We start from the raw sequence: 72,089 nt of genomic DNA, 5'->3' as shown, positions 1-72,089 counted from the left end.
ATCCCCAAAAATAATTTCAACGAACTTCATCGTTTAACATCCATGGTGGATTCAAGAGCAAAATGAATCCGTTTCAACGGTTAGTCTGAACGATTCGGTAACCCTGCTCTGATACCAACTGACATGACTCGAGCCCTGGTGCAGAAGCATGAATAATTGGTATTAACGAAAGATCTCGGATCCGGGTTAGGATCGAATCGCACTCTTATTCACTCTTGAATGATATTTGGACTGATGAGATGTATTTGGGAGAGAACCTAATTCGATTAACAATAATCAATAAAGTAGGATGAACACATATATGTAATCGAAACATAAACAAGATAGAAATGGTAGAATGATATCATTAGTTGAATGATTCTTATAAAGATGAACCACTCATACAAGCATTCAAACATACACAAGAAATATCAGCCACCCCGGGAGAGCTCATCCCGGGGAGGAGACTCTCTCATAGGGATAAATCCCTAGATCTCAATCAGTACACAATACACTCAATCATACTAGACAAATAAATAAAAACATCTATTTATACTAGTCTAGCATGACTTAGTCTTCAAGCCATCCACCCTTGGTTGAGATCAAACAATATATTTTTCACCCACATATTGATTCGATGCGTCGGTCTAAAATATAAGACCCGGCATGGATATATGAATGATTAATGATTTATGATTAGAATTGTATTAGTAAACCTTATTGTGAAAATTGTGGAGTTGACAAGAGAATTGCTAAATTGCTATTTGCTAAGAATAGAAACTTTGTTGGTTAGCTAATGTAGAATCTAAGACCAAGTTGTATGATAAGTTGTTTGGATTCTCTATCAAACTAGTTGAATGAGATAAACCTGAGTCATACTTGATTGTAATTGAAAGCTTGAATTGAATAAAAAGTTATGATTATAACCAAGTTGCTAATTATGGAAACTTTGTTGTTTGAAGTGTTAAGAATGTTATTGCTTAGATGATGATGATAGGATGAAAAGGACCATATTATAAGTTGTTATGATATGGAATATTTTATGCATAAACACCATATTGACATCATAAAAATAACATGCTCATGTGTTGTTAAGAACTTGAAGTTAAGGCTTGAGCATGTTTAGTTGGAAATTGGTTTATTGTGCATATTTGGTGTTATATGGTCAAACATGAATGTGATGGTGAATTACTTGTTATTATGTGTACATTTTCTGTACAAAATGTTTTGGTTTTTGTAAGCCCCCCCGGGGCGTCGCTGATCGATACGAGATCCGCACGAGGTCTAGGAGTGTGGAATCCTCTTAGACTCGTTTAATGGTGTAGAAGGCGAAGAACACGATTACACACAAACAAATACACGAAACAAACACATGAACGGGATAAACAAATCTGCAGATCTTTTATATAATAACCAAACCACGTTACAAACCGAACATAAACAAAGACACGGCCGACCCGAGGTGAGCTCTACCTCGGGCCATCCCACACGACTCTCCCTCCCTGTTTCTCTCTAGACAATTGAACTGAACACAAAAACTCTAACTTTCTAGATACCTAAACCCTAAACAAGACACACATATATATAGATAAACCAACTTCGCGGGCTTGGGCTTGGGCCGGTAGGCGAAGTTGTTCTAACTTCGCCTATGGCGAAGTTGTTTTAACTTCGCCTAAGGTGAAGTTGTTCTAACTTCGCCTATGGCGTCTCCGCTGGTCAGAATTGCATAGCGACGGTCACAAAATGCACCTACAGACTCCCCTTTGACCGTTGCTCTCAATTCTAACAAACACAAAAGATCATCTGTTACAAAACATGCACCAACAGACACCCCCTTAACTGATGATCTTCTGTTTTCTTCTTCTAGTAGGACTCAATTGCACTGTGATCTTCAAACTTGAACATCACATATACATGCAACATCCATCCTGTCTTCAACCAGCCATGTCTGAAACTGTCTTGTAGCTTCACAAATCTACCAATCACCCGGTGTCTTCCATATCAGATCTCTCCTTCAGTGTAAGCTCCTCCGACTATATCGATCGAGGTCTTTGACATGCATGCATCCCCGTGCCTAATTGATCATCTCAACCAATCACGTGAAGTTCTTCTAACTTCACCAACACGTGAAGTTGGGCTCCCTCCACAACTTCACCAACACGTCGGAATTGTATAGTAAGATAAGGTTCAATCTTCAACTACTCAACATCAAGTGATCAATTTCATCACAAAACCACCTTGACAGAATCTAACACACATGACCATTAATTAATCCGAAGCATCTTCAATCACCATGGATAACGATCAAGAACATAAACAAGTTAATTCCCGATTAAATCCAACTTGTTCCAAAATCGTAACAGGGTCCAATTCTCGAACGCCTTGAAAATAACATAAATAATATGCTCTGGCCGCAATCCAGTAATGACGAAAACCTTCAGTTCGATTTGACTTTCTTCAGTTGGTCAACCTTGAACAACAACAATTTCTTTGCCCACAAACACCCAAATATGTGTCAATATCCAGTTTCAATTAATATCCCATTCACAACTTCAACTCCATATCCAGAGTTGACCCGTATTTGTTCACACGTAAGACCAAGAGATACCAAGTTTCACTCGTTGTCGGAACAGCACTTTCGGTCTCACAATAATCGTGTACACCTGGCCATACAGACGAAAACTCCAAACAATTTTTTTTTTTTTTAACTTGCTTGAAAGTCAACTTCGCCTAAAAGTCAACTTCGCCTAAAGTCAACTTCGCCTAAAAGTCAACTTCGCCCCTCATTAACTTCGCCCCTCATTAACTTCGCCTGGCTATAACTTCGCCTAAAAATTCAACTTCGCCAAAACCCTACAATTTTAGCGACAACTTCGCCTGAACCCAATAACTTCGCCTACGGCGGCTGTTCGACCAAAAACGCATCAGAAACGTGCCAGAAACACCAAAACGCAGATCTCGAACCATAGCATAAGAGCCTAAGGCTCTGATACCACTTGTAGGTCCCCCCCGGGGCGTCGCTGATCGATACGAGATCCGCACCAGGTCTAGGAGTGAGGAATCCTCCTAGACTCGTTTAATGGTGTAGAAGACGAAGAACACGATTACACACAAACAAATACACGAAACAAACACACGAGCGGGATAAACAAATCTGCAGATCTTTTATATAATAACCAAACCACGTTACAAACCGAACATAAACAAAGACACGGCCGACCCGAGGTGAGCTCTACCTCGAGCCGTCCCACACGACTCTCCCTCCCTGTTTCTCTCTAGACAATTGAACTGAACACAAAAACTCTAACTTTCTAGATACCTAAACCCTAAACAAGACACACATATATATAGATAAACCAACTTCGCGGGCTTGGGCTTGGGCCTGTAGGCGAAGTTGTTCTAACTTCGCCTATGGCGAAGTTTTAACTTCGCCTAAGGTGAAGTTGTTCTAACTTCTCCTATGGCCTCTCCGCTGGTCATAATTGCATAGCGACGGTCACAAAATGCACCAACAGTTTTGATATTATGACTTAAATAGCTTGACGGTAACATTAACGATCGGAAAGCTTGACTTTTAACATGAACCGACATGAGTTTTCGGAACTGTTTTAAAACAGCTCCTAAAGTCATAAAATTCGTATAGTTAACATAAGTTAAAGTATAATAAAAAGTCAAAGATAGAAAAGCTTGAACCCACACGGTTCGTGTCATGAAAACCGACACAAAAACGTTAAAGTTGACGTTTTTAAGAAACCGGTAACTAAAATTAAAACCATATCATTTTTATTGAAAACCCAATAAAACTTGATTTAAAACTATATAAAAAGTATTTTTAATAATTTAAAACTCAAAGTTTTCATAAAATGATGATCGGTTCGTTTCTATGTATAAAACCGACGAAACCGGCAAAACCGACTAAAGTGATGTCATTTTTATAACCAAAATAAGAACTTATATTTTCAAAACATTCCAGCAACCAAAAGGATAATTTTTTATAAATTATAATATTTAATTAAAATTATTAAATAAAACAATTATTGATTAACTTTACTTGTATAATTTCCAACTGTTTATTAATAGAATTATAAGTTACGAATTCTATGTGTTTGTTTGCTTGTGTGATCACATAGTATAAGGTTAAATATAATTAAAGTTGTTAATAAATTATTCAAAACCAAACTTAGAATTAACAAACGTGTACTAATATAGGACACGAGCTTGTTGGACTTATCCCGGATACGAATGTGAGTTTTTCTTTGGAGAAGCATATTGTGTGTGTGTGTGTGTTTTTGAAAACGCATTGTACTTCATAAATTGTGTTATTATGGGATGAATCAATATGGTTAAATAATTGTTAACCGAGATAAAGAAGGGCACATAAATATTGGTAGATCTATCGGGGTGGCGTCCCCTACTTCCATTCGCGTTAGGTTAAAAGTGGGAATATTTTGAGTATGGTATGTTTCGAGTTATCAAATTTGTAGTCATACACGGTTGTACACTTAGCTAGTTTACAACTAACACTATTTTGTGCTGAAAGGTAAAATATGAGTTTTTGTTATGTTGTATCGTGTATAGATCGGTATTGTTGGGAATATAATAGATGTACACTATTATATTCATGTGTTTTGTTAATATATAAATTGTTTATATATATAATTGTTTTACCGGGAAAAACTCACCAACATTCGTGTTGACCCAAAAATTATTATAATATGTTTATCAGGTAAATGACGGTTTCTCAAGGAGGAGCGGGAAAGAGGCGTGGGTGTTTGAATAAGTTGATGTGGGACTAAGTTGTTTTAATAATAAAAATCTTGTAAGACTCTGATAATTAAATAAATATGTTTACTTTAATATATTAAACGTTGTGTTGTGATTGGCTATCGGCAACTGTCACCGTCCAAAAAGATTAAGGGTGTGTTTGTTTAGATCTGAATGATACCATTCAGAGGTGAGATCTGAATCGGTAAGACTTCAGAGTCTTTGGTTGAGTAAAACATCATATCTGAATGATTCAGTTCAGATCTTAATGATTCAGATTTAAAAGGTTGCTGAATGGTTAAGAGACACATATATCCTCTACCCTCCATTTTCTCACCACTGATCTCACTGTCGTCCTTCACCTCATCGTCGACCACCACCGTACTTCCGCCACCATCGCACACTGTCAACCACCACCGCCTCATCACCCTCAGTTCTCGACGACAAAGCCCCCCAAATTTCTCTTAGGGTTTTTTTCCGAAAGAAGAAGCTTAACATCATTAACAGCCATGGAAGAGAAATTCGCAGTGTAGGAACTCTGAATTTGATTAGGGTTCTATAGAGGTATGTTCCAATTTATAATTAGTGTTCTTTCTAGTTTCTAATACTTCTTAAAGAAACGGTGTACAGACCCTATATTTTGGTTTTGCTTTAACCTTTTCTAATTTGATGAAGTGGGTTAAAATATTGGAATGAAACATCCTGTTTTGCATTGGATTATATTTGGGTTTTGTGAAGGATGATTTTTGTTGCTTTTTGTGATACCTGATGCAAATGAGGTTTTGAAGCTTCAATTGTGACTTGGTTTGACTTTACTATGGTTGCAGATTCCTCATTTGAGGCCTGCTGAATACAAAAGGCTAGGCTTTCAAGGAACAAAAGGGCTGTTAACTGAGCTTATGGTGGGGTGCTGTCTGCTGGTGCCGTGCGCGAGAGGTTTGTGAAATATTTTCACCTGGGTCAAAATTGTTAGATATACGGGTTAGTTAATGTTCAAACTTTGTATTGTTGGGTTTTGTTTTGGTTGTTGATAATAAGTTATTTGTGTCAATGTCTTGATGAACTAATTTTAAGATGTATTTTGGTTGGTGATAATAAAAGTTTGTTTTAAGATGTATTTTGGTTTGTTATAATGAAAGTTCGGTCATTCTGTACAATTATTAAGATCATGACTAAACGGATATATTTCATTCAGTACGAGATATCACAGAGGGGTAAAATAGTCATTCTGTATAGTCATTCAGATGTCGAACCAAACAACACTTATTGTTTCAGCACTTACTGGCTCAGAGCCTCTTAATCATTCAAACCTCTTAATCATTCAGCACTAATGGTTCAGCACTTGCCAAATAGCCCCTAACTTAGTCTACCGCTGATTATAATCATGGGTATTCAGGGTGTGACAGATAACTCTATCTATCCTTACATGTTCATACTTCGCATCCACACCTGTCCTTACATTACCCGTCAACCGTTTCTACTTTGTTACAGCCTCTCATAGGACCAACACAGGGCCGGCTCCGAACAGACGAAAAAAATTTGGGGCCAAAGGCGAACTTTTTTTTTGCCTTCAGTAAAAGAAACATTTTGTTGGGTTTAAACAATTTAATTATAAATGAGCTTATTTGATTATGATTTAAGTTGTGTAAAAAACTTTTTTATAAAAATAAGCTTAAAATTGTCTCAAATAAGACTAGAACTCACAACATTTTGGTTAGATGTCATACCCCTTTACCATTAGACCAAGCTAGTGGTTATGTAATTGTGTTGAAATATTGATTATACACATGTTTTTGATAAAAATACATATAATTCTTTTTTGAAAAAAAATTTCGGGCCTAACGGGGTGTCGGGCATGTGGCCGTTGACTACCCTGCCATACCTCAAAGACGGCCCTGCCAACACACTTCTTTTCCCTCATCTCATCGCATCTCATCTATGTTTTGTCCAATTAGGTTTTCTTCACAAGCAAGATATTTTAACAAAATAATGTTTCTAAAGAGTAAATATATTTTACCCGTACTTTATCAGGTTATACTAGTACGAATTTGATTGGCGAAATAATCATCCACCTCCGCACATTATTCATTTTGTCATACTTTTTACTTTTAACTTGATTTGACAACATCTTTGTGTTTATAAAATCCAAAGGTTAAATTATCTATTATCTAATATGACTACGTTAGGACATTGGTGCTGCTAAGTCTTGATTTGGCTAAGCATCGACATCGTATTGGTCCATGAAAATTTTTTTCTGCTTTTATATCCGGTGTCGTGTATGTAACGTAAACCGACTGAATGTCAACTTTTTTTTGTGTTAGTTTTGGTATTGTAACGAACGTAATCGAAACTGTACGATTTTTTTTGTTTTCGTTCCGGTGTCGTAACGAACGTGATGAAAGCCGATCGAATTCGTGTAGATTGACCGTCTCAATGTTCAGGACCGAGAATGCCCGGGTTTTACCGGCCAAATATGTTAATTGTTTTGAGTTAAGTGTCATTTTAGTACTCGTGGTTTGCTCGCTTACACAACTTTAGTACCATTTTTGAATTTATTGCAAATGACTACTTCACTTTTCTAAAACTTGCAATTTTAATATTTTTTTATAACTCAATCTATTTTATCCGTTAAGTCAGGGGATACTTTTGTAACTTTGTTATTTTATTTATTTTTCTCTTTTCTTTTAATCAAATCCCCACCCCTTTAAATAAAATAACTAACCACACCCCACCAAGCCCCATTAACACCATCTCTATAACTAACTTTGGCATGGGCCATTGTTGGATAACCCCACCACCACTTTGCATTTTAACTACAACCCAATAAAGATCTCATCCAATCTCCCTCACAACCTCACTCAGCAGGAGACTTAAAAACAGTGGCAACATCAAAGGCGGCTATTTATTTTGCTAGCGATGTTCCCCATCACCTCCAAGAAAAGAGGAATCTTTGAGAACCCAAAACCCCCTTCCCCTAAAGTCTCTTGCATTGGTCAAGTTAGGAGGGTTATAGGTAAAAAAAACAAGCCCCCGACTTTATCAAGAGGACATACCACCGGCGAGGTTACTTTTATCACCCCTTAATGGCTTGCTTTCCTATTAAAAGTCATCTGATTAAAGGGTAGTTAAAGTCAATATCAAGATTGGTCGTTGTTGTAGAGGACTTGCGTTCATTTTCCGCTGACAGTTTGTCAAGCTTTGAGAGCATTTTGGATCTGAGTTCAGTTGCTTGATTCCTTGTCGGGCTGGGAAAGAAGATGGTAACCATCAAGGTTCTTGTGGTAAGTTTACACGGTGGCTGGTGGCTGGTGCAAGACGGAGATGGGGGTGGTGAGAGAGATATTAAGTAGGTTGAGAGATGAAAATTATGATGAAGAAGAAGGATGATGATAGTGTTAGGGTTTTAGGGTTGGGAAAGTATAAAATGGGGAATTTCGTTTAAAGAAACGAAAAAATAAATAAAATAATGAAGTTACCAAAGTAGGGGTGTTCTTCGGGTTTGTTTTTCGGGTTTCAGGTTTTTCGGGTCGGGTTTTTCGGGTTTTAAAGTTTTAAATCTTGACCCGAAACCCAACCCGAATCTCTCACGGGTTTTTCGGGTTCGGGTTGGGTTAATTGGGTTTCGAGTATCCTAGAAAACAAAACAAAGAACAAAAAATTTTAACAAACTACAACGCTAAAATTAAAACAACATACTTTGCTCGTAAGCAAATAATCAACTAATAACCAACATACTTGATAAACAATCCAAAAGAAGATTAAAACATACTTGATAAAACAATCCAAAAGAGAAGATTAAAACTAACTCAAACCATAATCGTCTTCTATCGAGAATGATTTGATTGTTCGATTATGGTTGCTATTAGTAATAAACTGAAAACATAAAATAACAATAAACAATAGATCTATAATAGTTGTAATGACAACAATCAATTAGGACCAGATTCTGATAACGTTGATAACTTTAGTGGCTAAGACTAAGCCTATTATACCTAAAATATATTTCATTTCAAAAGTAAAAGTTTATTCGGTTTGACCCGAAACTTATAAATGAAACCCGAGAACCAACCCGAATTACTTCGGTTCGGGTTCGGGTTCGGGTTAGTCTTTTCTCGGGTTCGGGTTTTTCGGGTCAGGTTAGTTAGGGTTCGGGTACATGTTTTCTCGGGTTGGGTTTCGGGTTTCGGGTAAAAGTGACAGCCCTATACCAAAGTATCACTGACTTAACGGATAAAAGAGACATTGTTAAAAAAAGTACTAAAATTTCAAGATTTAGGAAAGTGAAGTAGTGATTTGCAATAAATTAAACATACCACAGTTGGGTAATTAAACAAACCACAGTTGGGTGTTTTAATTTGAAGTATAACGTAGTCGATACCAATTGAATTCGTGTGTCTTACAGATTCCGCTGCTTATAGGGATGGCAGTTAAACCCGGACCCGATGGGAATACCCGAAACCCGACATAATTGGGACGGGTATTACTAATACCCGTCCCATTAGGGTTTGGGACTAGTTTTTAAATTTTTTTCGTAGGTCTGGGACGGTTTAGGATTTATAAAATACCCGGTTACCCGACCCGATAACATTGACCAATTTACCCGATTATATACTCGATATTTCCGACATAACTTTTTATATATAGTTGTTATACATATATAAATACATATGTTTAATATAGTAATATTAAAAATATTATATTTGATTGCTTTTGTTAATTGTGCCAATAACTTTAAAAGTTATCGTAACATTAGAAAAGTTTATAGTTATTCTATTATATATATATATATATACTAGTTTAATCCTCCCGTGTTATGGGAGTTTATTCAAGTTTTTATTTTAATCGTTTTGCTATTTTATGATAATTTATTTTATTTTTTAACGTAGTTTAGTTTTAATTTAATGCATATATATATATATATATATATATATATATATATATATTAGTTTGTTATTTTTTAGATTTTTAACGAACAAACATAAACGGACACGAGCATGTTGATTTTTTTAAACAAACATGAACACAAATATTTGTCTAATGAAAAAGGGATGTTAATGTAGTTGACAATGGTGGGTAGTATCGGAAGTTAACCGGCGATGAAGATGATAGACCAGCAACAAAGAACATGTAAAGGAGATCAAATAAATTAGGGGTTAATGATAGTGTTTACTAATAAATGAGATCTTATAACCCATTTGAAGGCTATTAGGGTTTGGTAAGACCCATAACCCGTGTAAATTATTCTTTGATGATTAAGGGGTTATTTTACAAATAAATGATATGTTATAACCCGTTTAGGAGTTATTCGGGTTTGGTGAGACCCATGACCCACAAAAAATATTGTTTGATTATGAAAGAGTTTCATAAATATATGAGATGTTATAACCCATTTAAAGACTATCCGGGTTTGGTAAGACCCATACCCGTGAATTCGGGTCAAATGCATGAGAAGCCTCCACTTAGAAATTAAGCGATCTGGTGGCTCTAGAGAATGTGGGGAACAGCCTGAGAGCGACACATAGGATTTCATGGTAGGCAATTATATAGATAGTTAGATCTATAATATATATAAACGAAGACATAAAAATCCTACTTGTCGCGATGTGGTCGCTCCCTCTTTTTTTGGAGTCACCAGATTTGCTTGATTTTTAAATGGATGCTTCTCATGCATTTGATCCGAATTCATGGGTATGGGTCTTACCAAACCCAGATATTTCTTAAACGGGTTATAACATCTCATTAAATTAAAAATTATTCTCAACAAATTATTGATGTAAAAATCCTATAAAATAGGATATAATAAAAATTAATATCTTATTTATTTTAAAAAATATATATATATTATTTAAATTGAAAAACCATTGTGATAGTAAAAAAAATAAACGGGTCTTGGGTTTCATTAAACATAAGTATACTATTAACTTTCATAAATATTATTTCTAATTAAAAAACCAATTTTATAGTAAAAAAAAATAAACGTGTCTAGGGTCTCATCAAAACCATATAGCTTTTAAACCGGGTTATAGCATCTCATTATTTGTGAAACAATTTATCATCAAACCATAACTATATTATTAACTTTCATACAATAAAAAAATATAAATTCTAAAAATAAATAAATAATAGAACACATTATATAAAACAACCCCCGTAATACGGGGGATAAAACGAAAACATAAAAATCCTACGTGTCGCGATGTGGTCGCTCCCATTTTTTTGAGTCACCAGATTGTTTGATTTTTAAATGGAGGCTTCTCATGCATTTGACCCGAATTAATTGGTATGGGTCTTACCAAACCCAGATATTCCTTAAATGGGTTATAACATCTTATTAAATTAAAAATTATTTTCACCAAATTATTGATGTAAAAATCCTATAAAATATTATATACTAAAAATTAATATCTTATTTATTTTAAAAAGATATATATATTATTTAAGTTAAAAGACCAATTTTATAGTAAAAAAAATAAACAAGTCTTGGGTCTCATCAAACCATAAGTATATTATTAACTTTCATAAATATTATTTATAATTAAAAAAACCAATTTTATAGTAAAAAAAATAAACAGGTCTTGGGTCTCATCAAAACCATATAGCTTTTAAACCGGGTTATAACATCTCATTTATTTGTAAAACAATTTATCATCAAACCATAAGTATATTATTAACTTTTATACAATAAAAAAAATATAATTTTAAAAAATAAATAAATATTAGAACAAACAATATAAAACAACCCCCGTAATACGGGGGGATAAAAACTAGTATATATATATATATATGTAATATCAATTGAAAAATAATTTGACTCTTCAGTTTCTTTATCCTTATTAGCTTATAACTCTACAATTGTGACGATCCATTAGAATTAGGAAATCGCATCAACTTCTTCTCATCTCCATAAACTCTAATAGGCGCTTATCAATTCAAACATCTAGTGAAACACCTGGTAATTCTCTAGTTCTTTATCTTTCTTAAATCTTGACTATGTAAATTTGTAATCCATATATTTCTTTAGTTGGTTTATGTTGCAACCTTAATACCCAATTCCTCTTCGATTTTATAATCTATCTAGCTAACAGCTCTATTTCTAATTCTGTCTGTTTAACAGTCGGTTTTTAATTCTCTCTATAATTTTAGCATTATAATTCTTGCTAGCACATGATAAATATTTATATATGAGTATCACATTATTTGTTCTTTATTTGAAGATTTAATTCAGAAATCGTATGTTGGTTTGAATTTATTAGTGTCAGATTTTCATAGTCTTGATTATATCATGTGTGTTTTTTTAGTGTCGGGTATGGATGGAGATGAAGTTATAGGCTGTGATAGTTCTACAACAAAAACCCACGTTGATAGCGATCAACATATGCAAGAAGATAAACAAACAAACACAAATCAATCTCAAGAACAAGATCAACCTACTTATGAGGAAGCTGAAGAAACTAAAAAGAGGAAAAGGAAATTAGCTTCACCGGCATGAGAACATTTCAAAAAGATGAAGGTCAATGGTGTAGAGTTGGCGGAATGCAATTATTGTAAAACCATATTAGGAGCAAGAGCAAAAATGGAACAAAACATTTACTTAAACGTTCTGAGAACTGTAGCAAACGAAAAAACAAAGACATACGCCAACAAGTTTTATTTGTGAGTCAAATAAAGACAACTGGACATTCTGATATCTCTTGCTATAATTTTTATGGTGATAAGTCAAGAAAAGATCTCGCTGAGATGGTAATTGTGCATGAGTATCCACTTGTTATGGTTGAACATCATGGCTTTGGAAAGTTTGTGGCGGGTCTTCAACCTTTTTTTAAGGTTCCATCTCAAAACACTCTTAAAAGCGACATATTGAAGATTTTTTATAATGAAAAACATAAGACGATGAGGTATATATTTTTTTTAATTTTTAAATGAAATATATATTATGCTACGTTTTACTAATGGTTATTTAATTAAGGATTTAGGAGAAGAATGTGAGTAGAATCGCAACTACCAAAGACATGTGGATATCAAGCAAAATGACGATTACTACTCATTTCATAGATGATAATTGGGAGATGCAAACTTGGATACTGAGGTACAATGTTGTTTTTATTTCTATACTTTGGTCAACTAATTGTTTAACTAGTTTTTAAAAATTACACAGGTTCATCTATGTTCCTTGTCCTCATGCTGCTGAAGTTCTTGCTAACGTTTTGTACAAGTCCTTGTGTGATTGGAACATAGATAGGAAAGTATCAACAATGACGGCTGATAATTGCACAACAAACGATTTGTTGATTAACTTGTCACAAGACAAATTACCTTTGAGTGATCTTATTTATTATTTTTTTTTGGGGGGGCAGTTATTTCAAATGCGATGTTGCGCGCATATTATAAATCTAATTGTTCAAGATGGGCTATAAATTATTGCTAATGGGATAGAGAGAATTAGTGACAACGTTAGATTTTGGACAACAACTCCAAAACGATTTGAAAAGTTTGAGGCATCGGCTCGTCAGTTAGGAATTCAATCATCAAAAAAGTTGTCCCTTGATTGCAAAACTCGTTGGAATTCAACATAGCTGATGTTGAACGTTGCTATTATTATGTTTTCAAGCGTCTTAAGCAACGTGAAAATCAATATAACAATTTACCATTAGAGAAAGACTGGGAGCTGGCTAACGATATTTGTCAAAAGTTGAAGGTATTTTTTGATGTGACTGAGTTGTTTTCCGGAACAAAGTATCCCACAGCAAATGTATTTTTCAAGGTTGTATACGAAATAAAGTTTTCATTAGATAAATGGAGTCTAGATGATGAGGAAGTTATAAAGAAGATGGCCGAGAAAATGATTTTGAAGTATGATAAGTATTGGTTAATTATTCATGGGTTTATGGGAGTAGCGGCCATTTTAAATCCTCATTACAAGCTGACAATTATGAAGTTTTTATTCCCGAAAATTTAATTTTCCGAAGAAGGCGCAAGGGTGAAATTGCGAAGCACAAAAATTTTATGTATGAACTTTTTGAAGACAATAATACAAAAGGTTGCGAGAAAGTAAGGAACCTTGATTATTCAAGGTCTACTTCAAATAATAATAAGAATGAAAGTGGATTATTTGATGACTATTCATAATATGTGGCCCAAGAAAACACATCAGGTTTTACATGTTACCACATTTTGTTTTTTTATTTATATTCAATTATATATCATCGTCATAAATAAAGTATGCATTTGAATGTCGCAGGAGGTATTATATCGGAGCTTGACCATTATCTTGAAGAGAAAGTTTGTCCACCAAACATGGATCTTGATATATTAGCTTGGTGGAAAACAAATGGTTTGAAGTACCTGATACTTCAAAGGACAGCTCGAGACATATTAGCAATCCCTATAACAATTGTTGCCTCCGAGTCTCCATTTAGTACAAGTGGTAGATTGGTAACCCCTCATCATAGTCGCCTTCATCCAAACGCATTGGAAGCGTTGATGTATGCTCGAAGTTGGTAGCTAAATGAAATAAGTGGTAACTTTATTTGCTTGATTTATTAAAGTTTTTTTTCATTTTTATAAGCCAACTAATTTGCATTATATATATATATATATAGAAACTTGTTCAAAAGAAATCGAAGCATATTGTCAAACAATCAAGTATAACTATGATGCTGGTGACGAGGTATATATACATTTCATGTTCCAAATTTTAGTTATGTTTTTTTGTAATGTTTAACGTGTTCAAGTGTACTCTTAACCTCTTGTATTTTTATTATTTGTAGGAAACTAGAAAAGAGTTTGAATGAATGAATGCATGTAAGAATGGATGACTATAAAGTTGCAATGAATTAATTTTTAGAGGAGCTAACATGCCACTCTTTTGCTACTTCTTTTTTGATAGAATTGTATCTTTTTTTTAATTGAATGTATCATGAAACTAGAAGATTTACTAAATCGTTTTGGTTGAATCTGATGATTTGATCATTTTTTTGTAATTGATTAGTATATATATATATATATATATATGATTAAGTTCATGTGAGAAGTTATATTAGTATGAGAAGTTAAAGAAATAATTCAAACCAATCAGATTTTCCCTTTTTCTTTTCTCATTTAGTTAAATGTATGTGCATATTAATAAACATCATAATTTCTTTATATGGCAAGTATTAATGGCTTTTTAAAGTTTCAAATTATCGAAAGAATTATTTTACATCATATGCATGTTTGTTAATTTTAATATTAATAATGAATAATGCATCATTCGATTACGTATAGTTGATCACATAAGTATATTATTATTATTACTAGGTTATTAACCCGTGTACGACACGGGTGGAAATATAAAAATCGTCAACTAAATACATATTTAAGATGATAAAAGTTTGTTTCATATGTTTATTGGGAGAATTATTTGATATAATTGCAATATATATTCCTATGTAAACAAAGTATTTCAAAACAAAAACTCACTAAAAAAGAAAATTCATAGTACATAGTTTGGAAACATAATTTAAAACTTTAAAAATTACAAATTCATAAACTGCTAAATATTTCCTTATAAACCATATTTTTTGCCTTGTTTGTAACTTTACCTTGGTTATCCAATAAATGCATTTTAATACAATCTCTACTCTTCACTCTTGATAAAGCAACACATAGCTGACCATAAGTAAAAACGGGTCTCTCACATATATTCCAACTCTTGCTAGAGATCTGATTTGAGTTGTTACAATTACATACACTTATCTATTGTGTCACCAATATCACCAACGATTAATGCTGCAACTTTAGATGTTTTTGGCAGGTTGTAAGTCCTTGCATCCTTTTGTCTTGTTCCGATAATGCACAGCTTTAAATCCATATCGAGATCTAAAAGAATCACTTACCATCCGGTATCCTTGAACCAAAGGATTTTGAGGATCCAACATTGTCTTCAAGTAATTCATTATTTCTTTATCTAACTTTTTCCGAACTTGATTCTGAATCGTTGCGTAAGAAAATTGTTATGTGATAAAAATAATTTAATTAAATTACTCATCATTTAGATTGTTCATAAAATTATTAAAAATAATAAATGATGTTTTAAAGACCACCTTGAGTCGTGACAATTATAACATAATATGTAAATTCAGTTATTTCATATAATAATCTTTATTGATGATTTTTTAATAAGTTTTGATATATTTATGCACTATTAATTTAAAGTGGCAAATCAAAATTTGGTGTGATTTGTTTAAAAATAAAAACATTCATAACGATATTATTATATTACATTTTGTGTGTATAAAAATGATGTTTAAAAAAATGTTGTTACGGATTTAAAATATAAATTTACAAAGACTAAGTTTTGGTTGTAAAAAAAATTTATTTTAAAATAAAAAGAGAAATGTTCAACACGAGTTAGTAAATCAAATAATCGTTTACCACACAGGTGTCAAATATATAATATGTCATATATATGTATATGTTACACACTATAATGAATTGTAAAATGCTGTATTTCTAAAAGAAAAATATTTCTATATGAATTATTAGGTATTTATAAGAGTAAAATTACAAGTTCAATCATCTTTATAACTTAAAACATGAACCAAAAAATACATTAAGAAAAACATGCAAAATTTATTTAATTCATATGTTACATGCCCAAAAACTTTGTAACATTAAGAAAAACGTTCGAAAATATATGCTTTAATAGGTAATAGGTTAGTGACCTGTGTACTACACTGAAGAAAATTATATAAAAATACGCCAGTTATAAATATATATTTAATATATTGAAATATATTGTAAATTTTGTATTTATATGAAAGAATAATTTTATATAAATGTTATGTTTTTTGAAATGTATCCAAAATGGAATGCGTAGAAAGACATGCCTAATAACTATAATATTATAAAACTATTTCATTTACTGAACTACTCACTAATTAGTTATTTTTGAAATGTATCCAAAATGGAATGCATAGAAAGTCACTAATTAGCCTTTTTCCAGCAAATACTCCTTCCAGATAATTAGTCATTTTACTAGTTGGGCCGTTATAAGCTGAAATGATTAAAATTAAATTAATGTTACATAATATATTATTTCGGCTAAATTAAAAATAAAATCATATATTTTGGTTTAGTAAGAATTACCAATGGCGGATAGATGCATTAGAGAAATTTTAATCACAACCTAAATAAACCATTCATTGTATGGAAGATAAAACAGTTAGAGAAACTTCAACATGTCCATTGAATCTTGAAGTTTGATGTAAAACCTAAATGGACTATAGGAAAATCATATTTCGATTAAAAACAATACATATAGCAAAGTGCAAAGAAACTGAAATGATAATGACAAAAACGAATAATACATGAGAATCGACCATTAGCGTAGAATAAATACTTTATCGGAAATAGGGAAAAGAAAGTCAGCAGAAACGGCTAAACCGCAAGAGAGAGAAATAAAAATAAATTTTAGGGTATGTAATTTAAGCTTTATATAGTATGAATGAGGTGAGTTGGCATTAATAAGAAAGGAAATGTGTGACATGGCATATAGGTGGACACCCTAAAATGATGCCATGTATTATTATATTGCTTTAATAGGGTAGTAAATAAGAAAAACAATGAGTGACAACATAAATATAAAAAATATCAATATATACAACCATATTAAAATGAGCGACAACATAAATCTAAAAATTATCAATATACACAACTAGATTTAATAATAGTAGAAAAACAATGCACTCTTGTAATTTTGGTTTTGTTAATTGAATGAAGGACAATAATCCACAATATATAGAATGTATCAAACATCTTCTGTTAAGAGTAATAACTTTAGTTATAGGTCTATGGTATATTGTTTTAGCATTCCATAAATATTTAAAATAGATGAATATTACAAATATTAAAGGGAAAAACATAAACAACATATCCTGGAATATCAAATAAGAAAAATATCAATCAATTTGAGAGGTCATAAATAATAGAAAACGAGCATTGGAACAATGTATACAAAAAATTCAATATTTTGTATGATTGAATAATAATCCTTCTTACAATAATGTAATGATTAATTTAATAAATCATAATTTTTTAATCGGTATATGTAAGGAAGTGTAATAAATAATGATATTATGATATATCATAATTTATTTTCGTACATGGTAAGAATGATAATGTGTTTAAAAAAGTACCATTAATTTAGCTGGACAAGAAAATTAATTGATTGACTTCTCATGTTTGGAATATATTATTTTGTAATTTAAAATATTGTATGAGTTAAACAAAAAGAATTCATAAATTAGTTAAGCATGTTAAAAAAAAGTCATAACAAACATATTAAAATTGATGCCCTAATTTAAATGTATTTAAAGATAGTTAATGCATTGACTATGATTTAAAGGTAGTTGATGTATTGACTATGATTTAAAACTAATGGTCATCTAATATAAGTATGGGTGTGCATGGGTCGGTTTGGGCGGTTTTAGACCAAACCCATAACCATAACCAATATGTCGGTTAATAGATAATCATAATCATAACCATGACCGATCCGTTATAGCGGTTTCGGTTAATCGGTTTTGAAGGTTATAGCGAGTCAGTTATGGATCGGTTAACCGTGACCAAACCAATGTATAATTGAGCCTAAAACTTTGGTACTAAAAAAATAAAAATGACATGACATAGTTCAACAAATTATATAATTCTTAATATTAATAATATATATTTAAACAAACAATTAATGGATTAACTCTTTAGTAAAATTAAATTATATAGTATAAAAATGAGAGCGTTATTAGTTTATTACCTTCTTTAATTTTCAACAAATTATCAACAGTGTGTCTAATCATACTCCATAAAGTTAAGAATCTCGTAAATGGGGTGGTTCGGATTTGGCGGGTTTGAAATTATCTTTAACCATAACCGACCTGTATTTGGCGGTTTTTAAAAATTCATTAAACCGACCCGCTGGTTATGTCGGTTATCGGTTAAAATCGGTTCGGTTGTGTCGGTTATGGTTCGGTTAACGGTTATGGCGGTTAATTTGCACACCACTAAATATAAGCTTGCATTTAAATGTGAAAAAAATTTATGAAGACTTGACATTATATTTTTTTTTGAATTATTTAATTGTGAAGAAAATCAAATAAGTGTTTGTTATATATGGAAGCAATAGGGTTGGACCAATAAGAAAATGTCATGTGTCCAAGAACTCAATTGTTTTAATAGTATAGTTAGGTTAGATTATTATTATTATTATTATTATTATTATTATTATTATTCGCCCAGATAACTTCGTCAATGATTCTTATTCTATTCCTTCTAATAAAAGTAAAACCTTATTATTATTATTATTATTATTATTATTGATTTACCTTCAATACTATGTTGATTATCTATTATTTTTATATCCATTCAAACAAAACAAAGATAAAGATTTGGGATAAATTGTCAACATAGATGCAGATTCATACCCTACACCACCCTACACAATAACTTACCAACCATAATACACTATGTAAACTGTCCACACTTTTCATAGAAGACTTAGACTACGCTATAATAAGATATAAAAACAATTATGTTTAATATAGCTCTTTTCCAAAAAGATCCATAGAACTATATATACACATAATTATTAACAAACTCCTTGGGTTTCACTAAAATACCCTACATTGACCTACATAAGGTTAGATATGTGACCCTACATTGACCTAGACACTTTCAAAAGGATAACATGTCCATACACTATCATTCCACACATTTAAAAACACATACCCTTCATTACCCTACACAAACAACTAACTTACCACATAACTTAAAGTTCTATAAATCTTACTCTCAAAGATCTCTACGTTAAACTACACACACATAAATTGTTAACTCTTTTTCACAATGTCTCTCGATTATCATACACGTAGTTTATCTCCTACATAACAAACTACTCGTGTTAACTTAAACAATTACTTTGTATAGGTCATCATACAACCGTTCTCAATCAATACATCCGCACTCACTAACTTGATTTAAATGCAAACAGAAATGGTCAAGTAGTAAAATATGAAATCACATCCAAATAGATAATTCTTGCATTAGTTTAAACATTCAAATAAAACAGCTTGCACTTGTGATAAAACAAAGGATAAATATAACCAAAACACCATTATCCAAAAGGGCATGTTAAAAAACACCATTACCATCACATAAATCGTATTCATACACTCGTTTAAGTACTCGACATTGCCTTCTCTGCCTCTTGATCTCCTTTTTTTATTTTCCAGGTCAATACTGTCAATAATCACTATTGAAGGATTTTTGAAAATCAAAACACAACAGATAATACTGGTCAACTGCTTTGATGGGAAGAATATCATATTATGGCCTTATTCTCAATCCACTGTTATCTCATGTCATCACACACGATATATTGTTTTTACCATACTAGCAAATGTTTTTTTTGAAACGACATCAAACACCGCATATCCTCCCTTTTGTTTATAAAAACCAAGGAACACACAAACATTCATTAATCATTATTAATTATACTTAGTTTTAAATCTAGCATAAATTTATAGAATAAAAAAATTAAGCTTACTACTTTATGCATCCACAAAACAACCGATAATGTGATCCACTATCTCGCTTGATCTGAATGTTCTCAAATAATTAACATGCAAGCATTTGAACAACCTACACATAGACAACATAATGACACTAACCCAAAATAAATAAAAAAAACAACCTACATCTTGATTACCTACATACGCTAACTATTGTCCTACACACCCGCATACAAACAACCACATGTTACCCACATTTAAGAAGCTAATACGAACCGCCTAATCATACATCACATAATCACACTTAAGAAGCTAATACGAACCACCCTAAGAAGTTAATGCAAAACACATGCATCTTGATTATAACCTACATACTGTAAACGTGCTCCTACACACGAAAATACAAAATTAAAACGCTAACAACGCAAAACATGCTAACAACGTACAACCTAAAACTAACACGCTAACAACGTACCACCTGCACATACATCACATCAACCATGTACCACACAACAAAATTTAATTAAGAAACGATTGTACCTTTCACATGGGTCAGGGTTGATTAACTAAATTAAACCTTCTTCGAAGATATATTTTCACAACCTCTTGCTGAACAAAAAAAAGCTGCTTACATGCCTTAGATTGCATCAAAGAACTACTTAAATTTTACTATGACCAATAACCATATCTTCCTTCAATGGCAAATTAGCTTTCAATATGTAATTACCTACACAAAGAAAAAAAAAGACTTCATAACCTACACTTCCTCATAATAATATTATATATTCATTGCCATTAAGTTCCCCCCAAGTTCCTAAAATTTATATTAACCAACAGTTTAAACCTACACGAACAAACTTTTCTGCATACAATTGGTACCTAACTCCAATCTTTTCCAATTAATATCTATTATCAAAGTAGGATTCGTTTGAATTACGTTTTAATATCAAAACCGATAAGCCAAATTAGGGATTCGCTACATAAAAAAAATGTAGGAAACCCAAAATCAAGGTAGTCCTACACCGAATTAGGGCATCAGATCCCAAAATTCATCAAATTTAATAGAACTAGAATTTAGACCCCCACGTTGCGGGGGATGGTGTAAGAATTTATAATTAAGCTGTTAACTCGAGGCTCAACTCCGTCAAGGCTGCAACGTTTAATAACTCCTCACCTTTGTTCCCCGCAGTAATAACAAAATCATATTTCATGTAGATATCAGGTCAGCAAGACAAATCTATTTGATCACTTTCCAACAAATTCCAAATTTAGATTGGTACCCAAAATGCATGTGAGAGCTGTTCTAATTTCAATAAATTTCTACAAAGTTTATATACACAGCCATGACTATAATGGTAGCCTAGTTGGCACATAAAAGCAAAGCAGCATATGCTTTAGTGCTTTGAAAAAAGCTGACAGGAACATTACAAAGATGCGGACACAATAAACCTTGTAATGTTATTGTAGTTTCTTTAAGCTCAACAGAACGCATCGACTTCTCATCGGACTGAATTCGTAACACTTGAAGCTCATGTTCCATAGCCATAACCTGCATATATAACATTTAACTTAATTATATCAACACACCATATAACTTTAATCTTTTATTAACATTAAAACTCACAAAACGTTTTAAGATTGATTCATGAACATACCTTGCTCATCGTTTGCCAGTTGATCGTTTTTTGTGAAACCCTCTACTAATTTTTTCTTCAACCAAAGCTGCAATCAAAATAGTCTCAAACTTCAAATTAACAGTCCTACACAGACAGACACAAATGGAAAATAGAAGTCAATATAGCAGCCGCATAATCAGAAATACATGTAATCAAAATAAAAGTCAATATAATATCCGACTTAAAATAAAGTAGATATTTTTCGACTGAAAAAGAGAAGGCCAACGACCATTGAAAACTATGTTTCCTCACTTTGCAATGATAAAGAAAGTAAAATTTCAAGGAAGTTAAGAAGGGCTACATCCAAATTAACATGTAAATGAGCAAATGACCTCAAATAGTCAGCAAACAGTATGCATCAGTCGTAGACAAATTCAAATAGCAAGATAAAAACAAACCTTGTAATAGCAACAATAAACTCTTAATTGATGGTAGGTAACCAAAACCTGCATCCAAAGATGAACAAAAACAAACTGAATCAAATATTCAACAAAAATTAAGTATAAAACATAGATATACTAAAATAGCCTACCATAATCAAATAGCCTATAAAGCCTAAAGTCTTCACCATCATCACCGATCACTACCAACAACATAGATTGCAAAGTCAAGCCATCAACATAAACCGTCATCAGTCTCGCAAAATAGAAAACAAAAAGAAAACACGAATCTTGGAAGCAATGCTACGTACCTTCGAGAGTAAACATCCACCCACCAGAGCTGTAATCTGGGGGGTTTGGGCTTGAGAGTAGATGGAAGCAACAAAGGATAACATAAGTAATAAGAGACCACGCATGCAGCAGCTCTCAAGCCTCCCAACACAATAAAGGAAACACGTGGGTTACAGATCATTGAACAATATTAAACTCGGTGGTACCAACAACCAAGCTTATTATACAATCATTGAAGCATGAATTGCAAATGAACAGTAAAGTTGTGAGACGTTGAAAATTATAATATAAGGATAAAGAAATAAAACCCTAACCTTCATTAAGCGTCGAAGATTACCAGAGCTTCACTTCTAAAAAGTAGGTTTTCATCAATGAAATTCAACTTTTAGACGCAATCTTTTATAAACTAGGATGATTTGTAATCAAGTGAATCATTTAGTGGATTTAGTCAATTAACTCTTAATTTGGAAGATATGAAAGTCCTATGGTAGTTGTGTGATATCCGGTACAATGAGTATAGAGAATATATTTTCAATGTTTTAACATAACACAATTTTACACTCATACCCTTTTTCTTAAAAAACTAATAGAATCCATGAACCAATTATTTACAAAAAATGCTATAATAAATGTAGGCCATAGATAAAGACAATCATCGGTTATAATTAACTTCTCTAATTTTTCACACGAATATGATTTCTCCACTGTACCATCCCATATATATATATATATATATATATATATATATATATATATATTCAAAACCCAATAAAAACCCGATGGGTTTCATTTGGGTGTGCTCGACGAGTATTTTAATAAACTAGCGGGTATGCTCAACACTAATGGGTAATTACGTGATAAAAACCTGACAGGTATGTGAAGAAACACTAAATGGCCCCGGCAGATTAAGGATAATCTTAGGGTTAAGTAGATGTTTCCCACGAGGGTTAGGTCCAGCAAAGATGGTTATTCTTCTCGACCTGCAAAACAGACACCGTGAGCTCGTCACTGAGAATGGGGGTTCCTCCTTGTGACCACCCTCCGGCGTGAGAATCAGACTAGATTGTTCTGAATATAAGTGTATATCGAGAGAAATAGCTAGAGAGAAGATAACATGATAATACCGTTCCAAGGTGTTGGAGTATTTATAGCCGAAGGTAGGTTTCCAAGCAGGTACGACCAGCTCTATAATATTCATTTTCCACCAACTACGGGATATGTTCGTGCCACGATGGGAGTTGGTGGGTAGGCAGCGGCTGATAGTGACATTTTGTACTGGAGCGTGCTGCTCCTCGTACTATTGTCGGTGAGCTGTCACCCTGTGATTGGTTCATGGGTTGCTTTTGCCAGATCTTGTCTATTTGTCCATACCTTGGTAGGTATAGTACAAAAGATCTTCTAGAAGCGTACGGACTGGCTCTTTTGGGCGGGAATATTCCCGCCCTGCTCATTCCTTCTTCAGGTAACATTACTGAAGTATAAGAGTTAGTGCCTTATGCGTCTAGCCTTACTGTTAGTGCGGGTAGCCTTCCTTCTTGGCTTGTATCTGCAGCTGCGGGAACAGGCAGGGTACTTTACTAAGGGAGGCTTTCATGCGGGAACAACTGGCTTACTGCGTGTAAGGTCTTCATCTCTCTGAGCATGGTGGGTCCTGCGGATCCAGTTGGTCTTTGCGCAGACGTCCCTCTTCAAGGTGAGTCTTGCGAGTCCAACATGGCTTTACTGGGACCTACCTCTTCAGCTGGGAAAACCTGACTCGACCTGACCCTACCCATTGCCATTTCTGGCTGCTTACTCGCGGGCGATCTAAAATCTAAATAGGAACCGAACCCTAAACCTTTGGGGGTTTAAACGATTCAATTGCAAATCATGGAAGTCGATGATGAGATCATCAAACCTAAAGGTAATCCTTATAAAATTGCATTTTCTGTTATGAATCTTGAAACGAGACCCATGTTCTTATTCTTCCTTTCAGTTATTTGAATGATGAGATGATTTTTTACAGATAATAATAATAATAGTAAACCCTTATTAGTGGTGGTGATACTAGTCGGTGCTCCTGGTAGTGGTAAATCAACCTTCTGTGATCATGTTATGCGGGTTTCTACCCGACCCTGGGTCCGCGTTTGTCAGGTATGCAAGCCAACTCTTTGTTGTTATCTGAAATGCAGTTATTATCATTCGGTAACTAGAAAACAATAATTATCACTTGATTTCGATTTTGCCATGTAAAAGTTTTAGTATCCGGATAACATCAGACACAACAAAAAATCCTACCACTAAAATATACTAGTAACAGATAACTAACTCTAAACACTCCCCTAAAAGTCCATTAACTTTATTCGGATCTTCAATTCATTGTCGTAATATTTTGGTCCCAAATGCCATAATGATGTTTCATGCAGGACACGATTGGGAATGGCAAAGCGGGAACAAAAGCACAATGCCTAGCTCTAGCATCCACCTCACTAAAAGACAAAAAAAACATATTAATAGACCGATGCAATCTTAACATAGAACAACGTGCAGATTTCATTAAACTCAAAGAATCTCACCAAGTAGACGTGCACGCACTAGTTCTTGATCTTCCAGCAAAGCTTTGTATATCCCGATCTGTTAAACGGACCGGGCATGAAGGAAACTTACAAGGTGGAAGAGCAGCTGCTGTTGTGAATCAGATGCTTAAAAAGAAAGAATTGCCCAAATTAAACGAAGGGTTTACACGAATAACGATTTGTCAAAATGAAAATGATGTTCAAGAAGCACTTAATGCATATGGATCACTTACATCTTCAGATGCTCTTCCATCTGGCGTTTTTGGCGGGAAAAAGACTGATACTAAAGTCCAACTTGGAATTATGAAGTTTCTAAAACGAGTGGATGCTCCAAGTAATGCAACATCTGATAAAACCATACCTGAGTCATCAAGTGTAACGCCTAATAAAACCGTACCTGAGTCATCAAATGTAACTACCAATGAAAATCAGGAAAGTCAAGAAAGTGGGACCCATGGTTTAGATGGTGTTCCGACTTTAGCTTTTCCGTCTATATCTACTGCTGATTTTCAGTTTGATATTGAAAAGGCGTCTGAGATTATAGTTGAGACGGTAGAGGAATTTGTGAACAAGATTGAGAATGGAAGGCTTGTTTTGGTTGACTTATCTCATGGGTCAAAGATATTGTCTTTGGTGAAGAGTAAGGCTGCTATGAAGAATATCGACCGGACAAAGTTTTTTACTTTTGTTGGAGATATTACAAACCTTCGGTCAGGAGGTGGCTTGCACTGCAATGTAATAGCCAATGCTGCAAACTGGTAAATTTTAAAGCTCATGACTTGCTTGCAGCTCACTCGAAAAAACTCGCTTGAAAGTGGCTCATTTGTAAATGAACAAGCCGAGCCTGAGCCAAGGTCGGCTCGGCTTATGGCTCATCTGTATTAAAGTTCAAGTTTACACACACACACGCATGCATACAGTTGTAACTTAAATTGTATGACATTTTATAATTGAATAAAATATTAAAAGTTCTATTAATGTTGAAAATTGTCGTTTGGCTCGTTTGAAAGTAAAGACCAAGTTTTATTATATATAAATCAAAACCTAAAATTTAACATATAAATTATAAATTTTGCCTTACGTAGTCACGTGTCGAAATCTTATTTTCAGTTTGATATACATCAATGTGTAAAATATAGAAAAATTAACAATAAATGAGCTGCCTGGACAAGCCACGAGCTGGCTCTAGCTCAACTTGTTAAGACAAGCCAACCGGCTCGACTAAGTTTGTAAACGAGCTAAGCCTGAGCCCACTCTGGCTCGGCTCATCTCGTTTATAGCTCTACAGTGCTTATTAACACACAAATAGTTATTTTCAAGTTAACAAAAAAGTGTTTGTGAGAACTGGATCCTACCCACTCTAAAACATGACTTGTAAAGCCATATGTAAACCGTGCAGGAGGCTAAAACCCGGGGGAGGAGGTGTAAACGCTGCCATATTTGATGCTGCTGGCCCGGATTTGGAGACTGAAACCAAGAAACAGGCCGGATCTCTTACTCCCGGAAAATCAATTACAGTTCCGCTTCCTTCAACGTCCCCCTTGTTTTCTAAACAAGGCGTGACACATGTCATACATGTACTCGGTCCAAATATGAACCCTAAAAGACCAAATTGTCTCAAAGACGACTACAACATTGGATGCAAAGTTCTTCGCGAGGCTTACTCGTCTCTTTTTGAAAATTTTGCATCTATTGTGAGAACTCAAGAGAAATCATCTGGTTATGAGGTTTCAAACAAGAAATTGAAAGTGTTTGTTGAAGTTAATGAATCTAAAAATATGAACAAGGATTGGGGAACATGGGCTCAAGCACTTTACAAGGTTGCAATGCATCCTGAGAAACATGGGAATGGTGTCATTGAAGTTTTGGATGATGTTGTGGTTTTGAATGATGTTTACCCGAAGGTTATTTTCTTCTCCTTTTTACTTTAAATAGTAGTGTGCATGACACTGAAATAACCGACAAAACCGTAAAAAGTAGACTTGTACAAAATAGAATTTTTTATTTGCTTGCAAAAGACACCTAATCGACCCGTAAAAAGTAGACTTGTAAAAATCAAATTTATGGATTTTGATTTTTAGTTTTGAATATTAAATAGTTTCTGATATTTTAATAAATGGTGTGGTCCAAGAATTTTTGGCTCAAATGTGTAACAGTTAATCACTAACTAACAAAAAAATTTAGGCCTAAATTCATTGTATTGGGCCAATTTTTTGCTCAAATGGCAAAACTGAAAAAACCGAAACTGAGCCCATAGTAAAAACTGAAACCGAATGGTTTCGAAAAACCAAATGTTTAATTATTGGTTCGGTTTGAGTCCAACCGACCTATGCAGACCTATAATGTTAACATCCCCCCTGCCCCTTCTTCTTCTTCTCTACTGACACACACGTTTGGGTTTTAGGCACAAAGGCACATTCTGGTGATTGCAAGAGCCGAAGGTCTTGATCGTCTTGCGGATGTGAATCGGGAACATCTTCCTATATTAAGGACAATGCACACGGTGGGTGTGAAATGGGCTCAAACTTTTCTAAAGGAAAATCAATCATTGGTGTTCCGTCTTGGATACCATTCAGTACGTGTTGCTTTATTGCTTGTACTCAAAAACCTTCAGCAAAATGGGTGATTTTTCAGCACTGATTTCGGTTAAGCATTTCTGGTTTAAAGGTTTTTGATGTTATATGAATATTTAATGAGCTAAATATGCCTTAAATATAAAGATTTATCTGTTTGTTTAATCATAAATACTAAATAATGGTTTTGTTTCTTGTCAGTCACCTTCAATGAGACAACTACATCTTCATGTGATAAGTCAGGATTTTGACTCGAAACATCTCAGGAACAAGAAACACTGGAACTCATTCAATTCTCCATTCTTCAGGGACTCAGTTGACGTAATTCAAGAAATCAGTGAAAATGGGAAACCAACATTAAACAAGGATGAGAAATTCATGTCAATGGAGTTGAGATGCAACCGGTGCAGAAGCGCACATCCAAACATCCCTAGACTAAAATTACACATCACCATTTGCAAATCACCGTTTCCTGCTAATTTACTACTGCACAGTGAGCGGTTATTGCAGATTGCACCAAGCAAAGATGATAATGCTTGCTAGTGTAGTCAGTTGTATGCTATATACCCAAAACTGTTTCATTGTAACTTTGGTTTGAATATCAGGTGCTTTAGGTTTTATATGCTGCAGACATTTTAAAATCTGATAAGGGAGCCGGATTGTGGTTTAAAGTTTTCGCAACAAGTCCTTAGTTATTAATCTCTTATTACAATAGACTCCTTCACTTTATCTTATCTATAATTTACAAAGACTTGATACTTGTATATGGTTGTTTTAATTTAGCTAGCCACATTTATGTTATTTAAATAAATTACTCATTGTAGAAGTAAATTATTTTATGATGTTATTTGAATTACTCATTGTAGATGTAAAAATAATTTTATAAAATTTGTGTAAAAGTTTCTTCATCTCGGAATCCTGTTATCTGTTATGACTATGAGTTACACTTTACGGGATATGGTTTAAATTTACAAGATGAAAAATACAAACACAAACAGCTGGTGAATGCAAAGAATAAAGGTGGTTGTGATTTGATTGATGATGTGAGTGAGTTGGAAAAGAAAAGGGATCTCTTTCTCTTTTCATGTGATTGCGATGTGATGATTCCTTAACTATCTACGTTGTAACCTATAGCAACGTCTGAGAAAACAAGGGATGTGTAAGCAAGTCTATACAAACTTCTCAAGAAAAAGGTAGGTTTTACTCATCTACATCCAATCCACTTTTCAAACAAACTAAACAAAATGTTCTCACTTAAATGTGGGTTTTTGCCTTGTCCTACTAAACTGTACATCACCATTAACAACCGAACCAATGAACTTCTCGACTTCGTCACAAGTTACGTCTCCTGTAAACGCTGAAAACTTCGACTTACGGGGTTTATACGCGATCAACAGCCGCTCTGATGATTTAAATCCTGATTTGTCAAACGCGTATAAATATGAAGTTTGACTTGAAGCATCCAAAAGACCATAAGAAACCGAGTCCCTCGGGTTCCTTACTAGTGACTTCTGTGACACCTACACATACAAGAAAAAGATATCTTTATTCATTTTTTTAGGTCAAAGTATCCAAAATCCTTGCCAATTTCAATATGAAACTATTTAATCCATGGCCTAACTTTGACACCTTTTATGCATATGATGATTCGAGTTGAACCCGCAAACACGTTTAGCTAAGCGGGTCAGGTTCAGGCCAACCAGGCGGGTTAACCTGTTCAACCAGTTTATTGTAATATTAATATGTTTTATACTATAGCAAGACTGAGAAATTAGCATCAAGTTTTCTACTTCAAATTGTAATTGTTTAATACACATTTTCAACTTTTTTGTTGTAAATTTGTAATTTCAAAGTATTAACTCCCCTCTACATTTTTGACATTTCATAACAAATATTGTCAAGTTTATTGCGTATATACACTATTTATTTATTTACAAACATTAAGAAATTTGTTTTAAAAAATGCGAACTAGCTCCAAAAACTATTAAAAAAACTCTCGAAACAATTATAAAAAAAATGCATTTCTAAATTCTCAAAAAAAGTTTATTTAAAAAAAGTGTTTTTAAAAAAAGTGTTTTTTCTATTTAAAAAACAAAGAATCGTTTTAAAAATATAAAAAAATATTCTTAAAAAATTGTGCTTTGAAGACAATAATAATAACAGATAACAAAATGACAAAAGAGAAACCAAAAAGGTTTGAACTGTATAAATATGAAACTTGAGGGAGTGAGGATGTTTAGTAAAAATAGGATGGAGATGGGTAAGTCTAGCAACACCAAAAAAAAATGTTTGTTTTAGGTTAAACGTGTTGTATTCGTGACAAACCTATGACTCAACTCTCCAAAGTTGTTGAATTAAAAACTAAGACTATTATTGCCATAAATAGTCTTCATAACCATGTTTAACACACTAATGATTTTTTTTTTATAAAACTATTCATTGTCTCGGCAACAGGCGTTCAGTAATGATACGAACAAGCTGGTCTCATTTACTTTTATTTTTCTTTATTATCTTATTGCATGTTTGAGGGACCATTATGGCCTTCTGGTATTTTCTTGAATGTCTTGGGTAAACTTGGAATTATGGTTTGGTTTTTAATCTAGTATCGCCGCTAACTTCTTATTCATTCATAAATTAGCTTTCCTTCATTCTCTCAAGTTTTCTTCTTCTTTTGCCCAATCAAGGGTATCAGAGCTGTTCCGATCCCTCGTCGGAACCCTCACCACGCACAATGAGGAACACCCGCAATCAAGATCTCGACAAGGCTGTCAAGGAACATGATAAGGCAATCTTAGATATTCAAGCATCCTTGGCAACACTGATGAAACAGCAAGAACAGTCGATGAAGCAGCAGGAACAATCTATGAAGCAACAAGAGCAGATTCTGAACCATGTTAAGGACCAGTCGAGTGGAGCTTTCTGCTTTCTCCACAGGGATTTCTTTCGGTAACTTCGGCGAGGGGGAGTCCCGCCCTAACCGTCCCATGCGCGTCGGAAGTTTCCGCGATTCTTGGGAGAAGATGTGGAGGCATGGATATACCGCTGTGAAAACTTTTTTACTCTCGATGAGGACTCCGGACAACATAAAACTAAGGTGCGCTGTGGTCCATCTTGAAGGAGAAGCCATATAATGGCACCAAGCTTTTATGAAAACCAGAGGAACTACGGCTTGGGATGACTACGTTTGAGCTATCTCGAACCGGTTTTCAGACACAATGTTTGAGGACCCTTTAGAAGAACTTGCACTGCTGACAGAAACCGGGTCACTAAAGGAGTACAACAACGTTTTTGACAGCCTACTTAATGTTTTTAGTGAGGCCCAAGCTGTTACTTTGTATTTGAAAGGTTTGAAGGGATTCGAGGGGCGGTCAAGATGTTTAATCCCACCACACTACATCAAGCTTATGGGTTAGCCAAGACCCAAGATCTTAATAATGTTAGCGTGGATAAAATACTTAAACTAATGAGTGGCAGAACCGGGTTTGTGAAGGGGGGGTGATATTAGAATCACGCCACCGTCTAATGCCCACTAAGTTACCGCTTCTTCCTACCCTACGAGCAACGGAAAGCACTCTTGGCACACTGAACCAATGTTGTCTCTCAAGTAAAGAATTGGAAGCCAAACGGGCAAAAGGAGAATGTTTTTGGTGTACCAAAAAGTTTGCGCCGGGGCACAAGTGTACTCGAACTCGTGGCGAGGAGGATGTAGAGGTCGAGGGAACTGAGGAAGACGAAAAAGAACACCAAATCTCTATCCATACGCTAACAGGTCTTCCGTCGTACTCGACTATGCGGGTCCAAGGATCAATGGGAAACCGTCAATTGCATATCCTTATTGATTTAGGATCAACTCACAACTTCATTAATAGCAGGTTGGCTAAGAAACTTCAATGTGAGGTTAAAGATATCGCTCCTATCAGCGTGGGGGTGGCGGACAGGAAGGAACTCAGATGTAATCAGTTATGTCCGGAGTTTCAATGGGTGATGCAAGGCCATTGGTTTACAACGTAAGTGTTGCTTTTAACGTTGGAAAATTACGACATGATCTTAGGGGTTCAATGGCTCCTTCCATTACAAGATATTATGTGGAACTTTCAAAAAATGACCATGTGGTTCGAGTTGGAGGGTGAACAATATGAGTTAAAGGGCTTACAAAATAACAAGGTGTCGGTGTGCTCGGTAGAGAAAATGGACGGGTTACTAAATAAGTATGCAAAATGAGGTTATTTACAACTTTTAGTTTACAGTTGGCTAACCGGGGATCCGAGGCCACGTATCAATCGAAGGTTTTATGCGATTCTGGTATTCCACCCGAGAGCCTCCCTTGGAAGTCATTAGTCCACGCCATCGCGGAGGTGTTCCAGCTGCCTCTTTCTCATCCATTCGACCATCGAATCATACTCAAGGAAGAAACATAGCCGATAAGTCAACGCCCCTATAGATATCCGTCGGTACAGAAAGATGTTATAGAGAAAACCACCTGGGAATTGTTAGATACGGAGGTCATTCAGAATAGCCAAAGCTCTTTTGCAGCTCCGGTGGTCTTGGTTAAGAGAAAAGACGGCCAATGGCGCACGTGTATGGATTATCGTCGTCTCAATGAGGCAACGGTTAAGGATAAATTTCCCATTCCATTGATTGAGGAGTTGTTAGATGAGTTGGGGGTGCTACGTTATTTTCGAAGCTGGACTTACGTTCCGGGTATCATCAGGTGCGCAGCGCATGGCACCCGTAGACGTCCACAAAACCATGTTTCGAACCCACGAAGGGCATTACGAATTCCTCGTTATGTCGTTCGGTCTCACGAACGCACCGGCAACGTTCCAAGCCCTTATGAATCACGTGTTTCGTTCTATATTACGGAAAGGAATGTTGGTTTTCTTTGATGACATATTGGTCTATAGTGGAGATGAACAGCAACAAGTGCATTGAAACAAGTACTTGCCATTATGAAAGAAAATTTGTTGTTTGCAAAAGAATCTAAATGTGTGTTCGGGGTTCGAGCGACAGAGTACTTGGGCCATATAACTCCGGGGAAGGGGTGAAGACGGACCCGGTGAATATAGAGGCGGTTCAACAATGGCCCGTACCCAAAACTATTAAGTAACTCCGGGGTTTTTTTGTTTAACGGGGTATTACCGACGCTTTATCTAATCATTTGGCATGATTGCAAAGCCTCTTACCAATCTCCTCAAGAAGGATGCGTTCCGATGGAGTGAAGACGCGTTCGAGCGACTCAAAGCAACTTTGTCATCGGCCCGGTTTTGGCTATTCCGGATCCTAAGATATAGTTTGTAATTGAAACGGATGCGTCGGCGGGTGGAATTGGGGCGGTGCTCATGCAAGAGCACCGCCCAATCTTGTTTCTAAGTCGGGCTCTCTCACTGAAACAAGATGCATTATCGGTTTATGAAAAGGAGTTATTAGCAACTATGGTGGCAGTGAAACAATGGCATTATTACCTCATCACTGGCCCGTTTGTTATCCGCACAGACCAAAGATGTTTGAAGCACCTTTTAACTCAAAAGGTGACCACTCCGTTGCAACATAAATGGCTAGCAAGACTAATGGGTTACGATTATTGCATTGAGTATAAACAAAGTCGGGAGAATGTCGCGGTTGATGCCTTATCTCGGGTCCAAGGGGTCTTTATGATGGCCATCTCGTAGCTGGAACCCATCTTGTTGCAAAGAATTTTGGACAGTCAAAGTAGGGATATCGAGGTGCAAAACATAGTATAAAGGCTGAATAAAGGTGAAAATGTGCCAAGGTTTAAATAGAATGGGAAGTGGTTAGCCAAGGAAGAGCGCATGGTGGTAAGGGCTGATACAAATTTAAGAGAGGAAATTGTGAAAATTTGCCACGAGTCCGTTATGGGGGGTCATTCGGGAATACGAGCTACGGCTCAACGGGTTAAGGGTATGTTTTTTGGAAGGGAATATCGAAGGTGGTCCGCATACCATCTCGATATTTTTTAGTGCCTTCTGGACAAAGTTTTTAAACCTTTTAAGGAATAGCGGCTAACTTGTCTACCGCATACCATCCACAGTCGGACGGTCAAACAGGTCAAACAGAGGTAATCGTTGTTTGGAGAGGTATTTGAGGTGCATGGTGATGGAAAGGCCTCATACTTGGTTTATTTCACTCGTCATTAGAAAAAAACTCCTTTTAAGGCTCTATACGGGTACCGCCCTCCTTTGCATATACCATACATTCCTTGGGATACTAGTGACCGAGACGTGGATGAGATGATGCAAGACCGTGAGACAGCGATTAAGTTGATGAACCAATCATTACTCGAGGCTCAGAATCGGATGAGGCAGCAAGCGGATAAACATAGGACGGAGCGGGTTTTTGAACCGGGGGCATGGGTATATTTGAAATTGCAACCATATATAGAACTCGTTGAGAGTCTACAAGCATTTTAAACTAACTCCCAAGTATTTTGGGCCCTTTATGATCGTGGAGAAAGTGGGTAACGTTGCGTATCGCTTGGATTTACCAGAAGAGGTGCAAATTCACCCCGTTTTCCATGTGTCCTTGCTGAAGGAGGCAGGTGGACCTCCATCTAAGATCATTCCTCAAGAAGCTCGTTTCACTCTTCAACCCCATGCTGTTTTGGATCGAAAGCTAGTTAAGAGGAGGAATCGTGCGGCGATGTATGTGCTAGTTCGTTGGAAGGGTCAAGCAACACAAGATGCTACATGTGAGTTCCTGGACGAGTTAAGGTTGCGTTTTCCTGATTTTGCAGAGCTCACTTCTTGAGGTCAAAAAGTGCTAAGGGGGAAGTCTTGATACGAACAAGCGGGTCTCATTTACATTTATTTTTGTTTAGTCTTTTTGCATGTTTGAGGGACCATTGTGGCCTTTTGGTATTTTCTTGGATGTCTTGTGTAAACTTGGAATTATGGTTTGGTTTTTAACCTAGTATCGCCACTAACTTCTGATTCATTCAGAAATTAGCTTTCCTTCATTCTCCCAAGTTTTCTTCTTCTTTTGCCATATCAAATCAACCCAACCCTACACATACCAAATTACCATGCACAACAAAAACAAGAGAATTAAATAAGAATAAGACTCGTAAAGAAACTTACGGATGAGAGTATGGTATGCAGTTTTTCCCGTCCTTTAGACGATCTGAACACGTCAATTATACAAACTGGTGTTTTCTCTCCACAAACAGTGTCAAAATTTGTGGCGGTCAACAAAGGAACCGCGTGTTCTTTATCTGAATCTGAGTCAGTATTTTGCTTCTTACTCTGAGAGGAAGCTGCTAACTTCTTGTTTTTCTTCTCAAAATCGTCTAATAATAAACTATATTCCTTAATTGTTGATTTTATATCTTTAACATGGATACCGGTTTTCAGAATCTGCTTCTCCCCATTTGATAGCCAACCAACGACAGCTGGTACTTCATTCACGCCGAGTTTTTTTGCTGCGGGATCAGATGTATCTTGGACCTAAAAATAATTATTCTTGAATTAGGTACTTACAACTCTTTAGTTCTCCTTGAAACATAGGAAATAGGTGCATGAAACCAAAGTAACCGATCCATAACTGAAATAACCAACATAATTGAACCCAACCCGAAACCGACAGCTTGGTTTAATGTGTTTTTCAAAAACCGAATAACCAAACCAAACACGTAACAAACTAACAAAGAAACTGACTTTTGTTACTGAATTTATAGATTATAACTCTTATTTTTTGAATATTAATTTATAATTTATAAATAAATTAATATACGGTGTAGCAAAAAAATATAGATCCAAATGTGTAATAACCTTTTATTCCTTAATTAACAAAAAGATTTAGGCCCAAATTCATTTATGGGCCATTTTTTTCACATAAAAATTTCAAAACCCAAATGACAATAAAAAATAAAAAAATTGAATCCGAATCAAGCCAATTGTAAAAACCAAAAAAAAAAAATGAAACCAAAAGGTTCTCGATTGTTAGGTTTGAGTCCAAAACCCACCCATGCACAACCCTAAAAGGTTGCTTGAATGTTTTGAAAAATTATAACTATTTAAGAAATTAATTAAAAGAATCGGAAATGGCATGTTCTTGCAAAAAGTAGAGCCTCTATGAACGCAATAATTTAAAAATAACTGATCAAAAAATTACATGATCTATCAGAAGCAAAACCCATTCAAGAAAAAATTTAAAACTAATTATCTCAACCTACTAACAAAATGTAATCATATTCAAAGGTTGGTTACCTTAATATCATAAAAGATAAAACGCTTGCCATACAATCCACTAAGCGCACGCCATATAACTGGAGTATCTTTCTTAGTAGAAACAAGCATCACTTTAGGTAAAGATCCTGTGGTCCTGGATTCCGCCTCAAACTGGGTCCACGTGACACGTTTTGAAAACCTTGGCAGATGATCTTGAACAAATGACTTCAAATCTTTAACCGCTATATCACCCGTGTACTCAACCAACGAACCACTTTCACTTGCTTTGTATGAATAAACATAAACCCGAGGCCTATTTCTAGGATTCATACCGAGTTCCTTACATAAAGATGATTCTACTTCACAGTTCACGCTTCCAACCTGGTAATTTTAAATAACACAAATGTTACTACATAAGTAACCAAACTGTATACCGAATTAAGAATAAAGGCGTGTTTAATCATTAGCCTGGAAATAAACTGAACAAACACACTAACCGGGCATATTCATGCTTCGCTAACTTTAACTAAACAAACAATTGAACACGAATTGTTAAACGAACGGGGTGTTCTAGTTCGTGTCCGTTCGTTAAAAAAATGAACACGTTCGTTAATAGTATAACCGACTGATTCACAAATGCAAACGAACACAAATGAAGGGTTCATGTTGTTCAACGAAATGATCATAAACTTTTGTTTATGTTAATGTATATATGCGTGGGCTCTTGGGGGGCAAAAGTGAAATTGCACTAATTTTGACGTTATTTTACTACTTTCGTGAAAATAACGTTAAAAGTGGCGGAAGGTTAATCAGGCATCATGTGGTGGCGTTGATCGTGATTTAACGTTAAAAGAAGCAGAAGGTTAATCAAGCATCATGTGGTGGCGTTGATAGCCGAACGACAAAGGTGCGTGCACTAATCGGCCGATGGTTGAGTGTTATGTGCCTTATGTCCAAGGCTTGATGCAAAACTACTATCGAGTCGGGGGTCTCACTGGAGGCAGTTCCTACGGGGTAGAGCTAAGGTTTTCTACATCTTACCCTCCTCAGACCCTACCATAACTTTGCTATTGGTGGGATTTACTTAGTACGATGATAATGAAATTCTGATTATTTAACCAAATGAAGCGATAAGATAATCACCTCTAAAGCGCCTTTTAGTGAGCTGGCAACATCCTCTAATTCCCCCCCCCCACCTGAGTTTAGGCCGCCGGCCATCCCCATCTTTGTTGCCGTGCCAGCCATGATTATCATTGGAGTTCGGATCGTCCTTATAGATTTCGAAGTGAACATTATAACGAATTTCTGATTCCGCATCGCGCCATAGTTTCTTCGAATCGATCATCATCTGAGAGTCAAATGGCTTGAGGAGTAGGACTTTGTGACCTCGTTATGCAGCTTGGTAGGTCATTGAACTTTCAATTACGTCGGTACCGTTCACCGTTAGATTTTAGTGGGCTAAATCCTCCATGTGTTTTACACTTTAATTCGATTTGAAGATCACAAGCGCTGAATGAACAATTATTTTGTTCACAGATGGAACTGAATTGGTTATATTGATTAATTGCATTACGAGATTTATCATCTTCGAAGATGTGCATGTAGTTTACCGTGACTGTTGAAGGAGACACAAATAACTAAATGTTGAATCTTTACATTTGGTACTAACAAGGATGAATCTTTGTATTTAGTACTAGCCACAGATGTACAAACAATTGAATTAATTTATGTTAAATCGATTAGTCATTCTATTGAATAGAGTTAACTAACTAGTGTGAAACCAAGGACAAGCAAATATAATTTCTTGTTGAAGAGAACATATAGAAATAGCTTAGATAAAAATTGAAATTTATCACATCGGAGAAACGAGGAGAGGGAGGGAGATAGAATGACGAAATGAACTTCGACGATGATCATGGTCGCGCGGCGGAGCCGAAGATGGTGATGACCGATGGCCTAAACTCAGGTAGGGGAGGAGATTAGTCATTAGATGATGAATGTGGGGGAGAAAATAAATTAAATATAAATAAAAGTAATTAAAAATACCCACTTTCGTAAATAACTTTCATTTCACCTATTCTGGTAATTAAATTTTTCCTACTCCACTGTAATTTTGGTGGGGTAAATGACAATGAGGACACCCAGATCACCATTGAAGGGCAAGTGGTTCCGCAGGTAACGAAGTTCAAGTATCTAGGATCATTTGTTCAGAGCAATGGGGAATTAGACAGTGATGTGATCCATCGAGTTCAAGTAGGATGGTGTAGATGGAAAGCAGTCACAAGTATATTGTGCGACAAGAGATTCCCAACTAAACTAAACGGAAAATTTTATAGGGTTACAGTTAGACCTGTAATGCTTTATTGAACAGATTGTTGGGCCATCAAGAAGGCACAAGTGCGGAAGATAGAGGTAGTAGAGATGAGAATGCTACACTGGATGTGTGGGCACACAAGGTTAGACCGAATAAGAAACGTTGTGTTTCGGGAGAGATTAGGTGTAACACCCCAACTCGGAAAGGGCTGACGTGTCACTTTGTACGGTGGTATATAGAGATAGAAGACATAATTCAATTACTTAAAAAATCTTCATAAGCATCCTAACATTTATTTCGCTCACTCCATCCCGCCCAAAGTAACCTGTGAACCTGTGTGAGGGGAAAATTTATGGAATGAGCCGAATTCCCGGTACTGAATAATAGGTTTGAGTAGTAAAATGTTTTCGGTAAAGTAGTAAGTTTAAATATAGTTGTAACACCCTGAAACCGCAGCGGAAACGTAAACGGGATGCAACAGACGCCTCTGATATCAACCACATTGTTTATAAAGAAAACTGAATGCATTAATATACTTCAAATTACATTATCTCGTATTTCATTACCGTCTAGGTGATACACACATCATACCATACGATACATAATTTTATTTATTATAATATATCCTAACATCCCGCACACAAATCTTACACACATCAAGCACTTAGCACGTAAGCAATCACTTCATCTTAATTGTACCTGAAAAGCATGTGAGAAAACGGGTCAACTACGAATAGTTGGTGAGTTTCACAATTTGAGTAAACCTTGATAAAATCAATATCATAATATAATATTATCTGGGGACACTGTTAACCCAGTACTGTACCCTTTCCGGGGGCAATGCTAACCCAGAAACACCTCTTTGGACATCTGGGGACACTGTTAACCCAGTACTGTACCCATTCCGGGGGCAACGTTAACCCAGAAACACTTTTAAGGACATCTGGGGGCACTGTTAACCCAGTACTGTACCCATTCCGTACGATTCCTGTACAATCATATAATTATAAACACACGCAAATCCATGCGTTCAGTATGTACTTAAACATTTCAATAGTAACATGCTTCCGCCCCGGGAAAATATTTGAAACAATTCAGAAAAAGGGGCTCGTGAAACTCACCTTAGCACATGCAAGCAGGTAACAACAATCATTATCAACTAACACGTCCAAATCTTGTAATATGATCCCTACGATCGTTATTATACAATTATTGTTTATATAATCTTTAACCGTGTTAACCGGTACATCTGGGGACACTGTTAACCCAGTACTGTACCCATTCCGGGGGCAATGTTAACCCAGAAACACTTCCCCGGACTCAGATTGTGATATCGTTTAGAGTTCCATGGTCACAATTACTATTAGTCGTTTTCTCGTTTTGCGTGCCTAGCACGGTTATCCATTTTTACGTTTCAAAAATGAGTTTGGTCACACACGACCCGAAAGTAGTGGTTGACTGATAATTTAATTAAAGATGTGAAATTATAGCTCGGTTTAGACGCCCCGATTGGCCGCGGGACCCGTTTCCGTCTTTAGCGTACCGGAAACTGTTAAATCGGTTAAAAATACCCAAATCATCCGAATTATTTTCGGATGATTCATTTTTACTTGTTTAACTCAATTATATGAAAATAGTTCATTTTTAGGGTTTTTATACACCAGTCAGTTCGTTTAGACGAACTTTACCGGTTTACGCGTTTTAAACTTTAAAAGTTTGTTTTTGCACAAATAATTATCCGTTTTGTCTCGGATCTTGAAATTTTGCCCAAATCACTTTTTGACAGTGGGGAATTTTATAAAAATATTTCCAGAATTAATTTTTATATTTAAAATTTATTTATCTATTTTTCAACACCATTTAAACACTAAATACGTCGTAAATACCAAACGACCTTAGAAAAATCCCAAATTTTTCCTGGATGTCCCCTGCCATCCACATAGTCCCCTGTAATTTTTCTAGAACCAAAATCTCTTTTTACATTCCATTTTCACTAAAACCAAGCTAGAAAGCCCTAGAACTCGTTTAACCGAAAAGCCTACTTAGACTTCTCCAACTGACCTAAAATTTTGTGTGTGACATATAAATGATATAAAAAGCCTATCTGAAATTTTCCAGAAATTTTCATGATATTTAACTATTTTTCACCATTTTTAGCCAAAACCGAGCATTAATTCACCAAATATTCATCCTTTGTCCAAAAATTACCAAAAATTCACAGAACTCTTATTTTTATGTGTTTAACACCTCTGTCAAATTTCATGACCTAACTCTAAACCATAAACAATCTGTCCAAATCTCCAAAACCGAACATAAACCGAATATACCTTTCGTTTTCCGCCACTACAAGCTACATACTCGTCTTTCCGCCTTATCTACCACTAAATACAGAACCTACAACCAACATACCACAATACCAAACAAGTTACACTCACGATCAAGCCTCTTACACTATAGTTTCGGTTATTGCTTCAAAACTAAAGTTTGAACCGTAAAAATTCGTTTTTGGTTCGTTTAACTCCTTTCTTGGACCAAGATCCCTTGTATAACCCGTATACATCACTTGATCATGCAAGAATCGGTTTTCATCTTTGAAACCTCATTTTCTTGCAAACAAACTCAAGAAACGAAGATGAACACGCAAATAACTCGGTTTTTACCTCGGTTTTCTTGCTAAAAACTCTGGTTTTTAGATGATCTTGTGGAGAGGAATGGAAGAACATGGAATTGCTTGTTAAAAAAAAAATAAAATGGAATGGGGTTGATGGGGAGTCCAATCGGGATTAAGGAGGTGGTGGGGTGGGACCCACCTCTCCATTCTTGGCCACTCATTTGGATTCTCGAAATCCGGATAATGTTTTGGATAATCTGGTTCAGTTCGTTTTTTGGTTAAATGTTTAATTCGGCTTAAAACGAGGATAAAACGGTCGTTTTTCGGCTTTAAAATGAAATTTATATAAAACCGATTTAAAAACTTTAAAAACTTAAACCATGACATTTATTAACTTAAAACATCATATCATTATTTATCGCGCATCTTTTTCGGCTTGATCGATCATCTCTTGCTCGGTTTGGTATTAAAGGTTTCGTTTAATGTACCGACGTACCATTAAATCGAAATTCTTTTTCTGTGCTTTAATTCACTTATCCCGAAGCTTTAATACTTCGTAAACATCACTAAATATCATATATCTCGTCTATAATTGAACCCTCGATTCGTTCGGGTTTCAATAACTATCGATCGATTAATCGCATATTCAATACGATGAATTATATATTCACGTACGATCAATACAGTGAACCATGTATTCTCGTATAATTACTATGGTAACTCATGTACCCGACATTAAATATGACGTAACTATTGTCTACCGGTTAGGGTATACTGGGTTTCATCGGAATCGTTACATTCTCCCCCCGTTAAGAAATTTCGTCCTCGAAATTTTACACGCCCACTATCCCCTTCCGAGAGAAAGGTGGGGTTTTTCCTTTAGGATTTACCCTCGCGTTACCAGGTATAATCTGGTCCTCGCTGTGAATTCCACTTAATCTTAATCAATAAAGCTTGGTGTGTCCAAACTGTTTAGTTTTCCCGTCTACTAACTTTACGGAATTATTTATGATATCAAGCACGTCTTCTATGAGTACCTCCATTACCGGTACTTTCGTTGCCTCATCGCCTAGGTACTTTTCAATCCGTATACATGGCAAAACATTATGTATAGTACTTAGCCCCTGGAGTACTTTAATCGATAACCAAATGACCAATCATGGAGATAGTCTCATGAGGTCCAATATATTAAGGAGCTATTTTCGGTTTTGCCAAACCTCATATCACCTCTCTAAGGTGATGCCTTAAAATGCCTTGTCACCTCTTTCCAGTGACAATGGTTTCCTTTGAATGTTGGCATAAATCCTTTGCCAATCACGCGCTGCTTTCAACTCATCTTAAATATTATAAATCCGATTGGTTGTTTCCCGAATCAATTCAAATCTTATGGCTTGATTGACGCCCATTTTCAATTTAACAAATTGGTGATAATTACTTCACCCATAGAAAGCTTCAAGCTCTCGATGCTTCCTTCCCCGCCTTCCAATAATGAAAGTAGGATGACCATTTCGATCTGAGATAATTGAAAATGGTACCCCACGACGAGATACCATTTCACCATCATGAATTTGAGCGAGAATTCATTGTGGTAATCGTCATGGATTGGGATGAAATGCGAGGATTGGTTAATCGATCCGCGATTACCCAATTTACCTCATGCCTTTGATATATCATGGGAATTTGCGTCCCGAAATCCATTGTAATTTATTCCCACTATCATTGGCGAATTTTCTGTTGTTGTGGCGTTCCCCAGGGTTTTCGGTGTGCAGCCTTATCTCTTGCATAACTCAAATATCCTCCAACATACGTATCCATATCTTTCTCCAAACTCAGCCATTAATAAAATCCTTTCAGATATTCGCATCATCAATAGTCTAATCCGATCCCGGATGTATGGAATATTTCGATCTATGCGCTTCGTCCATGATTAATTCACGAAGGTCATGGAGAGTCGAGATCCAAACCCGATTTCTGAAATAGAGCATTTCGTCCACGCGTTGTTCGAAATTCTTCTCATTGCCGTAAAGTCCCTCCTTTTCCAATTGTTCCTCTTACAACGCCTCACGTTGAGCGACTCGAATCAGATCCGAAAGGTTCGACTGGACTATCATCCCCAACGTTCGCACTCGCAATGGCTTAACCCGGTCTTTCCTACTCAAGGCATCGGCTACGACGTTAGCCTTGCCGGGGTGATAACGGCTGTCACAGTCTTAATCGCTTAACAACTCGACCCATCTTCGTTGCTTCATATTCAGTTCTTTCTGATCGAATATGTGCTGCAAACTTTTATGATCGGTGAAGATGGTGCACTTCGTACCGTAGAGATAATGTCTCCAGATTTTAAGTGCGAAGATAACCGCTCCCAGTTCTAAGTCATGAGTAGTGTAATTTTTTTTCTTGTGTACTTTTAACTGTCGGGAAGCATGGGCTATAACCTTATTATTCTGCATTAACACGCATCCTAACCCTCTACGCGATGCGTCACAATACGCAACAAAACCATCGTCTCCATCGGGGAGACTTAAAATCGGCGCTCGGCACAATTTTAATGGTTTCTACCTTATTTGGGTCTATGTGAAATCCTTGTTGCTTTATAACATGACCAAGGGATTATGCCTTCTTTATTCAAAATCATATTTCGAAAACTTCGCGTACAACTCCTCTTGCTTTAACACTTCCACAATTTTCCTTAACCGTCGTTCGTGCTCTTCTTTACGTTGCGAATATATCAAAATATCGTCAATAAACACGATGACGAATTTGTCGAGATAGGGTTTACAAACTCGATTCATGAGTTCCATAAATGCTGCCGGCGCATTCGTTAGCCCGAAAGGCATAACTAAAAATTCATAATGGCCGTAGCGAGTCCGAAACGCTGTTGTTGCAACGTCCTCCTGTTGGATTTTTCATTTGGTGATAACTATATTTAAGATCAATTTTCTAAAAATAAATCGTCCCTTGCAGTTGGTTAAACAGATCATTTACTTCGAAGAAGTGAATACCTATTCTTGATTGTCACTTTATTCAATTTTCCCTAATCAATACATATCCTAACACTTCCGTCCTTCATTTCCCAAATAACACTGGTGCACCCCATGGTGACTAACTAGGTCGCATAAAACCTTATCCATTAATTCTTGCATTTCAGTTGGTGCAAGTCGGTAAGGTGCTTTAGCAACAGGGCCAGCTTGAGGTATTAAATCGATTCTGAATTCGACCTGTCGGGTTGGCGGTAATCCAGGAAGTTCTTCTGGGAGAACTTGTGAAAATTCGCGTACCACCGGGATATCTTCTATATGTTTTCTTTTAAATCTGTGGCAATCACGTTTGTTAAATACACCACGTCTTCTTGTCGTAAATATTATAACATCTCAAGATGAGATTAGAGTGGTAACATAATACCGTACACTTTTCTCTGTATTTAATCGCTTCATCGTCCGAAGGAGAGCTTCTAATCATCTTCTTTTCATATTTGATTTCAGCTTCATGTTGAGTTAGCCAATCCATGCTAACTATTACGTCAAAACTTCTTAACTTTACTGGTCGTAGGTCAATAAGGAAAGGTTAATCGTTCAGAATAATAGGACAATTCCGAACAATTTAGTTAACCATTAGGGGTTTACCGTTAGCGATTCTACAGTATAGGGTTCTATAGTTTCACTAATCGGTATCTTTCCAAATGATAGGAGGTTAACAGGAACTAACTTCTATCGACGACCGTAAAAATATCGCTGAAGTCTATTGATTTAAAACTACAATGTACTTAATACCACCTTTGGATCATGACGTGCTTTATTTGAATTACTCACAAAAGCACGGCTCCTTGCTTGATCAGAGGTTGATGCTTGTCATGAGGTTCATCTTCCAACGACACCTTGGTTCAACTTTGGGCAATTTCTCTTGAAACGTTCTGTACTGCCACATTCATAGCAAGTACAACTGTTTGGCATAATTTGATTTCTTTGGATGGATTGTTATTGAAGTTGTTGGGTTCGGAGTGGTTGTACACGAATGGGCTGGGGTTGTCGGTTCACGTGGCTTCAATTGGTTCTACAATTAGGGCATTACGTCCATCTTTACCACACCTGTGGCCTACTATCACTCGACATTCTTCTTCCTGCCGATAACCATATATTCCACATTTAGGGAAGGACCCTTCATGCGATTCATGTTTTCACACCAGAACTAGTCTTAGTATAATTCTGGGTTGTAGGACATACCTACTTATTCACAAGTCTATCTTGCACTATACCTTTATCATTTCTCTTCTTTAACACTCGACGTCTCACCTAACGTCCTTCCATTCCGCTTCCCATAGAGTCAAATATATCAATGTTGGCTTGTGACACAACCTTTCCGAAGGTTGTATATTTTACAGGATTGACTATACTCCTTATCGATGGAGTTAGTCCCCAATATAGCGCTTACTTCGCTTAGTTTCAGGAGTAATTAGCCATGTCACCAGACATGACAATTCCTTCAAACGATTAGCGTGTTCTAAGTTATCAGCACACAACATTTCTATTTTCCATAGCTCAGTTTCCAATCTCTGAACTTAATTACTAGAATAAAAGTGCTCTAGCACAAGAATTTTAAGTTCTGACCATATCATCTGAGTAATAATTTTCTAATTACAATTTTGTACCATCGTGTTCCATCACGATACAACATAATCTACCAACATATCTGTAGCATATTTCACTACACCATGTTCTAGACTCTTACCAACATCCTTAACCATTTCGATCTTTTCTATCCACTTGCTAATCTATTCCTCCCTTTACCAACAGTAAACCATCAATAATTTCCCTAACACAACCAACAACATATCCTTCATACCGGATCTAATTCATTACGACTACTATTCATGTTTAGTTTATAACTAATGCTTGTAGTCATAATAATATTCGGTGGGGCATTATCACCCTTAGTAATACCACTAAGAATTGAAATATTCATAATCATGTGATTGCTCGATCTATAATTCTGCGATCACATTGGCATCAACACTAGCAGTGATCTGTGATACGACATTCGGTATCATCATCTGCTATCTTTGAACAATCGACTGAATCATATCAATCTCCATCATTGGAGTTACTCTTTTTATGTCATTCTGCCGTACTCATCCCGTACGCAGTAATCAATACTAATCTCACCGTATAACTCGTTACTAGCTCAATCATAGCAGCAGGTACACATACACACCAAATATTATCATATATATTACACATACCAGCATCTAGTATATATGTCCCACAAATATAATAACATATGGACTTAACCTGATGTCGGTTAACGTTCAAATATGTTTCATAACCCTTGTCACCAACTGACATATAGATCTTTCTCAACAAAGATTAATGTTTAATATGCTTGATTTCAATATCCTTCTGCATGTCAGCATAACCGATACATGCTCACCGTGAGCACCAAACGATTACGTACCACGGAGTTATAATATCCGTGTCTATTTGTATATCCGGCATACACGGTATACCACCTACGAACTAACAACCAACTATGCTCTAATGATTCCAACACCTCTTTGTGTATGGGTAATCATTCTATTCGAGTATACACGGGTATAGGCATCTAACGGATGTAAGGATACATAGGGAGTTGCAAGGTTCAAGGTATTCACGCAACATGGGTTGCCTTCATATATTATCAATTACTATTCTGGGAAACTCTATCACTTGTTCAGTCAATGTCCTCAGGCGTTCTAGGTTCGCTAAAATCGGCAATTCTCGATCTGGAGGTGATATGACTCATATGTTTGAGAGTGAGAATTACATATATATATTTCTATATATTATTTTTATCTGCTCATTTATTATCCAATTTATTATTGTTATTATTATTTATTTTATTTTATTTTATTTATTTATTATTTTTTTTATTTACCTTAATGGAATAAGAATGGGTTCAGGTACAGATCCATCCGTACGTGAGGGTCGGCGGTTCGGGTGAACATAGGGGGTTATTAGGATATACGGTACCGGTATTGGTAGGGTAAGGGATTTATCGACTTTGGTTGGGAGTGACGGTTACTAGATATTTCTGGTTAATGTCAAACGGGAGTTCTAACTTGGTACTATCATAACTATGGCCTGATAAGTCAGACTCATCATCAACCGATGGTCTAGAAATTTTCAGCATTCTCGGTACTTTTATTATTTCATCCCCCGGTTCCTTATCCGGGTCCTATTTCTCAATACATGTACCCACAAGATATGTACACATATATATATATATACACATTAGCACGCATAAATAATATTATATACTTTACTCATATGTTGCCATTTTTACCTATTAACGTACCCAGTGACTTCCCCTGAATTCCCTCGTGCGGACAAGTCTGTTATTATGTTCCGGACCATAATAACTCACTTGTCCATCCAAGTTCATCCAGATCCCGTCACTATATATTATTAGTTGATATTCAGATCCTATAATACTTGAGCTACTGGTTATATTTTAGGTATCTTTTAAAGACATCCTAATTCTTTATAACCAATGGCTCTGATACCAAGTTCTGTAACACCCCGAAACCGCAGCGGAAACGTAAACGGGATGCAACAGACGCCTCTGATATCAACCACATTGTTTATAAAGAAAACTGAATGCATTAATACACTTCAAATTACATTATCTCGTATTTCATTACCGTCTAGGTGATACACACATCATACCATACGATACATAATTCTATTTATTATAATATATCCTAACATCCCGCACGCAAATCTTACACACATCAAGCACTTAGCACGTAAGCAATCACTTCATCTTAATTATACCTGAAAAGCATGTGAGAAAACGGGTCAACTACGAATAGTTGGTGAGTTTCACAATTTGAGTAAACCTTGATAAAATCAATATCATAATATAATATTATCTGGGGACACTGTTAACCCAGTACTGTACCCTTTCCGGGGGCAATGCTAACCCAGAAACACCTCTTTGGACATCTGGGGACACTGTTAACCCAGTACTGTACCCATTCCGGGGGCAACGTTAACCCAGAAACACTTTTAAGGACATCTGGGGGCACTGTTAACCCAGTACTGTACCCATTCCGTACGATTCCTGTACAATCATATAATTATAAACACACGCAAATCCATGCGTTCAGTATGTACTTAAACATTTCAATAGTAACATGCTTCCGCCCCGGGAAAATATTTGAAACAATTCAGAAAAAGGGGCTCGTGAAACTCACCTTAGCACATGCAAGCAGGTAACAACAATCATTATCAACTAACATGTCCAAATCTTGTAATATGATCCCTACGATCGTTATTATACAATTATTGTTTATATAATCTTTAACCGTGTTAACCGGTACATCTGGGGACACTGTTAACCCAGTACTGTACCCATTCCGGGGGCAATGTTAACCCAGAAACACTTCCCCGGACTCAGATTGTGATATCGTTTAGAGTTCCATGGTCACAATTACTATTAGTCGTTTTTCTCGTTTTGCGTGCCTAGCACGGTTATCCGTTTTTACGTTTCAAAAATGAGTTTGGTCACACACGACCCGAAAGTAGTGGTTGACTGATAATTTAATTAAAGATGTGAAATTATAGCTCGGTTTAGACGCCCCGATTGGCCGCGGGACCCGTTTCCGTCTTTAGCGTACCGGAAACTGTTAAATCGGTTAAAAATACCCAAATCATCCGAATTATTTTCGGATGATTCATTTTTACTTGTTTAACTCAATTATATGAAAATAGTTCATTTTTAGGGTTTTTATACACCAGTCAGTTCGTTTAGACGAACTTTACCGGTTTACGCGTTTTAAACTTTAAAAGTTTGTTTTTGCACAAATAATTATCCGTTTTGTCTCGGATCTTGAAATTTTGCCCAAATCACTTTTTGACAGTGGGGAATTTTATAAAAATATTTCCAGAATTAATTTTTATATTTAAAATTTATTTATCTATTTTTAAACACCATTTAAACACTAAATACGTCGTAAATACCAAACGACCTTAGAAAAATCCCAAATTTTTCCTGGATGTCCCCTGCCATCCACATAGTCCCCTGTAATTTTTCTAGAACCAAAATCTCTTTTTACATTCCATTTTCACTAAAACCAAGCTAGAAAGCCCTAGAACTCGTTTAACCGAAAAGCCTACTTAGACTTCTCCAACTGACCTAAAATTTTGTGTGTGACATATAAATGATATAAAAAGCCTATCTGAAATTTTCCAGAATTTTTCATGATATTTAACTATTTTTCACCATTTTTAGCCAAAACCGAGCATTAAATTCACCAAATATTCATCCTTTGTCCAAAAATTACCAAAAATTCACAGAACTCTTATTTTTATGTGTTTAACACCTCTGTCAAATTTCATGACCTAACTCTAAACCATAAACAATCTGTCCAAATCTCCAAAACCGAACATAAACCAAATATACCTTTCGTTTTCCGCCACTACAAGCTACAAACTCGTCTTTCCGCCTTATCTACCACTAAATACAGAACCTACAACCAACATACCACAATACCAAACAAGTTACACTCACGATCAAGCCTCTTACACTATAGTTTCGGTTATTGCTTCAAAACTAAAGTTTGAACCGTAAAAATTCGTTTTTGGTTCGTTTAACTCCTTTCTTGGACCAAGATCCCTTGTATAACCCGTATACATCACTTGATCATGCAAGAATCGGTTTTCATCTTTGAAACCTCATTTTCTTGCAAACAAACTCAAGAAACGAAGATGAACACGCAAATAACTCGGTTTTTACCTCGGTTTTCTTGCTAAAAACTCTGGTTTTTAGATGATCTTGTAGAGAGGAAAGGAAGAACATGGAATTGCTTGTTAAAAAAAAAATAAAATGGAATGGGGTTGATGGGGAGTCCGATCGGGATTAAGGAGGTGGTGGGGTGGGACCCACCTCTCCATTCTTGGCCACTCATTTGGATTCTCGAAATCCGGATAATGTTTTGGATAATCTGGTTCAGTTCGTTTTTCGGTTAAATGTTTAATTCGGCTTAAAACGAGGCTAAAACGGTCGTTTTTCGGTTTAAAAATGAAATTTATATAAAACCGATTTAAAAACTTAAACCATGACATTTATTAACTTAAAACATCATATCATTAATTATCGCGCATCTTTTTCGGCTTGATCGATCATCTCTTGCTCGGTTTGGTATTAAAGGTTTCGTTTAATGTACCGACGTACCATTAAATCGAAATTTTTTTTCTGTGCTTTAATTCACTTATCCCGAAGCTTTAATACTTCGTAAACATTACTAAATATCATATATCTCATCTATAATTGAACCCTCGATTCGTTCGGGTTTCAATAACTATCGATCGATTAATCGCATATTCAATACGATGAATTATATATTCACGTACGATCAATACAGTGAACCATGTATTCTCGTATAATTACTATGGTAACTCATGTACCCGACATTAAATATGACGTAACTATTGTCTACCGGTTAGGGTATACCGGGTTTCGTCGGAATCGTTACAATAGTGTACGATGGCGATAGCAAAACAATTTTCACTAACAATAAAACAATTTCGATAAGCGGTGCACAATTAATAAAATATTTCGCATAAACAGTAAGCCGAAACACTACAGGGGGCCATTTCTGTATACCAATCACATTGAATGGGGCAGGTTGGCACACCTACGTCCATTCCCAGAAACTGAAACTGAAACAGAGCTAGGATCGATCCATACGCCTCCTAGTAGCTTTATACCACACCTGCACCTAGGGACACCGTGAACTAATCTCTCCGTCACGGAAGGAGCACATGTTGTTGGAGGGACACTCCACGAGAAGCGAAGCTCTCAGGGTAACAGAGCAAAAAAATATATACTTTTAAAGCATTTAAATATTCGGTATCGGAACATGCGGTAATGAGTAAAATAAATTTAAATCTACCACATGCTTGTTTTTATTAAAACGTGATGAACAAATAAGAATTTCTTGTTGTACAAACTCCTGCTTAGTTAAGGATTTTGCAATCCTTTCTCTCTCCGTCATCTAAATCAATGTATCAACATGCCTTTTGGCAACTTGTTCATCAGTTTTATCAACATCCAATATGTCATCAATGGATTTCTTGTTTTTAGTGTTCAGGGGCTGCAATTGCCCTTCATCTTCTGCAATTGACTTTCCCTTAGCCTTCCTCCTCTCTTCATCAGTTTCCCTCACCATTTCTGGTTCACTAGGAAAATTATCAATATCATCCATCAGATCTGTCATAACTCATCAACATCATCAACTTTCTTCAACTCAAAGGTTGTATTATCAATATTCTCTTCAGTCAACACAATTTCCTCTGTTTCACCTCCTTCCTCCATTATAACATCCGTTTGTGGCTCAGTAGCTATAGCATCAGTTGCTATGACTTCAGTTGTTAAAATGTTTTCATTTTCATGTCCAGCCACATTTTCATCAGCAACAACCTATTTCTCATTCTCCTCCACTACATTCTCCACAATCATATCATTTACATTATAGTTCTATTCAGCACCATCAGATTCATCACCATCATAACCATCTTCCTCACCTCTCACCTCATCATTCTCATCCTCACTACTTCCATATATAGCATATAAATTTTTCAGTATGTCCTCTGTGATAACCGAGCTTTTTAAGACTAATACCGTGCTAATGTAATCCGTGTTTATCGTGTAATCTAATATTATGGAAAATAAAATAATAATATTTTAGTACAAAGATTCCAAAAATATGAGTATTATATTTTATTGTGTTCAAAAAGTTAAGTTTTGGCGCGTATCGAATACTGCTCAAAACTGACACTAACAACGACCCGGGTAGGTTAAAAGTCCAAATAAATTCCTAAATGTCAGGAATGACCTAAAATAATATAAATTAGTAAATATATTAATATTAAGTCGTAAACATAATTTTAGAATTTTCGATTCACGAAATTTAGGAAATAAGCGAGTAGAAGTCGATACCGCACACCGTAAGGACCCGAAACCAACCAACACAAAAAATTTACATCTTTACATGGTTTCGAAGCTAATTTTACAAGGAATTTATATATGTAATTGGTTTTATAAAAATTATCCTAACTTGTTGTGTTTTGTAAAATAAGATGAAAGGGGTTAAATAAATTTACATGTTTAATAAATATATATATATATATATATATATATATATATATATATATATATATATATTAAGCACCCCACTCCCTCTCCTAGCCGTCCAACCCTTCCCTACCCCAACCCTTGGCTTGCTTTATTATCACTCTACATACATGCATGCATAACACATCACCCCATACCATACACTTGTTCCAACACAAACCCTATTATTACTCCATGCACCAACACAAACCACCACCCCACTCTCTCCTTCCCTCTTGCGGCCGAACACCCACCCCCCTTCTCTCTCTCTCTTCCATTTTCATATTATCATACATATTCTACTCAATACCCTAATTTAAAATCAAGAAAGATGAGTAAAAAGCAAAGATAAGAAGATTCAAGCCTTGAACATACACTTAGAGTCCATCAAGCATACTCTCTTGTGCCTTTCTCTAATACCCTAAGGTAAAATCCGAAACCCTAGGTTTCATTCTTTAAGTTTTAATGCAAAAATACTTGTTTTGCATCTTAAAAGGGTTCACACAAACAACCAAACCCTTAAACTCATGTGAAAATGGAAGATTACAAAGTGAGTATGTATGCATGTATGACCCGTGGGTTGTATGTGTGTGTATGTGGAACCCGAACCCACATATACATACATACACACATGCATATCACTTATATTTTCATATTTGTTAATCTTGGTTTGGTGATTTTAAGATCTAAAAGATTAAAATGAGTTTAAAAAGTATGAATATGAAGAGAGAGAGAGAGAGAGAGAGAGAGAGAGAGAGAGTATGAATATCAAGAGATAGAGATAGAGAGAGAGAGAGCCGTGAGTTAGAGAGATAGTATAAATATGTGTACTTTCAAACGTTTAATGTTACAAGCATGAGTGTATTTTGATGATCTATACTTGAATATTGATATGTATGCTTATAGATTGATAATACATATATGATTCTTGACAAAAATGAGATTAATATGATAACAATACAAGATTGGTAATAATATTAGCTTAGATATATGTTCTTGTTGATAGAAACATATAAACTATACATGCATGTAATCTACTTAAGATTGTTATGTTTAAACTTTGAATTGTTACTAGTAAACTTGTTAATATTATTTTTAAAATGGTTGACATAAATTAATAAAATAATATTTATAGGTTGAAAAACAAGTAAGTAAAAAGGATATAAAGAGTTGTCATAAAAAGCTAGGATAAATCTTGGAAAAGTAATATTTAGACTTATATAATAAAAACAATAAATATAAAAAAGAATGAAATAAAATCTGGTTTCATAAGTATAGTAAATGTTACAAATCATTAGAAAATAATATCATAAGTGTAGTTAATAATGTGTGACATAATGAAGTTATGATATGAAATAAATGCATGTCTTTAGTTAATAAAATATGATTTTTATGAGGTAATATTAATTCTGGAAATTTATATATATTTGCATGTTATAATAATTATATTGTGTGTGTTATATGCCATGCATGCTTTATTTGGTTTAAAATGAGTGTCGGTTACTTAACTTGTCGAAAAATCGGATTTTTAACGCAAACCGACAAAGATTTTAGGAGCTGAAATAAAACAGCCCCTAAAACTTAAAAACTCATATATACTACACTATATAATATGTTTAATGCGGTCAAGATGATAAAACTTGACCATAAACGAGTCGCGTCACGAAAGACGGCGCGAAAACGTTAAAAATGACCATTTTTGCTAAATTTAAACTAAACCGACAACAAATATATTTTTACAAACTAACTTATAAATACATATACTTCAGCTATAAAATCTATATTTTTACTTAAAAAGATTGATTCTTAATAAAAACATTAACCAATTCACCGTTAAACGCTAAACCGACAAAATCGGTAAAATATTACTAATTTATTATAAGTATTGCAAAATTTTGAAAGACTTAAATAATTTAGCAAGTAAAAAGATGTTTTACTATAATTACATGTAAATATTTAATTAATAATTAATAAACATGTTTTAGAAATTACTTAAGTGTTTTATTTGCATAGTTGATGATTATATGTATATAAATATATATGTTAGTAATATAGAAGTAGATATATAAAATACATGTGTATGAATATATATATATATATATTTATATTTATAATATTTGTGATGTGTGCTTGAGTGAATATATATATTATGGACTTAACCAAAACAAAGCCATCAGTGGGTCGTTGGAACACTAATACTAATGAATGAGTTAAAACATTTTTTAAAGGCTAAAATAGTGGTGTGCTTTAAGTTGAAAGAACCACTTATGGTTATTGTGAGAATAAATTATTAAAAACGTGTACAAAATGAATAGGACACGAGACGCGAATGAAAACCGACAATAACAGTCAAGGTGAGTTTCTCAGAAATCCCCACCATTTTAGATGTTTTAAATGATTTATAAATGTGTTCGGGGGAAAACACGTTTGGCTCTAAAGTGCGTTTTATTTTTAATAATTGTGGTATTGGAATGAATTTAAATTTGACCGACGTTGATTAACGTGGTCAGGCTGTCGAGAGCAAATATCAAGAAAATTACCGCTGTCTTATAACCGTTAACTGTTAAAAGACATAGAAATATTGATAGATCTATCGGGGTGACGCCCTATCATCACCGGTCGCGCCGGTGGGGTAAGTGATAAATATTTTGAATTATTGTACGCTTTGATTATAGGTTTAAGGAAGTCATACATTTGTTATATTCTTAGCTAGTTTATAACTATCACATTTGTTATAAAACAAAATGAGGAATTTCTGACGCTTTTGTTAGTATAACGAAAGAAGGGGTCAAATGGGTCTTTTGTGGTAAGGAAAGATCATGGCAATATTATATAATGATAAACCCTTTAAAAATTTACTGAACACTCACCAACCATTGTGTTGACGCATATTTTAAATGTGTTTTTTAGGTAAAGGAAAACTTTGCGCTTCGTGAAGAGAATATGAGAAAACGGGGGACTTTAAATCCCGACAGTTTGACATAATATTTCAAAATAATACGTACTCTGATGACTTGGAACTTGTGTTTTCAATAATAAATGTCCAACATGTACATTAATTGTGTGTGATTAAATATTTTGTGGCTAATCGGCGTCTGTTACCACTCGAACGTCTTAATTAAGACTTCCGCTGCTAATTTAAGTTTTCGGGGTGTGACAGAAGTTGGAATCAGAGCCAATGGTTATAGCGAATTAGAAATTTTTTGAGAAAAATTTCTAAACTATAACTCGAATATTTAAATAAAACAATAATTTTCCCATTTAACGAAGTTGTGATAAACGAAAAATTTTAAATTTCATTTTCTTTAATTATAGATTATATGATATGATTACTTAGCACAAATTTTTGGTCTTATGTCACAGATGTCCGAACCTAGGAAAATCATTGACCTCTCCAACACTGACTCCGATAGCGAGGCGGGGGATATACCCTCCCCGAATTCGGTATTAGTGGAAACACCAGAGCAGCAGCTGGAAATGGCACAAGCTATGCTACGACAGCTCACTCACCCACCCCCATCGGGCAACTTCTCCACTTTCGCTCACATGAGTACTTCTGCGATTGGTTCAAATAACGGCTGGGTGGAAGCCGACGCACCTCCACTTGCTGGAACTAGTACACCCTCAGTTCGCCTACCCCCAGCCAGCAAATTCAGCCAGATCACTATTGAGACTGGTGGCTCTTAATAGAGAGCTGAGACCCCCGTGGCTAAGTTCACTGTGTCCGAGGAGGCCATGCCAGCTATGGCTGCCGTGGAAGCCGCTAAGGCAGTGGTACTTTACTCTGCATCTACTGGTAGTCCATCCCCGGTGACCTCACAGCCTGTACTGGCCCTACCTATGTCTGCTCCACCTACTACTCCAGTCACTACTACCCCTGCTCGACCACCACCGACTGCGAACCCTTCTCCTGAACTGGTGACACCTAAACCACTTAAGGTGTACACCCGAAGGGGTAAGCGACCTGTGGAAGGTGGCGCTGGTCCTTCATCTGCTGGTGGACCCTCACCAAAGATGGAGAGGATGCAGTGGGTGGAATGATGCTCTCCATGCGACCGTCATATGAGCCACATTAGGGACAGACTGGCCACTCAGGACTCTGCTATCGATCACCTTCGTGGTCGCATATCCCACTTGGAGATGATATATGTTTTTGATGTCCAGACATTCTCCAACATTCTGCAGAGGCTTAGGAGGGTCGAGGCACACATGGCTCACATTAGGAGGGTTTTGGGACTCCAGCTACCACCAGGTCCATGATGGGTGGTAATGGGTATTGGTAGCTAAGGGGAAGTGGTGTTGATGAATATGGGATATTAATTTCTTTTGATGTTTGTTTATTTATTTCCTTGTATGTTTCATAGGCACTTTAGGCCTATTTGTACTTGTGTTTGGGAAAATTCTAAGACAATTCAAGTACCAGTACCAAATTTTGGATGTTTAATGATATATTAAGAATTTTCCTTTATGAATGTGTATTATGTTATTTACAATGTTTGATTATTAATTGTGAAATTATTGTGTATAATCTAATATTTCTTTGTTTATTATTAAAAAGAAAATGCCACCAAGGACTAGGTAAGGCACCGCCCGAGGTTCTGGTTTACCCACGACGCCCAAGGAATTAGCTCAATTAATTGCACAACATGTTAATACAGCTATGGAACAAGAGAATGTTGACCAAGGTACTGACCGCCACCAAGGTCAAAACATGGAAAACGAAACCTGGAACGGTACCTCGTTGGGTACTGGTATTAGAACTGCTACGGGTAACCCCTCAGGTAGAAAAAGGACTGAAATAACTCAGTGATTGATTGTATTCAAACTGTGATTAGTTAATAATCAGTTATGATTATGATAACTATGTAACAGTGAGTCAATTACTTGGATGTATCTACAAAACATTCCAAGGGTGCGGTCCTAAAACTTTTACGGGAGCCGAAGGTCCTTTAGCGATTGTAAGATGGATCAAAAAGATGGAGTCCGTGATGAAGATTAGTAACTGTTCTCCAGCCGAAAGAATCAAATATGGCGTTTGTTTTTTCCAAGATGAGGCCTTAGAATGGTGGAATTCTTTAATCCAGAATATGGGAGAAGAGGCATCAAACGGTTTATCTTGGGAGCAGTTGAAGGATATGCTGTTACAAGAGTATTGTCCTAGAAACGAGCTTCAGAAGATTGAATACGATTTCTGGAATTTAACCATAGAGGGAGCTGACGTTAATACCTACACGTCACGATTTAATGCACTCTCTAGACTGGTACCCTCGTTTGGTCCCCGGAATATGTTTGAATTTAGAGATACATATGGGGTTTAGCGCCAGAGATTAGAGGGATGGTGACTTCCTCTAAACCCGATACAATTCAGTCTGGTCATGCTTTAGCAAAAATTCTCGCTAATGATGTGGTTCGTAAGGGTATTGTGGTTAAAAAGGATGCCGGAAAGAAATCTATTGGAGATGGAGGGGAATCAGAGAAACAGATTACCGATGTTGGAAATAACAAAAAGAAATGGATGGGTAACTCAGGAGGCCAATTTAAGAATGGAAGGAACCAAGGATCAGGCCGCCTGCTTGTCGCTAACTCTAGAAACCCTAATCCAATTCCTCGATTTACACTTGTGGTAGAAGTCATCATGGTACTTGTAGAAGATGTGTTCGATGTAATTGATTTGGAAACTTGGTCTGAGAATGTCGTGACCAACCACCGAACCAGAGTACGAATAAATGTTTTGAATGTGGAGTTGAGGGACATTATAGGAACGAATGCCCAAGGCTTAGGGGTCAGGCTTATAAAGGGAAAGCATTTGAGATGAACGCAAAGAAGGCACGTAAGGACTCATCTGTGGTAACTAGTACGTTTCTGGTTAATAACCACTATGCATATGTTCTTTTCGACACGGGTGCTGATTTGAGTTTCGCCTCTAAACAATTCGAACCATTACTTGACATTAAACCCAGTAAATTAGAAAATAAATTTTCCATAGAATTAGCCAACGAGAAACTTATAGAAACCAGAGAAATCATTTATGGTTGTACCGTTCTACTGGAAAATCGAAAATTCGAAAATTCGAAATCGATCTTCAGCCAGTTATATTAGGCAACTTTGATATCATTGTAGGAATGGACTGGTTATCTAGAAATCAGGCTGAAATTGTCAGTTCCGAGAAGTTAGTTCGTATACACTTTCCTAATGGAGAAGTTTTATCAATCCGGGGAGATCAAAGTAACACAGATTTGAAATTTGTCAACGTGATGAAAGCCCGAAAGATGTTACGAAAAGGATACCCCGCATTCTTAGCCAATGTAGTTGACACCAAAGCCAAGGAGCATAAAGTTGAAGACATTCCGGTGGTTCGAGATTTCCCTGAAGTTTTTCTCGAAGATTTTACGGGTCTACTTCCAGAAAAACAAGTTGAGTTCAGGATAGATCTTGTTCAAGATTATGCACCGGTAGCCAAATCTCGGTACATATTAGCACTGTCAGAAATGCAAGAACTGTCCAATCAACATCAAGAATTACTGGATAAAGGCTTTATTAGTCCTAGCTTTTTACCCTGAGGAGCTCCAGTACTGTTTGTCAAAAAGAAGGATGGATCATTCCGGATGTGTATCGATTACTAGGAGTTGAACAAACTAACTACTAAGAATCGGTACCCACTACCGAGGATTGATGATCTGTTTGATCAGCTGTAGGAATCCAACTATTATTCAAAAATCGACTAACGTTCTGGATATAATCAACTCAGAGTAGTAGAAGGAGATACTCCCAAGACAGTTTTCAGAACTCGCTATGGCCACTATGATTTTCTTGTCATGCCGTTTGGATTGACAAATGCTCCTGCTATATTCATGGACTTGATGAACAGAGTCTGCAAGCCATACTTGGATAAGTTCGTGATAGTATTCATCGATGATATACTTATCTACTCACAAACCAAGGAAGAGCATGGAAAACGCCTAAGGTTGATTTTGGAACTGCTGAAGAAAGAAAAAATGTATACGAAGTTTTCAAATTGTGATTTCTGGACCCGGGAAGTTCACTTTCTTGGACACGTTGTCAATGAGAAAGGAATACACGTTAATCCCTCAAATATCGAGGCTATTAAGAATTTGGAAGCACCAAAGTTTCCAACTGAAGTGCGACAATTCTTGGGTCTAGCTGGGTATTATCGAGAATTTCTCGTCAATAGTGCAACCTTTGACTCAATTAACCCAGAAAGATAAAAAGTACGATTGGACCGAGAGACAAAAAGATGCATTTCAGTTACTTAAGCAAAAGTTGTGCAGTGCACCTATTCTATCCCTTCCAGAAGGAACAGATGGATTCATTGTTTACTATGACGCTTCACGATTGGGTCTTGGATGCGTGCTTATGCAAAGAGATAAAATGATAGCATATGCGTCACGACAACTTAAAGTGCACGAGAAAAATTACACAACTCATGATTTGGAATTCGGAGCTTTCATCTTTGCGTCTAAAATCTGGAGACACTACCTATATGGTACCAAGTGTACAATTTTCACTAATCACAAAAGGCTCCAACACAATATCGATCAGAAGGATCTCAATATGAGACAAAGACATTGGATTGAACTGCTTAACGAGTATGACTGTGATATTCGCTATCACCCTAGAAGAGAAAATGTTGTAGCAGACGCGTTAAGTAGAAAAGAAAGAGAAAAGCCATTACACGTTCGAGCACTAGGTCTAACGATACAGACAAATCTAACGACTCGAATACGTGATGCGCAACGTGAAGCTCTAAAACCCCGGTGTATAAAAGCTGAAAAGTTGAGAGGTCTGGAATGCGAATTTGTCACTAAATCTAATGGTACTTCATACCTCATCGATCGAGTTTGGGTGCCTAGATATGGGAACTTGAGAAAATTGGTTCTAGACAAAGCGCACAAGTCTAGATAGTCGATTCACCCAGGTTCGAAAAAGATGTACAAGGATCTCCAAGAAATATATTGGTGGCCAGACATGAAAGGAGACATAGCCATTTATGTCAGCAAATGCCTAACATGTTCTAAAGTTTAAACTGAACACCAGAAGCCACCTGGATTGCTTCAACAACCTGAGATCCCTCAATGGAAATGAGATAATATCACAATGAACTTTGTAACCAAATTGCCACCAACACCTAATAATCACGATGCTATTTGGGTAATTGTGGATAGGTTGACTAAGTCAGCACATTTCATTCCGATCCGAGAAAAAGACAGTATGGAAAAGCTAACTAGACTCTACCTTAAAGAAATCGTTGCAAAACATGGTATTCCCGTTTCAATCATCTCTGATAGGGATGGTCGTTTTATCTCTCAATTTTGGAAATCATTGCTTGAATCCCTAGGAACTCGTCTAGATATGAGTACTACCTATCACTCGCAGATAGACGGTCAAAGTGTAAGAACAATTCAGACTTTAGAAGACATGCTACGAGCTTGTGTTCTCAATTTTGGCAAAAGTTGGGATACTCACCTACCTTTGGCTGAGTTTTCTTACATTAATAGCTACCACTCTAGTATTAAAGCTGCACCATTAGAAGCTTTATACGGGAGAAAATGTCGATCCCCACTTTGTTGGGCAGATGTTGGAGAAAAACAGCTAACTGGACCTGAAATTGTTCAAGAAACCACCGAGCTAGTTTCTCAGATCAAGGAAACGTTGAAAGCAGCTTCTGATCGACAAAAGAGCTACGCCGACAACCGTAGAAGACCGTTAGAATTCCAAGTTGGAGATCGAGTTTTATTAAAAGTCTCACCATGGATAGGAATTGTTAGATTTGGGAAGAAAGGAAAGCTGAGTCCTCGTTATGTTGGTCCATTTACTCCGACCCCCTGACATTTGGTCAAAATATTTAATGAAAGAACATTTAAATTTATTGATTTTTCTTTTCAAAACTTCAAACATATATGAGGCTGAACGTTGGACATACATGCCACGCAGTTCGGACTTACAGGCCTTTCATTTGAGACATGACATAACTTACTTTTACGCCCCCATCTCTGTAGTTCTAAAATTAACCCTCATGTTTGGATTTTCTTTCAAAATTTGTGAACATATATCAAATTTTGGTTGAATAAAGATAAAAATTTTGTTCACATTTGTTCTTTGTCGTATTCATAAGATGATTCATTTTTGGTGACCAAATACCAACAGGTTCGTGTATGACTGGATAATTACTTTTCTGCCTATCATTCGGAAGATGTATATTGGAACATGCATAGACAACAATGTAACTCCACATAAAGTTTAGCATTTTCATTATGTTTATATCACCTCAGTTTTTACACGTCATGGAAAGCAACCATACATACGAATGACTGCACTAATAGTCTTTTTAGCCTATTAAATCCATATGATTGGCAAAAGTAATCAATGTACTATATTTTCCAAAGGTTGGATAAATTTTCACCTAACCCCCCCTTTTTGAGCTTCTATAAAGCTTTGAACTGAATATTCTGATCATACCTCAACACCATAACAACTTGCTCTGAATAGTCTTATCATACCTCAACCCCTCCTTGGTGTTCAACAGTGAACATTTGCAACCAAATGGCTTGAGAAACTTGATTTAGGGCTTCCTTTTAAACAAAATCTCATAGGAAGTTTTGTCTTGACTTTTGTTGAGAAGAACCCTGTTCTGAACATTACAAGCAGTATTGATCAAAGGCATGGTTCTTTGGGTACCATATCCCCAAATCACGTTTCCCTTTATAGTATCTAAAAATCCTCTTGATAGCAGTCATGTGAGACATCTTTGAACTTGATTGGAATCTTGTACAAGCACAGACAACAAACATAATATCTGGCCTTGAAGCAGATACATCAGATATCCAATCTTTGCTCTATACTCATGCTCATCAACAGGCTCCCCCTTTTCATCTGCAATCATCTTTTCTTTGGTGTCCATTGGAGTTGAAGCAATCTTGAGGTCTTGACATTTGAATTGTTTAGAATGTCCTGCACATAATTTGATTGACAAATGAATATGCCATCTTTCTTTTGTTGAACTTGCAAACCCAGAAAGAAATTCATTTCACCCATGGAGCTCTTGCATTACTTTGACTTCATTACTTCTTCAAATTCAATGCATATTTGTTAATTTGTAGACCCAAAGATGATATCATCAACATAAACTTGTAGAAGGAGTAAATCTCTTCCTCTCCTTTTGTAGAACAGGGTCTTGTCAATTGCTCCCCTTTGAAAGCCATTAACAGGCAGATGATTTGATAACTCATCTTACCAAGCCCTTGGAGCTTGATGTAATCCATACAAAGCCTTGTTTAACTTGTATATTTTATTAAGTTAATCAGGATACTCAAAACATGGTGGTTGAGTCACATACACCTCCTCTTCTATTTTTTCCATTTATAAAGGCAGATTTAACATCCAATTTAAACACTTTAATATTCTTTGAAGTATCATAAGCCAGAAAGATTCTGATAGCTTCTAGTCTTGCCACTGGTGCAAACACTTCCTCAAAGTCAGTACCTTCCTCTTGTAAGCAGCCTAATGCAACTAGTCTAGCTTTGTTCTTTATAACAATCCCTCTCTCATCCCTCTTGTTCCTAAAAACCCATTTGGTTCCAATGGCATACCTATTCCTTGGCTTGTCAACAAGTTCCCACACTTGCAGATATCTGAATTGAGCCACCTCCTCTTGCATTGCTTCTACTCAATTGTTGTCTTTTAAAGCTTGAATAATGTTCTTGAATTCAACTTGGGATAGAAAGCAGGAGTACAAACAGATGTTTGCAGTTTCAGATGCACTTCTTGTAACTCTTTCATTAGTGTCCTCAATGATGTGTTTCAGGTGGATGATTTCTTTAAATATAGGAAGTTTGCACAATTAAATCAGCAGACATATTTGAATTCAAATTTGTGTTATTGAGTTCAGGTTCTTCAATAACCAAATCAGTTGTTGCATTATGAAATTCAAGAGCTTCTTCATTAGTTTCATGTGAAGAAGATGCAACATTATTTCCAATGTTCAAGTTTTGAAACAAATTTTCAAATCTTGCTTCTCTTGCAGCCTGCTCTTGATTTTGATCTTGTTGGTTGCGAGGATCTTCCTCATTCAAGACATGATCATCTTGAACCTCTTGATTGTCTTGGTTACCATGTTCTTGATCTTATCCTTGATCATGACCTTGGTACGGATCTTGAACTTGATTTTGAACTTGTTCATTTTCAGCAGTTGATGGATCCTTAATAAATCTATATTCAGTCCTTTTACCAGCAACCTTGGACCACAGTTTGTCCAAATCAACCTTCTTAATAGAATTCACTTTATGCACACTTGTTTTATAAAAAGTTTCATTAAAAGTCTTCAGGATATATCTTGAAAGACTTGATTAGCTTCTCAAGATCAAACAGCCATGATGCTTCATCCACTGTATCAAACTGTTTTTTTATTAAATATTACATCAGAGGACTTAATCACACTCAAATGGTCTTTCACATAGACTCTATAAGCTTTTGAGTGTGTTGAATACCCAACAACAAAACAATCCAAGAATTTTGACTGAAACTTGTTAAGATAGTCCTTGGTGTTCAATAATGAACATTTGCAACCAAATGGCTTGAGAAACTTGATGTAGGGCTTCCTTTTGAAAAAATCTCACAGGGAGTTTTGTCTTGAGTTTTGTTAAGAAGAACCCTGTTATGAACATAGCAAGCAGTATTGATTGCTTCTGCCCAAAAAGTGACAGGCAGAAAAGCATATGCTAGCATGGTTCTTGTAGCCTCTATGAGTGTTCTGTTTCTTCTTTCTGCTACATCATTTTTTTAAGGAGTTCTAGGGGCACTGAATTGTTCTAAAATTCCTTTTGCATTGCAAAACTCATCCGTTACCCCATTCTTGAACTCAGTCCCATTGTCACTTCTCATAACCTTCACTCTTACATCCAATTGATTCTCAATCCTGGTAACACAAGTCTTTATCAAATCAGCAACTTCATCTTTGGAACTTAGGAAATAAACCTATGTGTATCTTAAGAAATCAACAATAATCACTAAACAATATCTCTTTTTGCCAATGCTTGGAACACTTACAGGACCAAAGAGATTCATATGAAACATTTCAAACACTTGATCAATTGTGTTTATGAGCTTTGTTTTGTGAGATGATTTATGTTGCTTACCCTTTTGACATGAAATGCATTTGTCATCAAGCTTGAACTCCCTTGTATGTAAACCAGTTACATGCTCACCCTTAACAGGTTTGTTCATGTTCTTTAAGTTAACACGACAAAGCTTTCTGTGCCACAACTTAGTTTCATTTTCAGTGGTCTTTGAGACAAAACAAGTACCACCCCTTGAAATGGCATCTATCTTATTCAATTCATATAAGTTCTCATCTTTTGGAGCCATCATCATAATCATGTCTGGAAGAATCACAAAGTTAGGTTTGAGAATAAAGCAATGAGAATCATCAAACCCAACCTTATAACCTTCATCACACATCTGGGATATGCTCAATAGGTTATATTGTAAGCCTTCAACATAGAACACATTATCAAAAGTAACTTTGCCATTAGTGAGTATTCCTTTCCCTATAATTTTCCCTCAATTCTCATCACTCCTAAATGCAACAAGTCCTTAAAACTTCTCTTCTTAATTTACTAGTGACCTCTTGTCACATGTCATGTGCCTGGAACATCCACTGTCCATATACCATACTTCATTTATTGGTGTGGACTATCCCTGCACATATCAAAGAAAAGTGATCAGTTAAGTAATGAAGTGCAAGCTAGATCAACTTGCAAATCATCAGTGACATGATAAGTGTTGCATTAGGATTGGGAATAGTTTTAGGGTCTTCATAAACAACTTCACAAGAGCCAGATGCATCTGATTCATATCCTTGATCAATTGTGCTTGCTACATAAGGAATGATACTCTTGCATTCCTCAATCACATAACTTCTCTTCACACTAGTAACAACAGTATCACTTGACTTCTTTGGTTCCACTTGTGTTTCATTTCTAGGCTTCCAAAGGAAACCTTGTGGTTCAAAACCATGTTTCAATAAGAATTTTTCATCGCCATAAGCTCTCTTGGCTTCTTCCTTGTGAACACATCTCTGTTCACCTTCTTTTCATGTTTTGGTGACCTATCATTCTCATCAGACTTTACTGATTTTGAATCTTACTGAGGAATAATTCGGATTGGTTGAGTGTTCTATGAAATCTTCTTTGTTTCTTGTTGAACCACACTCTTCTTTAATTTCTTATCAACATTCTCATTCTTGACAATTTCTTCATTTCTCTCTACATTCTTTGACTTAACACCTTTGACTACTTCATTTGCACACTTCTTCCTTTTTCCCAAATACTCATCATACTTCTTTTTGTAGAAAATTTAATCTTGTCTAAACTTTGTAGTGTCTGGTACATGAATGGCTTGAAAGTGAATCTTTCATGACATGAATCACTGTGATGTCCATATACATCACATTTCGTGCACCATACTTTTCCTTTAAAGCTTTCACTAGACTTCCATTTCTTAAATCTTTCACTTGGTCTTGGGGGATCAACACCAATTGTCTTTTGTGAAGAGAGACCATCAAAGTTAATTGAAAAAAGGCACAAATTCTTCAATCTTGATCTCTTGCCTTTCAACAGTGCTCTTCACAAAAGTTATTCTTTCCAAATTGATTGGTCATCATCAATACTTCCTCTGAATCTTGATTGTATTCTCTCATACTCTTCCATTGTTTCAACTTCACCAATATCAAACAATTCTTGGCTTGAAAACACAGGGTAAACTGGAATGAACTATTCACTAGTAACAATTTATTTAGTCTTCTTCTTGTCATTACCCTTTTTCTTCTTCAGAACATCTTTACTTGGTGGCTTAACATCATTGTAGTTAATCTTTGATCCACCACATATGTCAAATGACACATGTTCCCTTCTCATTCGTTCATTATTTTTTCTCATCTTTGGTGTGAGAGGTGGTAACAAAAGAAGTTTGTCAATTGATCTTGGTTTTCCCTTTCTTTTGTTCTTGAAACCATCATCACTTGAACATTGATAACTTGAATCACTCAAGTCATCCACATTCAAACACTCTTCATCAAAGTCATCTTTAGAAACTTGTATACCAATAGACTTTTCTTCTTTCACATCTTACTTCACCACATGTTCCCAATTTTCATCAATTTCCACCAACTTATAATTTTCAAGGAATTCTTTCTTATCTTTGAACACATCTCTGAATTGTGTAAGGTGTGCCTCTCTTTTCTCCTTATCAACTTTCAATGAGTAATTGTCATTGAAAGGTGGAGGAACTACCTTGTATCCATCCTCCTCTTTGATTTTTTCAGAATCCCACATATATTTCCTTTTGAGACTAGATTTTTTAGGAAGTCATTCTCAACCTAAAGTGTGATATTCTTCACTTTCTCATCAATAACCATTTTCTTCAACATATCAATATCAGTCATATATCTAGAATGCTTTCTATAACTATCCATGCAGTTTTGCTCATGACTTTTGACCCTATCCTCACAGGTAAAATCACTTGATTCATACACATTAATCATGCTTTTCTTCTTGAAGCATTTACTTTGAAGCTTCCATACTGTCATTTTTAATAATTCAATTGTTTTAAGTAATTTAAGTGTTGAGTTTGAATGTACCTGAGAAGTAGAAGATTCAGCTTCATTCTCAATTTTGGCCATGAATGCCACATTTGCCTTTTCTATTTCATTGGCATGATCACTCCAATCAAAGTTTCCTTCTTGTTGTTGAGTAGTCACTGTCACATTGTCTTGATTCCTTGGTTGATTATTGACATTGTTTCTGTTGTTGTTTGCAGGAGCTTGTGGAGGGTTCCGATTGTTGTTTCTTTGATAATTCTGCTTTTGGGGAACAACTTGCTGGTGATTCTATGTTTTTTGGTTGTTATAATTGTTTTTGAAGTTGTTGAAATTGTTATTGAAGTTTCTTTGCTGGCCTTGATTATTGTTCCGATACTGATACTGATTTATTGGTTGAGCAAACTGATTGTTTTGGAAATTTCTTTGTTGGTTGCACACCCTTGCAAAATGTCCAGGTTGTTGACAATTGTAGCATATTGCTTTTGGCTTGTCAAAACCTATTCATTCATTAGGACCAGATACAAGGGATTCTATTAAACAATCTCTTGCTCCTCAATGCCAACATAGAAGCTCATTTTAAGTCCATCTCTTCCAAGTCATCTGCATCAATTTTCTCAAGATCATCTTAAACAACACTGGTGTGGATCATATTCTTGGCAACAAAGACATTGTATAAATCTGTGAACATTGAGAACAAGGCTTGGTATTCATTTCCTTGACCAACATTACCACCACCATAAGGTTTATGCCCACTGGCCATTGAGGCTGAGTCATTGTCATCAATCAAATGGACATTGAATCTTGATTGTCCATCTTGATTACTTGAACTTACAGCAACAAAACTTCTTGTGTATCAATAAGTGGAATTTGTTGTTGGTTCTTTGTGGAAAAATTACCATTGGTACTATGAGAGCATTGGTCACTTGAAAACATGGTCTGTCTTCCTTGAACATTTCATTTTCAATCATTTCAATCTCTGCTGCTTTCAGGAAGCATATCACATCATCAAGCTTCAATAATGAAAAGTTTGGTTTCTGCCTAATAAACTTGCTGGCAGTATAGCAATCTTTTGATAAAGATGAATGCAATTTTGTATTGAAATCCAAGTCTGTGACTGCATAATAAGTTGTTCTGATTTCATTGACAAATAGTCAAGAACCTTTCCAATAAACACTTGAGTCTTTCACCATCTTTGTACTTGAATCGGTCAAGTTGTTGCTTCAGCTTTTCTTTCTTGATATTCTTCAGTTCTATATTGCCTTTAAACATTTCTAACAAAGCATCATACATGGCTTTAGCAGTTGTATGATGAGCAACTTTGGTCAGAATCTCCCATGACAAGCGCAACTTCAACATGGCTAAGGCTCTATCATCAACCTTTTTCATTCTAGCTTCAAATACCGTATTATTATTTGTTCCATCAGCCACATAGGGTCTAGTCTTGATAGAATTCCACATTTCTACATCGTTGTAGCAGACGACTGCCTCGAATAGCACTTTCCATTTTGTGATGTTCTCCTGTCCGTGCAATCTTGAAATTTTGTTAGTATACACCTCTTGCTCATAATATCCAGACATATTTTTGGTATTTTATAAAATATTTTCGAACAATTAAGAAAAACTTAACAAATACTTAAATAAAAACTCAAATACTCTTTTGAAAATAATCAGATTTGTGGATGAAATCATCAGATATGATATATCTAGACAAATTAGAGCAAGATTAATAACAAAGAAATGAAGATCTAAGAGGGAAACACACTTTATACCTCCAACAAATTGTAGATCTGAGAAATGAAAAATAGGACAACTGACGTCACAAATAAATAGAACAGTAGTAAGCTGACGTCATTCTTCTTCTTCAAATCAACAATAATCAATAGTAATCAGCAACAGTTCTTTACCAAAATAGCGAAACAAGCTCTGATACCACTTGTCGGTCCCGTATATATCGCTCAATCACTATGTCGTAACCCACACATTAAGTGTCGACAAGAAGGCTAACGACTTGCTAATTTAGGAAAGAATAATAGAGTATTAATGGCAGAAACACTAACACCCTACATGTTGCTTACTAGACACAAAGGTAACAAACACAAACTGTAACTCAAAAGATTTCCATTAATATAATGTTAGAAACAATCCGAAATCGATTAAGGTTTCAGAATGGAATGTTTGGATCTTTAGGCAGATTTTGTAAAGGAATATGTCAGCCGTCAAAATCACAATCAGGTGTAAGGTCTAGGTGTCGTCTCTTATAGGCGTGCCCTAAATTATTCTTTTTATAGGCCTGCCCTGACACCTGACATTTCTTCTAGAAACCCTAATGATAGTAACATTACATATTCAAACAAAATAAAATATATTGTAAGTGTAAACAGGTCTTCGAGCAAGCTTTGTAGCTTTTTTCTTCACCGAGCAGACCTGGTAACCATAAACTGTGCTGGGGAACAGTTCTCCGAGCAAAGTTTACTTAGGATATTTCCCTTAAAAAATATCCATCAAGCAGACTTCAATCTTCTTGACCATATCAAACTTTGGTCGATATAGTCCTATGAGCAAACTTGTTCTTCAGAAATCGCTTCAACTCTTTGTTAACTTTAACTTATTAAGCAAGCTAAAGTGTGCTGGTAACACTGTAGCTTGTGCTGGTAGCACTGTAGCTTACTCTGAGTTGAACCTTGCTAGTAAGAAGTCCTTAGTATATTTCTTTATCAACTTCCTTCAAGCTTACTGGGACCACTATTCATTAAGAATAAACCTTGCTAGATCTACCAAAAGACTTGGTATCGGCTTGGTTTAGCCAAGGCTTTGCTCAGAAACAAACCTTGCTTGACTTGAAGAACAACCTTGCTAGACAAAGTGAAGTGTGCTCGAACTTACACTTAAGAATACTTCAAGAAGATAACATTTCCCGGAAGGCAAAATACATTGCTAGACTTAAGTAAAAGCTTGTTGGGAGGCTTAAGTGTTCTCGGTTTCAGAGAGGTTGATAAAATTCCAATCTTCATTATGTATTTTCCTCATCCCAACACCCCTTTTTGACCAGCCTGATCGGCAACAGCTTAGGCAAAGGAGAAAATTATTTTTCAAGGTTCTTGAGATCAAGGGAAGAAGAAAGGCAGCAAAGGCGACTTGGGACAACAGCTAGGGGGTATTTTCAGCAAATAACTCAGCCACAATTAATAGTATAACACTCATTACTTTGCTTTCTTGTTTATGTTCATAACTATATTGTTTTTTTATCTTGAAAGTGAGTTATTTTGCAACTGAATTGAAGATTGAGTTGTGCTTGATTAATATTGATTGTTTAGTGAGTTTGATTATGATTTGGTTGGGTATCATGAATCTTAAGTGTTTACTGTTGTCCAAAACTTATGATTAGCTAAACTTCTTTGTTCTACCTAGGTTAGATGATTATTGTTCGGTTTTGATGAGTTAAAAGGATTGTTTAATTAATATGAGTTGAATTGCTATTGAAAGTTTTAGTTTAATAATGAACTAGGTTATGTTTAGTGGCTGCCATATTTTTGATATTATCTCATAATCTCGTGCTTTGATTAATTGAATTGGTTTTGATTGATAGTTGCATGTTGAAGTCTTTACTTTGTGTTTAGAGTTTGTTTGCGGTAGGTACAACCGTAGGGTTTTGTTTAGATTGTTAATTGATATAATTCAGCGGGTGAGCATCTTCTTAGAGATCAAGAGGTAATAGGAAGTAAAGTTGTCTCATAGCTTTTGCTTGTTAGGATTAGGATTGCGCGAGAGCGGGTTCGGTTCTTGTCAGGTTTGGGTTCGTGAGCGATTAGTTGGTCTAGTTTATGTTAAACCAAATTGTTCCTCTAACCTTGGTTGCGTAGTATTCGTTTCCATTAGGGTCGTGTGTCGGTGAGTCCGAGAGGAGAGTCGACATTAGAACACCTTAGCAATCGTTTCCCGATTTGTTCTTAAAATCTATTAAGTGTAAGTTAGGGTTTGTTAGTGATCATTATTCATAATTATTATCCACTAATGATCATTATTTAGTCAATATTCAGTAATGAATTATTTGGCTAAACCATTCCAAATGTTGTAGTCTAAGACACACCGAAACCACACAACTCTCTCTTCCTCTCTGCGACAACAATATTACGCTTTCGTTTCAGGAAAGTGATCGAGTCTGGAAGTACGCTGTTGCTGCTTCAAACCGGCATACCCTAGGAACATACTGCGAATCTGTTTAAGGGAATTCTGTCAAGCACAAGCCCAATTCACTGTTTATTATTTTATTTGTTTCTTGGTTCAATTTTCATACATGATTACTAGCAAACTTAAACAGATTATTAATTTATCATGTGCTTTCATTTCAGACTGGAATCCCAACCTATGAGCACTGCCGTTTCTGCGATCATGACTTCTGTTGTTGCTGTCACAACCACTTTGGTTGCACCACTGCCTAATGTAGTCACGTCTCATGCTGAGAAGCCGAAAAATTCACCGGTGCGTATTTTAAACAATGGAAACAAAAGATGTTCCAGCTTGAACCTTGCGAGGTTCTTGACTGATGTTGTTCCCCAACTTAATGAAGGGGAAATGGATGCTCAATCAGTGAGCGCAGTTCAGGCTTGGAATCATTCAGATTTCTTGTGCCAGAAATATGTTTTGAATGGTATGGTGGATGCACTCTATAATGTGTATTTCAAGACCAAGACTACCAAATAATTATGGGAGTCTTTGGACCGCGAATACAAAACAAAAGATGCAGGTACTAAGAAGTGTGTGGTGGCTAAGTTCTTGGACTTTAAAATGACTCCAAAATTGTCATGAGCCAAGTCCAAGGTTGCAAGTGATTTTTCATGATGTTCATGCGGAAGGAATGTCGCTAAGCGAGACATTCCAAGTTGCTGCTATGATTGAATAGCTACCACCAAGTTGGGTTGATTTCAAGAACTATATCAAGCATAAGCAAAAGGAGATGACCATTAAAGATCTTGTTGTTCGTCTTCATATTGAAGAAGATCTTGTTCTTCGTCTAAAATTTCTATTTGTTCGTCTACAAAGTTTAGCTTTCGTTTATCAGTACATCTTCTAGTGGTAATATCGATGTTTCATCAGTAAGACACTTGCTCAAGTGCGACACGTGAAATCCATCGTGAATAGTGGCCAGTTCTAAAGGTAGTTTTAGTCGGTAAGCTACGTGTTCAATTATAGCAATAATCTCGAAGGTCCAATGTATCTCGGGGCTAACTTACCGGTCTTTCCAAACCTTACAACACCTTTCCATGGGGACACTTTAAGAAACACCTTGTCGCCTATTTCAAAAGATATCAGTTTTCTACGAACATTGGCATAACTTTTTTTTCGGTCACAGGCGGCTTTTAGTTTCTATTTAATCTTATGAATCTTATCGGTTGTTTCCTGGATCAAATAGGATCTTGTAATTTGACTTCCATTCAACAAAGTGGGGACCTACATTTTCG

General features: G+C 35.8%; 3 protein-coding genes and 1 long non-coding RNA gene across 4 annotated transcripts; 2 read left to right on the top strand and 2 right to left on the bottom strand.

The window, feature by feature from the left end:
* Positions 1–21,511: 21,511 nt before the first annotated feature.
* Positions 21,512–22,621, bottom strand: LOC143608918 (uncharacterized). Its single transcript, XR_013149351.1, has 3 exons — positions 22,360–22,621; positions 21,941–22,045; positions 21,512–21,834 (listed from the first exon to the last, which is right to left on the bottom strand). It is a non-coding gene; the product is annotated as an uncharacterized LOC143608918 (long non-coding RNA).
* A 1,880-nt stretch (positions 22,622–24,501) lies between these two features.
* Positions 24,502–28,476, top strand: LOC143608915 (transcription factor bHLH140-like). The gene is made up of 6 exons (XM_077083817.1): positions 24,502–24,535; positions 24,638–24,765; positions 25,038–25,945; positions 26,587–27,091; positions 27,592–27,762; positions 27,962–28,476. The coding sequence occupies exons 1-6, from the start codon at positions 24,502–24,504 to the stop codon at positions 28,301–28,303; spliced, it is 2,088 nt and encodes a 695-aa protein (XP_076939932.1). The 3' UTR covers positions 28,304–28,476.
* Positions 28,477–28,933: 457 nt separating this feature from the next.
* Positions 28,934–37,188, bottom strand: LOC143608914 (dnaJ protein ERDJ3A-like). Its single transcript, XM_077083816.1, has 4 exons — positions 37,087–37,188; positions 35,983–36,324; positions 34,855–35,220; positions 28,934–29,280 (listed from the first exon to the last, which is right to left on the bottom strand). Exons 1-4 carry the CDS (start codon positions 37,186–37,188, stop codon positions 29,011–29,013), a joined length of 1,080 nt encoding a protein of 359 aa, XP_076939931.1. The 3' UTR covers positions 28,934–29,010.
* Positions 37,189–58,138: 20,950 nt separating this feature from the next.
* On the top strand, positions 58,139–58,576 carry LOC143608913 (uncharacterized). The gene has a single exon (XM_077083815.1). The coding sequence runs from the start codon at positions 58,139–58,141 to the stop codon at positions 58,574–58,576; it is 438 nt and encodes a 145-aa protein (XP_076939930.1).
* Positions 58,577–72,089: the final 13,513 nt, after the last annotated feature.

The sequence above is a fragment of the Bidens hawaiensis genome, unplaced genomic scaffold, assembly GCF_021521415.1.
Source record: "Bidens hawaiensis isolate Kalapana, Puna unplaced genomic scaffold, B.hawaiensis_p1.1 tig00419453_1, whole genome shotgun sequence".
In the NCBI taxonomy this organism is placed as follows: Eukaryota; Viridiplantae; Streptophyta; class Magnoliopsida; order Asterales; family Asteraceae; genus Bidens; species Bidens hawaiensis.
This window is presented reverse-complemented; position numbering and strand designations above follow the sequence as displayed.

Excerpts from the sequence above, each read along its gene's own strand:
- LOC143608914 (XM_077083816.1), bottom strand. The coding sequence starts at position 37,188 with ATGGCTGGCACGGCAACAAAGATGGGGATGGCCGGCGGCCTAAACTCA. Across the intron at positions 36,325-37,086 it reads CACTAAAAGGCGCTTTAGAG|GTTGGAAGCGTGAACTGTGA; the intron begins GTGATTATCTTA and ends TAAAATTACCAG. Across the intron at positions 29,281-34,854 it reads TGCATACCATACTCTCATCC|GTGTCACAGAAGTCACTAGT; the intron begins GTAAGTTTCTTT and ends TTGTATGTGTAG.
- LOC143608915 (XM_077083817.1), top strand. The coding sequence starts at position 24,502 with ATGGAAGTCGATGATGAGATCATCAAACCTAAAG. Across the intron at positions 24,536-24,637 it reads TGAGATCATCAAACCTAAAG|ATAATAATAATAATAGTAAA; the intron begins GTAATCCTTATA and ends GATTTTTTACAG. Across the intron at positions 27,092-27,591 it reads TGAATGATGTTTACCCGAAG|GCACAAAGGCACATTCTGGT; the intron begins GTTATTTTCTTC and ends TTTGGGTTTTAG.
- LOC143608913 (XM_077083815.1), top strand. The coding sequence starts at position 58,139 with ATGGACTGGTTATCTAGAAATCAGGCTGAAATTGTCAGTTCCGAGAAG.